This window comes from Anas acuta, chromosome 1, assembly GCF_963932015.1.
Source record: "Anas acuta chromosome 1, bAnaAcu1.1, whole genome shotgun sequence".
NCBI classification, from domain to species: Eukaryota; Metazoa; Chordata; class Aves; order Anseriformes; family Anatidae; genus Anas; species Anas acuta.
Genome location: NC_088979.1, coordinates 25,915,490 through 25,987,578, shown reverse-complemented (window position 1 = coordinate 25,987,578; position 72,089 = coordinate 25,915,490). Strand labels below are relative to the sequence as shown.

Genomic DNA, 72,089 nt, shown 5'->3' with positions numbered 1-72,089 from the left:
TCACATCTATAAAGTATTTTTAGTGTGTGTGTTTTTAATATTTTACTGGAAAACAAATTTTTAAATATGTGGGATTTTTTCTTGCTTTTTAAAAAACTGTTCACAAAAATCTAATACTTATTTATTGGGAGGTGTCTAAGGTAGCTTAAGATTAATTCCTGGAGATATTCCAGGAATATCGTAGCTCCAAACAAACCGCTGTAGCTAATGAGACTTTGAGCAGGGGGTTGGAGTAGGCAATCTCCAGAGAAGCCTTTCAGTCTCATTCATTTCTAGCCCCACTCTTTTAAATCACAAGAACTTGAAATGCAAACAGGACAAGAGAGTTACCATATGGATATTTGCTCTCCATTGACAAGTTCATTACTGAATTTTTAGATTCATAATGTAATGACATCCTATAAGCTTCCAATAGAGGAAGCTTGGGAAAAAATGCTTGTAGACAGCCTAGAAGTTAAGTTTTTGTTCCCTCATTTGTCCACCTACCACAAGAACAGTATCAAGTCTGGTGGTGCAGGCTACTTCATAGTAAATGACACAATGGGTTAAAACCTGTACTGTATCACTGAACAGTCCTTTGCTTTTTTAATACACAAATGCCTCTAATCAGGGTTAGTCAAACACAGTTGTTCAGGCTGAATAAAGACCAACAAAAAGACATTTGCAATACTGCTTTTTTTTCCAATGAAAATCCCATGTGGAATCAAGTAGAGGGCTAAATGATATACTCTGTGGAATTAGGTGTACAGATTTTTTTCACAGAAGAAAAGCAGCTGGCTGCAAACTATTTATTAGACTGTATTTTATTCTTAATTTCTGCTTCACTTTACTCAACTGTTTTCCTCAACTTAAAATTATGTTTATATTCTCCAAGGTATTTCTGTTTTTTAACAATATCAATGAAAAAGGAGGAAGTCTAATATCAGAACCTGACTTGATATCACAATCTTTGCCTTCTAGATCACTCCCCAAATGTCTTCCAACATCTTCTGAGATGTCTAATTCAAAACTTCTGCACAGGCTGAAACAATTCCATCCATGAGGGGGGTCTATGTCCAGTATAATAGACTCTCCCTCCCTGAGAACAAGTCATCCATACAGAAGATGGGGTGACAGCAAAGAAGCTGATTTCTCTGGCTTGTGGAATCCTCTTTAAAGTGATGCATTTTTTCTTATAAGTAGTGTGGGCATAGAAAGAGTTTTGTGCATCTGTGAAGTTTAAGATACATACAAATGTTTTAAACTTTATGCTATATATGTTGCAGCGGACTATATATTTTCCAGATACTCCATAATTATTGCCATGGACAATGATACAGTAGCATATTGTTAAGACAACTATCATTTGCTTTATAAATGACTCATTTAAAACTCTTGTTATTCATTATGTCAGAGGATACTTACACAATTACTAGAGGACATGTGCCATAGTTAACTATCACTGTTGTTTATATCATTACTCTTGTTCCAGTATCTGCAGTCCCTAGAGAAATGTTTTCTTCACCAAACAGTACCCTGATAAGGCTAAAATGTATAAAACAAATTAAGTAAAATTCTCTGTTCTGGAACATAACCTTCTGTAATAGAGTAGGTGCCTTTGAAATTCGCTTTTCATGTTTATATGCAGTCACTTATTTAAAATGAACCAACTACAAATTACCTATAAAGTTGAAGAGCAAAATGAGCTAGTTTATGTAAAACAAAAACAAACAAAACAAACAAACATCAAGAATCTATTCGTTCATTATGGTTTGAATATTTTATATCACTGTACTGTCCCCACCAACTATTTACACAGTGTCAATACCACAAGCTGGGGTTTAGATCCCCCTCAGGGAGACAGGTGGAAAAGCTCTTACATTCTTAAGTCATTTAACTTGTGTAGCCCAAAGTCTACATTCCGTTCTGTGCAAGTGTATTTAAGTGTTCTATGTTATACAGGCATAAATAATAAACCTTGTATGTAATATACTCATTTTTAAATGATATGATCATGCTTTTTATTCAAAACAATTCCTGCAATATTTATTGCTTAATAGCCATGTATTTCAAATAGTTGTTAGAAGTTATTCAAATTCCAGTCCTGAATTAAGTCTTCATCAGAAAGGAAACTTCCATCTTCAAAGACGTTATTCCAAGATGGAGGATTCACACTATGTATACTGTGATCATATAACAGAAGTTCAACCAGACAAATACCTTTTAGAAAAAAAATAGCCACGCAATTCCTCATGTGTACAAGTTTAGTCAACAGTGCATCAAATGCATCTACAGAAACATGTTCTTCCTGAGTCACAAACTTCAATTTCTGATGGCCAGCAATTGACAAAAAGGAGAAATTCCAAAACTGGAGGCTTAAATTGTGCTGCATGCATGTGGTGGTTTTACCCAGTTGAGCAGCTGAGCTCCACCACAATTCCTCTCCCTCCCCCTCCTCAAAAGAAAAGGGGGAGAAAATACAATGAAAAGGGCACAAGGGCTGAGATAAGAATGGCAAAATTACCCAACTATTATCGTCACAGGCAATTGTGACTTAGCATAGGGACATTAATGCAACTTATTACCTATTACTAACAAGCTAGAGCAGTGAGAAACCTGGTGTCTGCAAGGCTATTTCTCACTCCTTGCTCTTCCGCTGCTGTTGTGCAGCAGTTGTTTTTTTTTTTCCCTTAAATTTGCTCTCCCAGAGGCACAAACAACACTGCTCAGCTCTGGCCAGTGGCGTGTGCCTTTTGGAGCTGGCTGGAGCTGGCTCTTATCTAACGTGGAGTAGCTTCTGGACTCTTCACAGAGGCCTCCCTGCAGCCCCCCACTACCAAAACCTTGCTACATAAAGCCAATACAATGAGCTAATAAGCTTCACTAAGCAGCTGGAGAAAACTCCTTCGTTGTTTGCACATCAGCACTAACCCATACATTCCACCTCTGCAACAGGTGTCAACACCAACAGAACAACCCAGAACCATTACAAAGTTCACTTGCTCAGTTGTATTTGCAGGATGAGTTCTACCAAATTTACTTTCCGTAATCATTCTCTGAAATCTCTCTTATTAAAACTTGCTGTTTCCAGAAGTTGTTTCTGAAAAAGAATCTTGCCTAAAGAAATAATCACAGCTGGGACACAAGTCTTGTATCTTTAGATATTCAGGACCTATTACTGGCAAGTGATGGCCCTCAATTGAAAATAAGCAAAACAGTGGTTGAAAAATATATATACATGTAAACTATATTGCTAGATTTTTTTGCTGAAATGCATGCATACTTTTTTTTTTTTTTTTTCATAAAACATACAGCTCCAAGGGAGCTCTGAAAAAATACCACATGAGAATCTCCATGCTGACAAAGTCAAATTAATCCAAGTTTTATGGAGAAGAAAAGCCCTCAAGACAACCTGTGATTTAAATTGAAACAAATCCATTCTTGTCTTCAAACACAAATAATTTAAAAAAAAAAAAAAAAAACTAAAAATTTTATCAGGATTGTTAGATCCTTCTCATTGCATAGAACATTTCTAGAGACAGTAATGCTATGGATTGTCTTGGGTGGGAGAATTCAACAGTACACTATAAATACTGACGAAGACAAAAGGATGCCCCACACATCCCACCCCTTGCTTAATAAAGCAGGTGTTTAAAAAACTGTTTGAACATGCACCTGTTACAAATGCCACCTTTGCTCCCAGGGTGCCATAGGGACTGATGTTTTAAGGATGCATTCACAGCCTCGGTAAAATGTCACCTGTCACCCCCGAAAAACACACAGCCAGGAAGGCAGCAAGGGTCTGAACATGTCTCCATGACAAACTCCATCCCGCTCTCTGTCCACCAGTATGTGGGAACAACAATTAAATTAAATTAAAAAAAAAAAAAAAAAGAGTAAATGTTAATGAGAGTAAAAATGAGAGTAAAATACTTTTTGCTTCACCTGGCTTGATGAAGCTTTCAAATATTTGAATATTAGAGTCCATGTAACCTGCAGATCCTATTTTTGCTGAACCTAAGCCATCTGTGGAGACAGCAAAGCTATTGCAGCCAAATGGTTGTGTAACACTTGGAGCAGCTTCATGGTACTTAAGGAAATGGCAACCAACTGATAGATTCTGGGAATGAGGAAGGAAAACATAGTTGGCCAGATTTTCCAATTAGCTGTTGATATGGCAGAGAGACACTTGGCCATATATTGTCGTTTCATGGTCTTTCTGTCTGAACTGCTAAGAACCAGAACAAACCCAGGCTGCCATTTATGATGGCACCTTAAACAAAGGGGAGTTTCCTTAACACTATATGAACCTGGCTGTCCAGTGCACAGGGTCCTGCCCTCTCTTGCATATTTCATGGCTATATTCACTTCAAAAGTCCAGGGGTTCCAAGGTGGTTATTTTTGGTTTGTTTGTTTGTTTGTTTTTCTTGTTTTTTCTTTTTTTTTTTTTTAATTTTCTTTTTTTTTTCCTCCCAGCTTAGAAGGTAACAGTTGGAGCTTTAAGAAAGGTCTGAGCAAGATATCAGATAAATGTGGAGTTTTTCTACAGTGACTCAAAATCCACATGCAGTTTCATCTCTCATTAAATGTTAGCAGTATGTTTAAAATTCAGATGTGAACTTTATATACAGTTTGGACTGACTACAGTTCATTTCGACAGCCTCATTCTCATTTCAATGTCTTCCATGTTACTTTTCATTGAAAATCTAAAGGGCTTCCTTAAAGTGTGTGCAGGTCTGTTTCATTTCCATTTAAGCCATCCTTATGGTGACAGAGGGAGCTGTATGAAATAAAGGAGGTCTTAAGTGTTTTTAAGCAATGGTGTGACAAAGGGCAAAGAAATTGAAAGTACTGCTAAAAATTACAGAGCAAAGCATTGCATTTTAATCTTTAACTCTATAGCTGCGCCTTCTGTTAGAAACAAATATCAATCTTAATATCCTCAGGACTGCTCTTTTCCCATTTTTGCCCTTCATCTTATTTAATTTCAGCTTTTAATTACAGATTGGAGGATTATCGTATCCAAATTCAGGCCTGTGAGAACTGAACATAGGAAGAAACTCTAAATTAATTTCAACACAACCTCTTATTAAAAAAAGAAACCTTGGAACTGATAATTATTCATGCTTGAATTATTATTACTCAAGCTAGAACTGGAGAGTATTGTGCAGTTAAAAGTAACTTAAGTCATAATATTGACTTAGCATTACTAGATGTTCACATCAAGGACTTGTTTGCATTAAACTGGTCAAATATTGGAAACAGAAACAAACAAAAATCATCCCAAATCAAACTCAGGAGCTCTGATTGCTCAACTCAGGAGAAGCCACTTTTTTATGACTGTCTGGACTCAATGATATTCTTCTCTTGTCAATATTCTACAATATAAATTCTACAGAACAAGAACCATCTTGATACATATCTGCTACCCACAGTACACTTCTTGTGTGACATGTATCACAGAAAGTCATGTGATAACTGGGATGAATGGAAATATGTTATTTGTAACATAGTGCACTGCAAAACCTGTGGTTCAGTGGCTTGAATTTTGCATCTCTCTTCCTTCATCTGTTTATCATTATGGTAATTTCTTACATGGGGTGCCTGATCTATGCAAGTGGCAAGTCATCACCGAAGAATTCAATAAATATTTCTATATCCATTTTTGTGACAAACATGGATGGAACTTCTGAAAACTCACAACACTAAAAACCAGTTGTAGATGGGAAGTCATTAAACAGTAACCAGAACTCATTCAAAAACCTCCCTCTTTCTCTCAGTCTAATGAAAGTGAATACACTGCATAAAAGTGTCCGCAGTAGCCTTACAATTTAAGTAATCAGTATTGTTATCTAAATGTTTAAAAGAACAATCCACGACTTCCTGGAAGATAAGGCATTCCCATTATTTTGAATGAGAATCAGATTAGGCATTAAATGCACAAGTATTATTTTCTCCTAATTTAAAAGAAACAAACACAAAAACAAAACAAAACAAAAACAAACAAACAAAACAAAAAAAAAACAGCTTTCCTGTAGTTTTGTCAGAGTACTATGCACCTTGCATCATAGCAGTATAAAATTCATTGCCTGATAGTTCAAATCCATTTGAATTTCTATATGGGTATATAATTGACCTCTTGACTAGCTGCAAAAAAGCAGGAGCACAGTACCACTTTTTCTTTCTTTTTATAAATATAAATAAATAAATAAATATTTTTTCTTCTTTTTGTTTTTGGTGGTGGTTTAATTCCAAAATCTCACTTTTGGATTTCCTAATGTAGTGGGTTTACGTGGCAAGGTTTTGGTAGCAGGGGGACATAGGGGTGGTTTCTGTGAGAAGGATCTAGAAGCTGCCCCATGTTTGGGAAGGGCCCCACTGTTTTCCAGAGCTGAGCCAATAAGCGATGTTGTTTTGTGCCTCTGTGAGAGCATATTTAAGACAGGGAAAAAAACGCTGTGCCACACAGCAGCTGGGAGAGTGAAGGGAGTGATGAACAGCCTTGCAGGCACCAAGGTCAGTGAAGAAGGAGGGGGAGAGGTGCTCCAGGCACCGGAGCAGAAGTCCCCTGCGGCCTGTGGTGAGGACCATGGTGAAGCAGGATGTCCCCCTGCAGCCCATGGAGTACCACGGTGGAGCAGGGTTCCACGCTGCAGCCTGTGGAGGAGACCACGGTGGAGCAGGTGGCCCTGAACCGATGGAGGCTGCCGCCTGTGGAAGACCTCTGCCAGAGCAGATTCCGGGCCGGACCTGTAGCCCGTGGAGAGGAGACCACGCAGGAGCAGGTGACCTGGCAGGAGCTGCTGCCCGTAGGGGAGCCAGGTTGGAGCAGTTTTCTCCTGAGGGATGGACCCCGTGGTACGGACCCATATCTGGAGCAGTTCCGGAAGAGCTGCTGCCTGTGGGAAGCCCACGCCGGATCAGTTCATCAAGGACTGTATCCCGTGGGTGGGACCCCACAGCACAGGGGACGAGAGTGACCGAGAAGGAGCGGCAGAGAAGAAGTGCTGTAGACTGACCATAACCCCCATTCCCCCGTTCCCCTGTACAGCTCGGGGGGAGGAGGTGGAAGAGGGTGGATGGGGGGGAAGGTGCTTTTGATTTCTTTCCTTTGTTTCTCACTTCTCTAGCTTGTTCGTAATAAGCAATAAATCTTACTATCTCCCTATGCAGCATCTGTTTTGCCCATTACAATAATGATTGCATGGTCCTTATCTCAACCTTATAGCCCTTTTCATCGTATTTTCTCCCTGTTCCTCTTTGAGGAGGGGGAGTGAGAGAGTGGCTGTGGTGGAGCTCGGCTGTCCACTTGAGCGGAACCATGACAAGTCCTTTTTTGGGGAGCTCGTCCGGCACCTATAAAGAACATCTTCTCATACTTTATATTGTCAGTTTCCTATATTCTCCATTCTTTGTTCTCAGAACTGTTTATTTTATCATAGACTATACTAAGTATATGTTCATCTACCATAACTTAATTGGTTAAAAGTTAAATGTCACCTTTGTACTCATTGGGAAGGTGTATTAGTAGAGCATGATCCTTGTCAAGTTAAATTAGGCCCACTGGAGATGCTCAATTCACTCTGTTAAAATTCAGGGGATTTAGGTACCTACCTTTAAAATGTCTAAATCTGCAAGAGATTAATGGTATGCTTTATTTATTTAATAAATTTATTTTATTAAATAATCATGAGTATGATCTTTCCACATCAGACGCTAAAGTCATCACAATTGTTAAATTTTCATACTTTTCAAAAAATGTATTTTCTTGTTCTGTACTTACTTTCTATCCAGACTTGTCACAACAGTCCATCAATTCTGCTCTAAATAGCAATTATTTTATGTCCTTGTCTTATCTGCTCATCATTTCCACCTCTTCATCGATAAAGTACTTTTCCATTTAACGTTTTAATTTATTTATTTTTTTTTTTAATGACAGGTAAAATCAGCACATTCAACCTTTAACATGTCGATTCAGAAATAACAGACTTCAAAATCCTTGTTAATTTTTTCTTCTACTTGTGTTTGAAGAAGAAAACACGAAGGCCATTTTTAAGCGTAGAATAATTATTTAACTATCCCACTTCCACAGTAAAGAATCCAGATTGTTTGCACCATTGCTGTTGAAGTGTAATTTGCATCTCCTCATAAAAAAAAAACTGCACCTCTTCAAAACCAGACGTCTTTCCGTGATACTGATACACCCAACCTGTTTAAACTCCAAATACACGTATAGAAGACTCAAAATCTATCAGCAGAAAGCATGAAGACACACAGCAAGAAACCAAGGTCAATTAGTAGTAGGAAACATCTATGCAACCAAAGCTATGAAATTACTGTCTGTATTATGGTTAATCAATGAATGTTTTTCTTCACTGTCTATGCATACAAACCAGCTATGATTTTAGTTACCAGCTGAATGAAAGAACTGCAGAAGCTCTGAGTTGAAAAAGCCATGAGACATTGTCTTTAGTTGCCCAGACAAACAAATGGTTATCAAATGAAAAACTACAGCTGCAGAGGGTCAATCTGATAGGATTGGTTTTGGCTGGAATGGGTCAGGTCTTTCCCCACCACTTTCAGATGGATACCAGATGTGTGATTTAGACAGACCCATTGCAGTGGCACAATTCTGGTTGGGTGAGATGTTTCTCGTTAGATGTCTGGGCCAGATGCTGACAAGACTGCAGGAGATGCCCTTTGGATCATCAGGGAAAACAGTGATCCAAGAGAAGACAGGACAGGTGCCATTCCCCAAACTCCAAGAAGCCCTGCTTCCACCATCCATCCATCTTCACAGCCACAGCGAAAGTGAAAGTTTTGTTTGCACCCTTTCTCCCAGCAAGTAATGATGGCCCCCCTCTCACCACAGACATACAGACAGCTGTGCTAGGAGGAGCACAGCAGCCTACCACCAGAGGCGTGCTCAGGGCTTCAAAGTCTGCTCAATACATTTGGAAAGCGCAAGGGGATCCAGGTGCTGTTGAGTCGCATTCAGCAGATAAACCCTGTGGACTGAGGTTGTTGCTTATACTGGAGCCTCTCCGGAGCATAGAATCATAGAATCATTAAGGTTGGAAAAGACCTTCAAGATATCTGGTCCAACCATCACCCTACCAATGTCACCTACTAAACCATGTCCCCAAGCACCATGTCCAACCTTCCCTTAAACACACCCAAGGGATGGTGATTCCACCACTTCGCTGGGCAACCCATTCCAATGCCTGACTGCTCTTTCTGAGAAGAAATGTCTCCTCATTTCCAGGGGGACAGCCTGCTCCACCAGTGGCCTGTCCACAGGCCACAGGGGAACTTGTGCTGCATGCCTGGAGCAACTTTGGCCTTCCTGCTACACAGACCTTGGGGTCTGCAGAGCTATTTCTCGCTCCTCACTCTCCCAGTTTCTGTTGCGCAGCAGCTTTTTGTTGTTGTTTTGTTTTGTTTTTTTCCTTTTCTTAAATTTGGTCTCAGAGAGGTGCAAACAACCTCACTTATTGTCACGGCTCTGGGCAGCAGCAGGTCCCTTTTGTGCCATCTGAAAACTGGCCCTTACCTAACATGGGGACACTTCCGGATTCTTCTCATAGAAGCCTCCCCTGCAGCCCCCCTGTTACCAAAAACTGTTCACATAAACCCAACACAGGGTAGTCTGTGCCATGCCCACCTTGGGTGGAGCAATCATTACAGATAGACAGAGAGTTGGGAGATAGGAGCTTGGCCTGCTCTGTGGCTGACAGGCACTAAACAAGAGGACCCTGGAGGGGGGCTGGAGGCCAGTCCTGACAAGCTGGTCTGCTGGGTTTACCGTGGCTTGCTGATGAGGCGAGCCTGAACAAAGCCCAGGAAAGAGACTTCAGGAGATGCAGGAGATGTGCTGGTACTGCTAGGAGGCAGAAGCAACAACTACAGAGCCCTTGGGATGGCATTTTTGGGTGTGCCAGGGGAAAGCTGGAGGCACATTGCTAGGCAGTTCTCATGGGTGCAGAGACTGAACTTCTAGCTTTTCTGCACATAAATATCTGGTTCAACACATGCCTGACAGAACAGCATGCATGCAGGACAAGGAAGAACAAATATCACAACCACTGAGCCCCTTTCTGAGGCTTGGGAAGTGTTCTTGAGGATCACAGCCCACAGGAACCTGTTCTGTCCCTCCCTTTATGGGTGATAGGCAGGACTGAAGCTGCTGCAAGGGGCTTTATGGCTTTGTAGATGAAAGGGACATTGTAGAAGTGTGCGTCACACAGGTGTCCCAGCAGATGCAGGGCAAGAAAGGCTGAGGAAGGCTATGGCTGGTGTCAGAGGTTGTCTGTGCAGTGAGAGGTTCTCAGACAGCATCTGAAGTCACCTCACAGCTGTCACCAGTCCCTCTTCCTGTGGTCGCCTGTCACTTCTTTTGGATCAACATCACCCTTATATTTTTCTGGACTCATCAGATCATATAGCTTGATGGAGAATTTCCCCCCAAAATGGAAACAAAATAAAACAAATAAACAAACAACAACAACAACTACAAATTAATCTAATATAACCTTTTTCCTATTTTTTATTTTATTTTATTTTATTTTATTTTATTTTATTTTATTTTATTTTATTTTATTTTATTTTATTTTATTTTATTTTATTATTTTATTTTATTTTTAAAGAGCTATTTCTGCACTGTATATGTGGCTTCCTATATTATTGTGACAAGGGGTTGACCCTGTATTGGGGCATCCTGAATTTGAGAAGTTCTCTTACAGTCTCTGACAGTGACACTTCTGTCACACTTACAGTCAGGAGTTCTGCTGCTGTCTCTGAAATGTCACCTTTTCAAAGTTGCCTTGGGAACAGAATTTCAAAAGTATTTAAAGTTGCATGGAATTGCAGATGGAATTCTTCACATGTGTGAGAATGCATCTCCTAAGTTGCTAAATAACTTTTAGAAAGTTTGTCAATCAATGATTTAGGAATCTGGCATCCACTGAAAGTATGTAGAATACACGTATATTCAGTTTAACTTTCTGTGTTATCAGTTGTAACTAGATTCATAAGGTTATTTCCATTTGTGTTAGCAGAATCTAAGAAGCTAATCCTTTGCATATTGTTAACACTAATCAATCAAACTTCTGAGTTTGATCTGAACTGTAACTACTGGTTATTTGCTTGGATAGCTTCGGAGTCAGTCACATAATGTAAACTTCCTGATATCAATGCACCACAGCAGTCAGCAGCACTGAAGTGAGAAAGTCACAGTCTGGTTATTTAAAGAGGTGGTTGCCATGTGTCTAATAGCTTATTAGCTATCATTTCATTAAAATTCAGCATATTCAGCAGAGTTTAAATTTATTTAACGATCAGCCAGATTTGTACCATCTGTAGCATATTTTTTAGCACTACAGTGGCATAGTCTGTACTGCAAAATATGTAAGTTTACCCACTCACTCAAACAATCTGGTATAAACTTTTATGTATGACTGAAAAGGAAAAACTGTCCCTCACATACATGCAAAAAATGCATCTCCCTTAGCAATGCAGAAGATCTCTCTTGTATCCAAGAAATACAGCACAGTGTTTGTGCTTCTACTTTATTATTTAGGTGACATAAGAAATTATAAACTTTATTTTTCAGAGCCAGAAGTTTCAAAGAATGATTTTGTTCATCAACATAACAGCACAGTTCTTTTAGACATACATCTTTTTATGAACCCTTGAGAATCTGTTTTTTAATTAGGCACACATCTGATCTTCTGTGGATGTGGATGCTTGCTTCGTCCTGTCACTTTTACTACTAAAAACAAATATTATAATTTAATTATTATTAATTCACCTTTTCTGCAGCAAGGGATTATCCGATATACAAATGTTTGCTTGCAGTCAATACTGTCTACAAAATAAGTAAGCTGTGTTGCTTAAAGATGCATCAAGCAGACTTTGAGTTTACTTTTTTCACCTGCCTTTCATGAGGACACCATTTTAAACCAGTGTCAATGTTAACAGACATCACTGATCTGTCATGTAACTGTAGCTTTTAGTGTTCTGCAGACACTACACAACAGGTGGGAAAAACACACAGTCACAGAATGGTTCTTGTAACATGAAAAATGACCACCTGAGAAATCTGCTATGAGTCTTTCATAATATATTGATGCATTAAGTAGTACAAAAAATGATTATTTCAAACGACAGATCTGTAAATAAACACTAAGTATATTTGGTGAAGCTATGGATTGTTCAGTCTAGTTGGGGTGAAAAAATGATTCTGTCATTTTGATTAAGCTTTGTTCTGAATACAATAACCCCTCCCCCAGTGGTTAAGCTAAATAAAGTATATCAAAAGCCACTGAGTTGTATTGCTATGGTAACCCACTGAACCACTGAAATAATAATTGTGTTCCTGACATTATACATAAAGATTCCATTTTCCCTCCAAAATACAATACTGATGTACTTTTTTTTTTTTCCATAACCCTTTCCACAAGTCAATGAGAAAATCAGTTTTCTCTAACCTCTCAGCATTAAATCTACTGATTTGTCAGATTATATTCTGCATAGGTTTGTTTGTGTAACCTTAAAAGTCATGATCTTTAAACTGAACAGAGTAAAAGCTATGGAAGAGATCACCTTAAGTTAAAAGTCACGTGTTCTAGAAAGGACTGAAAACAAAATTGATGTGTGAATGGTGAACTGTGTCTGGACAGAAAGTAAAGATCAACTGTGACTGTGCGTGCTCTGAAACATCTAAAATCCAATAAACATGCTGACAGGACTTGTTGAATTGAAAACTAATTCTGAAGCACACATATATCTACCAAGAGCAAAACTATCTTCTTTAATTGTGTTTTACTGAATTTAAATATAATCCTTTTAAAGACAGAAGTGTGGTATCCTTGAAGCTGGTTTCTATGATCTGTTTCAGAAAGGGGACACTACTCATATTTTCATGCTGACTTAGTTCTTCAGGAGACAATCTGTGTATTTTAAGATATTCATGGGGAAGACAGTTTCATGAATTTTTCCAGAAAAGTATTTATATTTTGATTCAACTTATCACATTGAATCCAGAAACTGCAGAGAGAGACTGAAAATCAATTTTTGCTGTCTTTTTGATTGTGCTTTGTTTTGCATGCAAATGTAAAACTAGTGAAGGATCTCACTAGTATGAGACAATGACTCTGCACTGAGTTCGTACTATTATCAGGACTGTTTATGGGTTTTCTTGAGTGAACCGATGTTTTTTAAAAGTTAAAAACCTAAGTTTTTTCTGCCATTTCTGGAAAACTAGCTTGTTTCCTAGTAAATATTATAAATCATAATCTTCTTCAGGGCTTTGAAAAACTAACTGCTTTTTGGAGTTAATCTTTATAGGAAGAAACCCTGTTTCAGAACCCATACTGCTTGTTTATTTTACACTTACAGTACATTAGCCTAACCATGTACAGAGAAAACCCTAAAATCCATGCCACATACTATAGCTGGTGTTAGGGAAATGACACCAGACAATTTTCTTGACTCTAGAAATTATAGAACCCTAACAGGCTAGGCAGGAATGTAAAAGGATGGAAAAGGAAGGAAAGGAAGGAAATCGGTATCTTGTCATGTTCCATGAATTTAATTTCAGCTCCGGACAGAGAACAGAAACTTGAGTGTCAGGCAGTTAGATATGCCTGATATTTCACACTGGTCACAGTGTGAATCCACAGTCCAGTCCCTCCATGAACAGCTTCAATGGAAGCTCTGGATATCCAGTAATTTTTCAAACTTTATAAGCTTTATAAACAATTTTCCCCTTTGTAAATAGAATTATATTGTTTCATTGATTTGTTTGAGAATGATATGTTCTGCATCCAAATATAATCTATTTTTTAGTATTTATCACTGCATTATCAGTGATCAATCTGATGCTCACTTTGTGAAATGACTTCTGAAATCAAGCTACATTACTTCCAATGTAAAGAATAATCTGAATTGGAAGTACATTTGAATCTTGTCAACAATATCAATACAAATCTTTACAAATCTGTCAGATAATTCTCAAAAAATGCATCCAGATGCCTAGACCGCTTTTCTTTTCCCATATTCAATGTACACAGCTGCATCCTTTGCTTGACATTTATTTTGTTATGACAAGTACATGAAACCTAAGGAAAAAATCATTAACAAACTTGCCTTTTAACGTAAAATGCATTCCCCTTCTATACATTTCACTACAACTAGCTCAACTTGAGGAAGTTAAGTTTTCAATTTTCACTCCACCTCAATTATGGCAATCTGTATTTTCACATCTTCTAGAATTTCACTTATTTCTGTGTTTAACATCACTACCTTTTAAAAGCTGGAAATATTTATTTCATTTGGAGCCACACCTAAGTCTCTCTACATTATACATGTACTCAGTGCAAAACAATACAATTTCTTTTATTACTCATCATATTGATGTGATCAAAGGCCAAACACGAAAAGTTTAAATCTGCGTAAACTCTAGTTATACCCATTTTTTCATGTTTTTCTTATGCAGAACTTTTTTTCAGTGACCACATTCTCTCCCCTCACAGTAATTCCAGTATCTTTCTTATGGTTTTGATTCATGCCCTAGAAGTTACATTTTTTAGTTCATACCAGGCTGTATCAGGAAGAACTCACAGCAATTATGGTTGCACAATCTATAGTAACAAGAAATTTAGAATTTTAATTTGACAGCACCCAACAAAATTTCAAATGAATAGCGCAGCTACCATTTTTGTAATATGTATCCTGGGAATCTGTCTTGAGTGTTCCTGCCAATGCAATCACTACAATAAATGGCCTTTTGGTTAACTAGAAGCCTGGTAATTTTACATGCACTAGAGTGGATTAGGTGACCTTTGAAACCAATGAAAGCTTTCCAGCAGACTAGATAAGCATTAAATTGGGGATTTAGAATGCATATTACTGTCAATTTGCTATCATTTCAACCTTGACAATATATATATATTAATATATATATTGGGAATATATATATATATATATATTATATATATAATATATATATATATATATAATATATATATATATATATATAATATATATATAATATATATATATATATATATATAATATATATATATTAATATATATATATAATATATAATATATATATATATTAGCAAGGAGATGTGTTAAAAAATAAATAAACTGATTTAACTGGATGGTTCTGACTGACTAGTGGGTGTTTGCTGTTGTTTGTTTGTTTGTTGTTGTTTTGTTTGTTTTTTTTCCTTTAAATGGTAAAGAACAGACATTCTGAAAACACAATGTGGTTAACTGTCATACCATCTACTACCAGGGACACCTTGAAATATTAGCAGGAGAGAGTACAAGCATCTCTGATGCAGGCTTTTGTTGCTTCCTTGGGGCTACATGTATGTACTAGATTCCATTGCTGCCTGAATCACTTTTTGACTCCTATTGATTGGTTCACTCAGCTCTTATCTCAGTGTTGTGCTGACACTTGCCATGTGCTATGTAAGCACAAGAACTTGCTAATATTGTGGGCCTTATCTCAAACTGTGTTATCAGATGTGCTCATTTTCTGAGGAAGAACAGAACTGTTTGCCTATGGCAAGAGCATCACCTGCTGTTGGATGAGGAATCAACATTGCCATTTCCTGAGGAGTTGGCTAAATGCTTATTGTATTTTTCAGAGTAGCTCAGCTGAATATGCACATAAAGTGAAGGAAGAAGACCTGATGAGTCATACTGAACTGTAATTTTTTATAAAATATCGCTACACGTACACAGGACTAAAGTTCCAGAGTTTCTGGCTGGCAAGAATCCACACAATAGCCAAAAATACAACACAGTTTATTATCAGTCTAGAGCCAGACAGTCCCAAAAGTTGCAGGAAAAGCCCCAGGAGCCCTGCCAGGACAAGGGCTCTACCAGACACTGTGGAGCATCAGCCCAGAAATCCAGTCAAGGATTTCTCCTACTTAAAAGGGCAGCACTTTTCTAACGTTTCCTGCGTATTCATGTCTTGGGTTCATGGTTGTGGCAGACAATGCGATAGTATAGCAGCCGCCCTGCGTGATCAGGTTCCAGGTCTGGGAAAGTTAATATAGAAATAGAATAGAATATATAGGAGTGACCTCATATAAAGAATGGAGAATCAAGAACATTGCATGATCTTGATCTTCAGCCAAACAAGATATGGTTGGGTACTTGAAATATGCCAGAGAGTGTTACATAATACCAGTCCTTAGCTGATCACATAACTCTTTGCAGAATCTTTTGCAATGGCCCACACAGTATGCACACAACTTCATTGGTAATTAAAATAAATAAATTAATAATAAAAATAAATATGCATTGGGATCTCTAGTGTCATTTTTACACAGAGAAAGATGAATATTTTCATGTTTAGGAGTTTAATTTCCCAAAATACCTAACAAGGCTCAGTCCACACTATGAACGGCTTGTAAGGTATTGTGGTACTTTTACCCAGCTAGGCATCTGAACTCCACCACAGATGCTCTCTCAATCCCACCCCTCCCCCCCTCAAAGAGAAAGTGGGAGAAAATACAATGGGAATGGCTCAAGGGCTGAGATAAGGACAGGGACACTCAACAATTATCATCACAGGCAAAACATACTCAGCGTAGGGAGATTAATGTAATTTATTATCTATTACTAACAAGCTAGAGCAGTGAAAAGCAAAATGAAAACACCTTCATTCCCATCCACCCTATTCTACCTCCTCCCCACAAGCAGTGCAGGGGGAAAAAAGAAATGGAAAAAGAAAAAAAGTAATTAGATACTCTATGACTTGGTTTAGTTAATTCATTATGCATTCAAATTAGAATAATTATTTAATAAGCAATACTTTAGTATTTACCATGTTAACTTAAAATTCAGAAATATCTTTTATTCCATCAAAATATAACTATAAAATAACACTTTCTAAAGGATCAGATTGATTCTGGAACTTCTGTTATCTTGCCTAATGTCTAGACACAGCTTCCAAAAACTTGTAGAAATGGATGTTTCTTTACATATTGTAGGAGCCAAGGTACCGGTATCTCAAGCTCTGGTCACAATAGTTTTGTGTCTTCCTTTTTCCTTCCCTTCCCTCCCAAATTCAGATAGCCTACAGCCATCTTTGTGTTTTTTTTCCATCCAGCAATGCTTTCTGTGATTTAATTCCCATATACATACACATGCTATGTTATGCAGACATTGGAGGATGTCATGGGGAAGAATAACACAACATTTATTTGCTGAACACCGTGCTTAGTATGTCACTTGAGCTCTTGAGGACAGAGTAATATATAGAATAAGCATTAAGTGTGAATACAAAACAGGAGAAGGGGTGAAGGGAGGGGGGAGAGAAAAGCCATTTGCAGAGGAGTGTTAAATGAAATTTAATTTAAATAAATAAATAAATAAAAGTTTTTAGAATCAGAATCCTTAGTTTAAGTCTTGCAGTACAGGATGAGAGAAGAGAGTATCAAGAATTACTACTGCCTGTTTTTGAACTATCCTGCAATCACATTGAGATTTGCTTTCACATTTTTACATCCTGTTGGGTGAGAGATTTGGACAAGAGAGGCTAAGTTCAGACAAAATCAACATAATGATCAGAGGAGTTGGGTAATGGGGAAATATTAGAAGATTCAAATTGTATAGCGTGGGCAATGAGAAATCTAATGAGATTTATGAGACGAGTCTAAAAGCATTTGAATAAATAGACCCAATACTAGCAGGAAAATTAATTAGCTCCTGCAGGTGTAGTATCACTATGATTAATAGCATTTTAATAGCAATAAAAGTGAAAATTTAGGCAGAATGACAGCAAAAGTAGTCTTACTCAAACTAGTTTAAGTATCTGTCCCCTGAAAAAGAAACCATCCAAGAGAAGATGCAAAGAGTAGGATTCTTCTCACACGATACTGGGCTGTTTAAATGTTAGACGTATGGTGCAAATTAGTTCCGTAACCTGCCCTGCTTAGCAGAGGAGGTTAGGAGAGAGGTGTTTTAAAGAGAGGTCATACTCATCTAAAACCTGAATTTCTCTCTCTTCACCGAGGAGTTGAAGTGACTAGCTTTGACTTTGAGATCAATCCTAGTTTGAAAAGTGATCACATCATGATCACGCAATCAATGATATTATGATGTTTCAGAAATTATTTAGGACACCTTTCTAAGGTAAAACCCAGATGTGACTGAAAAAAAGCAGGTAACGTGGAGGTTTATTAGCATATAAATACTGGTGACTGTGGAGGACTATTTTAATTTTCCAGCAAGCCTGACTATAGCAATCAGCCCATGCACACATCATCATCTGTTGTACAGGACCCACCATTAAATCTTTCCCACTTACTTTAATAAGGTTTATTTTCTCTTTTAAGTCTCTCTCTTTTTTTCTTTTTTCTTTTTTTTTTCTTTTTTTTTTTTTTTCATTTGTTGTTGTAGTTGGATATTGATTCATATTCACTCAACCAGGTATGAAAAGGAAAGAGCTGACAGCAGCAAACCTTTGCCACACATGACAGAAATCCTGTAGTAAATGTTTTGGGGATAATCCATCCACTTGCAAAAACACTTACCATATTGGCTCTTGCCTTCAGTCAAACCAAGGTCAATTTTATTATTTACAACATTTCCCTTAAGGTTATTTATTTATTACTAGTATTAATTTTCTTAATAGCTTTTTGTTTCTGTGGATCCATGTGACTATCAAGGCCTCTTATCACTATTTGATATTTTACAACCCTGGCTAGTATAAAACTGTGTGGAAACTGCATTTGGTTTCAGCATTGTTGGGCTCTTTACTACACTTGGGATCTCTCTTTGGTAGTTTGTTTTGGTAGCCACGCTTATTGTTCTCTGTACATTTTTATTTTGGTTTGCTTGTTTTTTAATTGTCTGGTCTAAATCACTAGAAGGTATAAATTCTTACTGAATTAAACTGATTCTGCTTTTCATGAGTGGTTCTCTATGTGAACTTAATGTCAGACCTCCCAGATTTGCTGAATTGAAGTATACAAGGAAACCTTAGTCATCTTAAACCTTTTCATCTTAAAACTTTCTTACCCATTTGCTCTTTTTGCTGAGCACACACACACACAAAAAACTAAACACATCAAGTGTCTATAAAATAGAGAAGCAGAATATGTATAATGTCACATACACTGTAAATGATCTGCAATGTCGGCAGTTTTTGACTGGGGGAAGTGTATTAGAAAAACTTGCTCTGCCACCACTCTCATTTGCTAAATTTTTGCATGTCATCAGTAGAACTAGTGACAAGTGATTAAAAAACATGTTCTTGTCACTTCAAGCATTTACATCGTAAAGACTTCTTCAAACTCGTAAGTATTTGAAAGCAAAGATTCTTGTGACGTAAAGAAACTAAGCGTCTTTAGGAACAGTGCAACATTGCTTCTCCATAAAATAAATTCTTAGTGTAAACACTGCAGCTTTGAGGAAACGACCTTTACAGAGTTCTCTCCACTAGAGGTCTCTAGAGAAATACAAGTAACAATATTCAGAAATTAGAAGAACTTTTCTTTCTGATACTGCACATGTACATAGTTTGTGGAAGATAAAAATCAATACTTGTTCCATACTTGTCCTATTTATTTCTTTGGATAGGTTTCTTCTGATGCAGATGACAACATTTTCTATTACTACAATAATTGTTAGATATAATTCTCTGTTTTATGCAATTTATATTTTCTACATATTTAGTTAGATTTTCAACACCACATCTCTTAGTAAGTATTATATTGTACAAAACATTTATTCAAAGGAAAAGAAAACTTAGTGGGATAGCCATCTTACTAAGTAAAGACTAAAATTAAATATTAATGATCACAGGTGAAAAAACTGTGGGTAAACCTGAACAGTGTGTTAGCTTGAAAACTTGAAAATGGTAACGCTGGTATGCTATTCAGCAAGCTATTATGTCACAGGCAAAGTAAATAAATAAATAAGGGGCCTGGCTTCGTTATTTGTTTTTATATCCAGGATAACGTAAACATAAATGTGGAATAACATTCATGTAGTTGGTCTGTTTTTTTCTTCTTGATGCTTTTTTTCTTCCATAAGTTTTTAAATGATAAGTGGGTGCAGTTTCCATCATTTGAAGATTTTCAAAATTGTCTAGACAGGTGAGCTTTGTCCATTCTGGCCTCTGTGTTTTTAATACCACTTGCCAAAGCAAGTTATTAAATATTTTAGAGATTTTTCAGAAAGTCACTTATGATCATTATTTTTCTTCATGCTATTTTATTTCCTTGACATTTATGTCAGTACTTACTCATTTTTAGTAACATTTGCATCATTAAATAGATGATAGTCACTAAGTTTTCTAAAGGTTTAATATCAATTCTTTAATCTGATTATTTAATATTTGCATATTAACAATTTGCATATTTAACACCATTTTCTGTGCTGTCCTATCACCTCTGCCACCATATCTGACACTAAGTTTAACATAGCAATAGTTCATATTTTTATTTATTTATTTATGTTATATACCTCTGAAGTGGAAAGACTAGTTTTTTAACATTAATGTTCATTGCTTATATGGAAGTAGAAACCTGAATGGTTTTAGGATTATTATTTGTTGCTGTTATGCTTAGTTCCTATCATAATCAAAAACAATCAGTGACAGAGAAGATACTATTAATAAGAACAACCAGTGTAAGAATTAAAGTCTTCTCTCAGTACTCACTCCAACTCTCAGTGAGATAACTACATTATGCAATAAATATGGGGTTCTCTGTGATATGAAACTGATTCACCAATCAGAAAGCTGGAAAAATATGGAAATACTTGCCCTGTTCATGTTCCTTGTTCCTTAATTGCAGTGCATAGCTTTGTAAATGACAGGAGCTCAGTGTGTGTAGCAGCATTAAGTTTTACTCATTTTTTGGTGCTACATAGTTAATTGTGGAAGAGGAGGACAAGAGCTATGCTGAGAGGTTGGAGACTCAAGAGGGTGACACTCCTGAAAATACAGGCTACTGGGAAAATGCTGTGACTTTCTCAAGTTTATCAAGGTTCTTTAATGGTAACTTCAGTTTATCTTCTAATTTTTTTTTCATTTGTAGAATGAGAACTGCAAAGGGTAATCAACTGAGGCTAATTAGCATCTCTAAATGCCATAGCTAGGTATTTAAGTGGTGATATTTCTTGCAATATTTTTCTGCAAAGACCAGAAGGAAGTAAAAAGCTTTGAGATGAATAGAAGGAGCACAGCAGTGACATTCTCCTACAACCTCTAATGCTATGTCATATAGTTCACCCATCACCTCCATGAGCTATCTGAAGGTGATGATTTCAGGCATGGACTTTTCCTGAATTCACACACAGCCATCAGCTATCTTGAGTCATTTGTATGTAGGATGATACAGGTTGCAGTACAAAAAAAAAAAAAAAAAAAAGTTTTTCTAGCTTTTAACCAAATGCCCTTAACCTTAGAAACCATGAAGTACCATGGTTATGTAAGATATGCCCTTAATCATTAAATGCCTATATACCTATGCCTAGTTATAATCCTCACCTATAATGGCATATAGGAAACAGCCAGTGTCTCTGGCCACTGCTTGTTGTCCCATTTTTCTCTGTTCTGTAATGAGAGGTTGGTCCCAGGTGTGTCAGCCCAATACAGCATCCTTTTCCACATCCATTCCCATATTCACATAACCACTCTCCCTGATATGGAGGAATAAGCTACAACTAAGTACTGTCTTGAAAACCAATATATTTTCACAAAGATCTGAAATGATCTACAGAGTATACCTTGAAATTGTATTCATATGGGAACACTTTTATGGGAATGGCAGATTTTTTTCCTTGACTTGAACATTGCAGACTCCTAGATTGCAGTTCAAACACCAACTGTCCCTGGAGCATTAAGACTGTCACTTCACTTTTCTGCCTCAGTTCCCACATTTGCAGCTCAGAATTATATTTTCTATTTGCTTCATGAGAGGCTTCCAGCAACTAACTAATGGGTATAAGTAGGTACATATTAAAATTTCCAGTTACTTGGTGATTTTTCTATGACTACATAAAGCTCTAAATAAAAGCATTATGCAATAGTATGTGTCATTATTAGAATTAAAATACATATTTAAACTAATAGTGCAACTGCTTCATAATCAGAATGTATGTTAATACGGTCTTCTTTTCCTGAAGACAATAAAAGCTGTTCCAGATTATTGACAGTAGATTATTGTTTGGAACTTTCACCAACTTCACTAGTTAAACAATTCAGAGTTGATAACTATGAGGACATGGAAAACAAAGGAAAGCAAAGCAGTTCTTATGGCAAGAAACTTCCTCTGGGTTTGAACAAAGCCACACATAGTGATCCTGACTTCTGGATGCTTCAATGCTAAAAATACCAAATCATAAGTCAAAGTCTAAACTTCCCAAACTTTTTCTGCTGTTGTGTCAGCAGAATAAAATGCTAAGCCTTCTGTAATGAGGAAGAAATTAGTCAATCAGGGATAAAAAAAGAACAGTTTATGCTGCTAATGTATGGTATTAATTTAGATTACTAAAGCTGGCAGCCAAAGCAGCTGCTCTAAGGAGGGTGGTACAAAGTTTCAGGTTGATCCTGTAGTTCCCTCCCACCACCTTCCAGCATGTATATAAATTGTCAGCTCTCCAGACCCTTTGCCAGTTCTCTCTTCTAGACTTGTCAGAAGCAACAGAGGACTAAAGATGAAGATCTTTTTCTTACTCACCTTTTCTACTATTTTCTTGACTTCTTTTGAACAAGCATCTGCATCTGCTCACTATGACAAGATTTTAACTCATAGTCGAATAAGGGCACGCGACCAAGGGTAAGTGCATTTTGTTCATTTGCATTTTAAATGTGGGTTTCTTAACAGTTATTCTCTATCTTCTCACATTATATTAAATGTGTTTTTTCTTTCACTATAAATTCTTAATATCATTCAAGAATAACTTTCTTTCTGAATTAATTTTATAAGAACTGCTCCTGAATTAAGTTTCTTGGGGAGTTTCAAAAGGAGTCAAATTAATGTTAAACTTATTAAAACCTGTAAAAAAATGAAATCCCCACTTCCTGATGAATAAAACACATACATTTTAGAATAATTTAAGTCAATTGCAGTTCATAATTAATATAATGGGATATGGGGTGTGTTTAATATACATTTTAAAATATTTGGATAGAATTAATACCTATTCCACAACATTTACTCTCTTTATTCTATCCTAATGAAAATCATGAGCTCTGCTTTCTGACACGGGAAAATACACTAGGAGTCCTTTGTAAAACTTCTGCTCCTGCTAGAGTAATGCAGCAAGCTGCTCAGCAGGGTGTCCAGAAGACAATGCTTACAAGCCAGTCTGCTCAGAGACATGGAACTAATTTGAACAGCTGGTGTCAGAGAAACGCATGTGTCTAAACGTATTTTCTTTCAGTCTTTTAAGTAAAAAAACATTCTGTGAAAAGAATTGTTCACCATCCTGTCCTTCTTATTGAACTCTCTCTCTCTCTCTCTCTCCCTCTGTGTGTGTGTGTGTGTGTTTTGAACAGAAAGAGTTGTCTGGCTTCCCATTGTTGTAAAGCATGTGTTCTAACTTTTGAACTGATGAACTTCTGTACTGTAAAAGTATATGAATTAGTGACAAAACACCTTTGCTCCATGGAATTTGCTCTTAAGAAATTCCTCTACACTACCATGCTAAGAAAAAGTTTTCTGTTTGAAATCTGTGACTCCTTTTATTTACATGCCAATTACCCTTTGGTCCCCAGTAATTCCCAGAATGTTTACTTAGGTGCTTGCGGTACTCCAAAAGGTTTGTAATCAAAATAGTTGATTGATTTACAGAAGACAGGGTTCCCTTTTACATAAAGAACCAGTCACTTCTCTTCACCATCTCCCCATGACTTTCAGCTGCACAGATGTGTGCAAGAAAAAAAAAAACTTTAATAAAAAGAGCTTGATGGTATTCACAGCTCAGTCCCTAGTGGCTTGTAATTAATTCACTTCCCAGGAGGAAGGAAGAAATGCAAGGCATATTGAGACAGAGGGTCAGGACAGAGCAGAGGGGGATCATCTGTCCCTACCAGGAGGGTGGGCTTGCCAAGGAACACAGCTGGGTAGTCCCAGGAGCTTGCACTGTAGTTGCTTCAATGCACACCTGCCCTGGCAACTGAACCCAGATGTTGGTTTCTTACTCTTGCTCGGTAGGAACTGTGTTTGCTGCTATTTTATATAACGCTTTCCCAAATATGAACAAAAATTCCTTTTTAAAATGTTTCTCACTCCCACCCATAGCCCAAATGTCTGTGCCCTTCAGCAAGTTATGGGAACCAAAAAGAAATACTTCAGCACCTGCAGAAACTGGTACCAGGGAGCCATCTGTGGAAAGAAAGCGTAAGTATCTGCTGTTTCTAAACATTTATTGAAATGGGATAATGTACTATTAGAAAGTTCTTATTTTCTCAGTGAAAATCTTGAAACAAAATCCTTGTTTCAGAAGCAGAGGCAGGAATAATGAACTTCATAATTTTACAGTGTTACAGCATCCCTTTCCCTAAAACCACCTCTAAAACCACTCAAGTAACTGATTCAATGATTGCTGCCAAAAATAATCACAAAAGGCATGAAAATGACAGCATGGTATGTAGCACTTTTTAAATTGAATGGGCTTCAAATCATTAGTTTAAGGAATAGTTATTTGAGTTAAGTTTTTGTATCTCTCTTTTAAACATGAGGAGAGGTTAAGTGTCCTACCAAAAAATGCAGGGGGATCTAAGAAGCCAGTTGTGGAAAGAACACAACACTATCCAGCAGAGATGAGTGCTTAGACCACATCTTTCCACAAAGGAAAAAAAATTAAAAAATATATATATATGCATATATATATGTGTGTGTATATATATATATACTTGAGGACACAAAATAAGTCTGGGTGGGTTTGACATTCTTTTGGAATCTGTATATAAATTTCATTTTTTAGTTTTTCTGATAATGCAAACCATTGCCTTTTCATGTGGAAAAAAAAGTCAGTAGTATTGGTCGCTACCTCTGCATCTACCACAGAATGGTTTCAGGGTAAGAACACACACAAAAACTCCAATCCAGAACTTGGTCTGCCCCATTTGTCGTGTTTAAAATGTAGTTAATTTAACAGCAACTGACACTGTTTACCCAATGCATTAAACTAATGTTTTTCCAGTGTAACACATTTTCTCTTGCTGTTACACAATCACTTGGATAACTTTCCCAGCAGTTGTCAAAGGAAGTTATTGTTTCTGCTTTGCCATTGTTCTCTTACAGGATCCAGATAGGTTTGGGATGACATTTTCAGAACAGCTCAAGAGAACAGGGAGTCTAGGCTTCATTTGCAACTGTGTGATATCAGGAGTCTCATATTGAAAGCCCGTAAAGAATCTTCCACATATCTGTGTAATGTTCAAGTACACAATTTTATTAGTCACTCAGAGATTATGTGCCCTAAGAAATAGATATTAAGTTACATTGATACAAGGTGCATATTACATGCATGAGGAACTTAACTCCTTTAAAAGTAAGATAGGTGTTTAAAATGTACCTAAATAACCTCAATCACTGTTTCAGATGTTAATGAAAAGTGAAAGAAAGATTCTTTGTTTCCAGGCCAAAGGATTCCTTAAAGGAGGTTAGTATAGAAGAAAAATAATGATTAACAGTATTGATCACATAAGCCAACGATGGCTCCCTTTATAAAATAATCTTATTCACAGTTCTTCTTAAGCATGATCCCTATACGTTTTAATGTAAAACTGATTACAACTCCATGATTGTCCATGTGGGCGAAATACCTCCATATACAGTGATTTTTTCACTGTTCAAATCAGACTGGAATTTGTAGACAGTAGTCAGGCAAAGACCTGAAATAGACTTATACTGTGATTTCTAGTACTCCTGTTGGGTGTCAGAGGCTTTGCATTTTTGAGATTCCCGAAAGACACTACAGGTCATAACACAGTATTGGAAAGGACCCTTAGGGAAACGACTGAAGAAAGATGTTGGAGGAGGAAGTTTTCTCCCATTGTCTTTCTGAGAAAATGTGTTTATTTCTCTGCCAGTGTAACATGGGTTAATGGAATTTAATTTCATTTACAATACAATGAGGCATAAATTCCACCACAGTCTTGCCTTTCAAGTAGTGACACAGCTTTGAAGTCTAGACATGAAGTATGATACCATGGCCCTACCTGAACTAAAGAAAATATGATTTTCATGGAACAAGCTATCACTCTAAGTTTTCTGCTATTGTAAACTTTATTGGATTGCTAATTACTTTTTTCCTTAAGGATATGAAAGAAAGTAACAGCATTAAGCTAGAGTGGTAGTAGCACAAATCACAACAAACTTCCTTTGAAGGGAAGCAATCTGCTTATTTTAAATCCTCAGAATTTCCTCTGAAATATGATGTACTGTCTAGAATCCTGACCAGTCTCTCCTATTTTGAATTTAGCTTTGTTTTTCTTAGCTATTCCAGACAGGGTAGAATCAATTTTTCATACAAATTATCCAGAAAGTTTGGGTAATTAAAAATTATAACAATGAACAATTTCCAGTCAATCTAGACTGTGTGTGGTCATTTGCCCCATCTCTGCCTTCAGTTCCTCCAGTACCCATAGGTTTATAGTCTTTATCAGAATCTTCTCCTCCAGGTGGCATTATAATACCGACTTCCTTTCTTCCTCAGTGGACATGCTGCAAGTCATCCAAAATATTTCACCTTTTGAGAAAAGTCTGCCATACCACTGATTTGTTTGGCATTACATACTATTCCACTACAGACACATTAGGAAGAAGGATATTTCCTGAAAATGACTTAGACTGAAATTTGGATATTCTCAAAGTCAGCTTTGGAAACCAACTTACTCCTGTGGTTTTATTCCTAGATAGATGTTGTGTCTTTCCAGGAGCAAAAGTTTGCTCTCAGCACAAATCTGAGAAGGAACTCATTACTTTACTAAGCTCCAGAAGTAAAATGATTTGTGTAGTGAGAGATAGCTTAAAGTGTAAGGAGAAGTAATTTGAAGAAATAGACAGTTTGAACTCATATGACTCTGTTCTATTCTCTGACAAGAATTTAGAGTAACATAAACTGAAAAACAGTTGACAGAGCTAGCATAAGGCACTAAGCAGGAAACCTTCTGCAGCCAACCAATGGCAGACAGTGAGAAGCAGTATCTCCATCCTCTTTTAACACTCCTACCATTGTAAGTACTCAGAGAGGAAGTCTAGAAGGGGAAAACAGTATGTATGAAACTAAATAGAGTCATAGGTAGAACTGGCCTTTTTATTTTGTGTGTGTGTGGCTGTAATAGGACATCTGTTATAATTTAGTCTTAGCTCTTAATTGGATTTTTATATTATGTTCTCAAAGCATAGATGGAGATTTGACTAAAGGTGTTACTTTAGTAAGAACAGTAATCCAAAGGACAATGGCTCTTCTCAAGTCAATATCTCTGATATCTCTATGTTAACAAGCCATTCATGAATGTATATATGATCTATAAAATGTTTATTTAAGAAAGCTTTTTACATTTACATTTCCTGTCAACTGCTGTAAATTTCTAATAGGGATACAACTTAAAGATTTGCTAAAAACAAAGTCTGTTGGACCAGAAAGCTTTCCACTGTTTTTATACAGTATTTTATCTCCATGCCAGCAAGGAGTAGAAAGGGATGAGTCACAGAACTCATCTGAATAAGCTGAAAACTGCTCTGTTAACCAAGAATAACAAGGACATAAAATAGTCTATCTCTATCTTCTGTTCCTTTGGAATATATTCCCTTGGATGCGTTAGGAACAGGAGGGTAGTAAAAAATACAAAAGCAACAAGAGCAAGATGGACACCATCTTATACTGAGCTAGTAGGGTGATACAGATGAGGATGACTTACAGTGTGAGATGGCACTTCTCACGTGTACTGTGTATATGAGTGATGCTGAGGAAATGCATCTTGCATCAAGTTATATCTTGTTCTGAAGTTATCTTGGAATTCTCTCTATGGACCCCTCTTCTTCCATTCTGTCTTCCTCACTACATTTTGAGCACATCTGATACATCAGCTTTCACAGAATCATCTCTAATTGCTGTCAGCCATAAGGGAATATCAATAATGATTAGTAGGAATTTACAGTAACCCTTGATGACTGAAAAAAGCCTTGGTTGTACATAACAAGCTACATGGTAAATAAGGCACTGATCTTGTAATGCTTGAGTCAAGAAACATCTTTCTTAATCATGTTCTTCAGCCAATTTTCTGCTCTTCATTAATTGTTGGGTATGTTAAGAGGAAAAAACTTTCCATATCTTATGCTATACTTGCAACTCAACTTCTTTTGCTTCTCCAAAAGCTAATGAAGACTGCTGTCTCTTATAGCTACTCAGAGGGTGGGGTAGAGAATTTTCTATTCAGTGGAAAAGAACAATTTTCTCATGACAAAGCAATTCACATAGTTGGACAAACATTCTGACTCCTGTTGCAGAAGTCAGGTGACTTGTTTTATTAGCTTCTGACAAGGATGCAACTAGGAGGAAGGGTATAAGGTTAATTTCCTTGTTAATTAGTAAATCTGTAGCTTAAACTCTCTTCATCTTGTATTCCTAGGAAATAGTCATTCAGTGAATTGCCCTACAGAAAGAAACAAACTAAGAACTGTAGAAATACTTTCAATATATGGCTTGTCTGCTAAACAGATGAACATGCCAGAAATGTGAAAATGTCATGTACATATGTGTTTATGACAGAATAGAAATGATAGGGTTTGTTTGGTTGTTGTTGTTTTCTAATATTTATTCTTTAACAGCTCTATCAAACTACAGTAAATTATGGAATTCCAAACTTGACTTTTAAAATAATGCTCTGTAATGCTATTGATCTTCGAGTCTACATTCATTTTTTAAATCTCTTCTAGTAGTTTAGATAGTGAAGTTCTTAAGTCCAACTTTTCATTTGAGTAAGCTGTTCAGTTTAATGAGTTTGTGGTTAATGTTTGTCAACTTTAGCTTATGAAAAATGAGAGAAGCTTATTCAACTCCCACTGAAGAGTCATCAATTTAAAAATTGGAATGCAGTAGTAAAGACTCAGCAAAAGTCTTCAAGGAATTACTGTTGAGAACTCTTTTAACACTGCCAACATCAGCCACAGATATAAAAATAATACTTTAATGTAAAACTATGATGGCAAATTTTCCTTGTCATTCCCAGTACCATAGTTTGAAAAGAAATATCTGAAATGTAAAGTCAGCAAGTTTAAAATATGCTTTAGACCTTGATAAGGTCTATATAATTTAGACCTGATATTATTTGTTGATATTCCCTGCCTGTAAGGGCCAAAATCAACTCAGCGATAACTCTGTGAATTTCAGTGTTTGCACTTTCTTATGAGAGAATTGTCAAGCAAAGCTATGGTAGAGCTTTTGTTTCTGTTATATTAATTGAGAAGACATTATATCCTATTGACTTCAGAGCTAATTTAAATGTTAAAATACAGAATTATCAGTTAGCCCTGATTTGCTGCTCTGTATAGCTTATACATGCTCAAAAATGGGTATATTTGATTGATATCATTATATAACACTTAGTCTGTTCTATTGATAAATTTTATGTATACTGTGATGGCATGCTCTTTTAACCCTGTTCTTGGTTTGTTACAATCTGGTTTTCATCCTTAATATATTTACCAGGGAACTTTCCCTCAAGTCCAGCCATTCTGTCTTTAGTCATTTTATTTTCTATGACCTGCTTTATATCTATTCTTAATTAGTTCTCTCCCTCATTCCTGAGCTTCTTCAAAGTCTTTGATACACTGGGGCTCTGCCATCCCACTTTCTTTCACCATACAATCCACAGAACCTTCTTCTTCAGTACCCTTTAAGTTCCTATATCCAGAATGCAGATTACCTCATATAGTTTTGTCATTTAAATTTATTTTCAGTTTATTTTTTTTATTTCCTTTTACAACCCAGCTTATAACAGTTCCTCTCACTGTCCCTGCTACCTTTTTTTGTTTGTCTTTCCTCAGTCCCATTTAATCTTTTCAAAATAGACCCTTCAAATAGATTTTCTTCAGCTGCTATTTTATTTACATGATCTTTTCATAACTCTGCATGATATCGACATTCCCTCCCATGTTCCCTCCTATCACTTAAACTTAATGACTGCAATCATATTGCAAATTCAAAAGCTCTGCATTTACTAAAACAACTAAGTTGTAATGTATACAGAATAGGTCAAATGATAAAAAGGCCACAAATGTCAGAAGAATGTATACTTAGCTGTGCAAAATTAATAATAAAAAAAAAAAAAAAAAAAAGACAAGGCTATGAGCTGAAATTTGTGTACAGTTGTCCTGTATGTTACTTAATTATGTTTTTCATTTATATTCCACAGAACTGTCTTATATGAGTGCTGTCCTGGATATATGAAGATGGATGGTATGAGAGGATGTCCTGCAGGTACAGGCTTATTTGCATGTGGATGAATCAGTATATGAGAAGCATTACAACAGAGGAGACTTTGGGCCCCTCAGTACAAGAAGGACATCGAGGCCCTGGAACATATCCAGAGAAGGGCTACAAAGCTGGTGAAGGGCCCAGAGCACAAGACCGATTAGGAAACTGGGGTTGTTTAGTCTGGAGAAGAGAAGGCTCAGGGGAGACTTCATTGCTCTCTGCAACTACCTGAAAGGAAGGTGGGACGAACTGGGGGTTGGCCTCTTCTCGCAGGTAGCTAGTGATAGGACAAGAGGGAATGGCCTCAAGTTGCTTCAGGGGAGGTTCAGGTTGGAAACAAGGAGACATTTCTCCTCAGAGAGAGTAATCAGGCATTGGAATTGGTTGCCCAGGGAGGTGGTGGTATCACCGTCCCTGGGGGTGTTCAAGGTAAGGTTGGATGTGGTGCTTGGGGACATGGTTTATTGAGCGACTGGTGGTAAGAGGATGGTTGGACCAGATGACCTTGGAGGTCTTTTCCAACATTAATGATTCTATGGTTCTGTAAGACTGCCTGAGAATAGAAAGGTTCATTTGCATACTGTCAATACAGTTAAAAATGAGCCTCCATTGAATGAGGTCATGCAGTTTAAGTTGAATTCTCAGGCTGCTTCTAGCTGCTGGGTTGGAAAGAAGTGGTAGACTTCTCAGTTCCCAAACCTACTGAAGGTGAATTTTTATTCCTATTCCCCTCCCACTCCAGAGTAACCTAAAGTATACCAGTGACGTCAAAAATCTAGGACATGAAATGTGGCTTATCTAAGTTCTGTTTATTTCTTTGCCTGAGAAGACTTGAATCTTATTAACTAAAAGTGTGTTACAGACTTTAAATAAACTAAGAAGGGGTTAAAATGAAGACAGGAAATCTTAATTCTCCTGGTTTTGGTGATCTATTTGCATAAATAAAGTTAATTGCAACAGGAAAGAATAATTTGAAATGGCATGCTTTAGAACTCTATATCTGAGCTGCTCTTTTTATATTCTATAGTAAAGTAAGGCCATCTAAGACAGAGTTCATCTTGTTTAGCAGAATTCATGTCACTTCAGATGTTTACATTGGAAAGAGGTTAGTCATACTCTAAAGTTGCCTGTTCCTCTCTGCAACTGTAAAAACAGCCAAGGACAACTAGCTCACACATCAATTGCTGACTTGTAGATGCATAGAATTAGGACATATGCATCCTATTCTCATGTGGCAGTGCTTTAACTGTGAGTCTATAGTCTTATTACCTTCTGGCTGAATCAATGTCTGTGCAAGCCAAACACTGGAGGCGGCCTCACAAATAGAATTCTGTTTCACCATGCCCACTCCATTGCAATTTTTGTGGCTGTAGATAGAAGTGACTCATGTCCTTTCTCAAGGGTCCCAAATGGATAGGTTTCCACATCAGGTTAAGCTTGGCACAAACAAGACATTTTTCTAAAGAAAATATAACAATATTTGGTTTTGTTTGATCTAATTCTTCATCTCATTAAGCAAACCAGAAAATAAATAACAAGCAGATGTGTTTGGATGGATTTGGATTACATTGATAATGGAATTTTAATACAAGCATATTGTTTTAATATTGATTTAAATAGTTTCATAAAGCCAATACCATTGTCTAAACAAAATAAATTAGATTTGATCATGAGAAACTGACTGAAGAACTTACAGTATTTTTGTCTAATGTCTGTTTTAGTTGCTCCTATTGATCATGTATATGGTACACTTGGTATTGTGGGAGCTACCTCCACTCAGCAATATTCTGACATGTCAAAACTGAGAGAAGAGATTGAGGGACGAGGTTCATTCACTTTCTTTGCACCAAGCAATGAAGCATGGGAGCAATTAAGTTCAGTAAGTGTGTGTGTGTGTTTGAGCATGTGTTTTAAGTATATGTTTATTTCAGGGAATGTTTCGGATGCAATAAACTAGTCTGGAAATTATAATGAAATTTTAGATATAAATGGGCAATAGTTACAATACAGAAATGTACATATAACGTGCATTACTGTAGCTAGAACATCTGAGTTTATTTTCAGTAATACTAAGCAACAGTAAGCATTTCTTGTTTAAGCACTTGCATGTCAAATTTAAATCTTGTTAGTTTTAGCATAGTTTTGAGGAAAACAACAGGAATTCCAGCAATTACATAATATAGAGTACATTCATGTTTTGACAGTGTCCTCCTTTATAGTAATGCTATTAGTTAAAATAAACATTGAGCCAAAACACTTTCAATTACTTCTCTGTGATGAGACCTCTTGTCTTCCATTTGTGAGCAAGTCAGACCAAAGCATTATCTAAACAGAGCAAGATTGGTAGGTATTGAAGTTATATAGGAATTATGTGTCAACTACATTGAAAGCATACGTTAAGGTAAAGCAATATGTACATCTTCCTGAGTGGAAGAATGTTCTTGAAAAATCCAGTTAATTAAAATCCTTTCTTCTTCAGGAAATTCACAGGAATTTGGTTGACAATGTAAATATTGAATTATATAATGCTCTCCACCACCATATGATAAACAAGCGCATGTTGACAAAAGATCTTAAGAATGGCATGACATTGGTGTCCATGTATAATGGCCAGAAATTGCTTATTAACCATTATCCTAATGGGGTAAGTCTATTTACATGAGTTTTTCTATATATTCTATATTTTTTCTATATTTTTTTCTATAATATAATAATTCAATTTTAGCCATTGTTTGTTCCTTTATTTTCTTCTATAGCTAAGGATATTGGTTTTGGAAAGATTAACATCTAGCAAGTCAGTTGTCACCGACAAAATAGTTAAATGGTCTCAAAAAAAATCAGTTTGCTGTGCAGGCTAATCGCCAAGAAAGAACTAACAAATATATGCTGTTTGCTGTTTAAAAATCAAAGTTCAAATGAGAATGAACTTGCTCCATAGAAGACAAAGCCTTTCATATTGAAAATACATCATCATCGTAGATCTGAAAGCAAAATTTGATAGTGCTCTTTATCTATTTACAAAATAACATTAAATCAGGCCTTTAATTATATCAGATCTTTTATTTGAATTGGAGTGCATGGTAGAAGCATTTAAGGTTGCAATGATACAGGTATCCATTACTTTCCAGAAATAATTTTATTTTTATAAATGTTGAAAATCTCCCAGTCATGTTACCTGTCTTTTCTTAAAATGCATGGAAATGTTTATGCTAGCCTACAATTTACATCAGTAAAAACCAATACGATCATCATATTAACCAGATATGGAAAGCAAGTCTGAAGAATAAGGATTGCAATGACAAATAAAACATGAAATCAATGTACCCTGCACTAATCTGCTGCTATCCAGTGCTTTCCAGAAGAGTTCAGTCAGCCGCTTAAAACCTGCAAGGTTTTACTTGATATTTAAAATAAAACCAGAAAGAACATCAGTGAACACATTATGTACAATACATGTATGGCCAGTCTGTAAGAATCTGATTCCAAGTGTATGATCAAGTGAATGTTTAATCGTCTACTGCTTTATTTGTCAAACATAGGTTGTTACCGTTAACTGTGCCAGGGTCATCCATGGCAACCAGATTGCTACCAATGGTGTTGTTCATGTCATTGACCGTGTCCTGACTCCGGTTGGAAATACCATTCAAGATTTCATTGAAGTAGAGGATGATCTTTCATCTCTCAGAGTAAGTAGACAAAAATAGAAACACCTTTCTGGTCTTGTAGTTTCTTCTTTTTTTTTTTTTTCTATTTGTGTATGAGGCCTGGAAGTAAGAAGAGTATTCAATAACAGAGAAAGAGAAATAAATCAAATAAAGGATTCCTACTAATACTGCAAAGCTAGCTATTTAAAGAGAAAGTGCATTTTATGTAAGGAGTCCTCTTGTGTTCTCTTGTGGATCTTGTACCTCATCAATAGGACAAATCATGTCACTGTACCTAAAAATTGTGCCCTTTCTTCAAGTAGTGAGGTAATGCAACGTATGAGCATAAGTTGCAGTGTCTGGTGCTAGATAAATAAGAACAATTTCAAAATGCATGACAGAAAGTGGTAAAATATATTTTTTTCCAGAATCTGCTCATAGCAAGTTTCAGAACACCATGGAAAACATGAATTTTTCTAGCAGGAGAGAACCAGCTTACTTTCTGTCCAATTTATTCTGTCTAATTTATTCTTCTTCCAGAAGATGTGTCTTCTTAGCATAATAGGATTTCACACTGCACATTTGACAAAATATGTTATAGTTCTGCAAATAGCTTTTGTTCTCTTCCCTTCTCCATCTCCTCTTAAAATACAAAACTATTTCAAATGCAGAGGCATAAAGGTGGAAAAGACAGCCTGAATTCTCTAAACCCAGTCCATTGCACTTTCAGGCAACCATATACATTTAAATCCTTTAAAAAAACTGGGGCTAAAGCAAGTCTTTTCTACTCTTCAGGTGAAAAAAAAGAAACTTTTTTTCCCTACATTTTCTATATTTTCTTCTGCATTCTTTCTTCTACGTGTTCTATTTGTGTTTAACTTCCATGAACTCTAAGCAAGACCATTTCACCTAATCCTAGATGACATTTTACCTGTTACTTTTTACTTACTTACGTATCTGTCTAACTCTGCTTGGAAAAAAAAAAAAAAAAAAAAAAAAACTAACACATTTTTTTTTACTATTCCAGGTTTATTATTCAGGTATTATTATTTCCTATTATTCCAACTGTAACACATTTTTTATTATTCCAGGTAGAAGTTAATTTTGTTGATAGAGCATTGCATTAATCTAATGTGTCAAAACCTACATGTTCACATTTTTCATTTAAAAATTTAGGAAATAATAATTTGTGCCCTGTTGTCAGTTCTATCAGAATTTATTGATTAGTGTGTGCTAATTTAAGGAGTGAACTCATCATATCAAGGTACATCTTTTCTCACAGAATTATTTTTTTATTCATGTTCATCATTTCATTTTTAACACATCTTTCTATAACACTGATCTCATTGTCACAGTAAAGAACTCTAGATACTAAGTGAAAACACATGAGAAGCTTTATGCTAAATGCTGCCTGTGAGCTCTCATGAATAAATCTGTAATTTTCAGTATAAACTCAATATTACTCTTTAAGAGCAAGATTTGACTACGTCAGAATTCTAAATTAGGGAATAAAAAGTGTGAGCTTTTTGTCCATTTTTTTTCCTGTGTCTACATGGCTAAGCTAATGCTTTAAATAACCAGCATATATAACAAATGTTTATGTTTTAGGCTGCTGCAATCACATCAGATGTCTTGGATATTCTTGGAAGGCCTGGTCATTACACACTCTTTGCTCCTACTAATGAAGCTTTTGAGAGTCTTCCAAGGGGAATCTTAGAAAGGATCATGGGTGACAAGGTGGCCTCTGAAGGTATGTAAACTTTTCTTGCAGAAGAAGAATACAGGTTAGTAAATCAGGATGTAGAAACCACATTATCCTTGTAGTCCTGAAATTCAGCACCTGTACTTTTACAGGAGGAGGAGTTATTTCTTCTGACTCTGTCAGTTATAATGATACAAATTAACTGAAAATTTACTTTCCAGAACATTTTAAAGGAAACTATAAACATACAGGCACTCTAATGTCTCTAGCTGAACTGTGATGTTCAGCTCTAATGTTCTATTAGAGATTCCTGCCTCTAGAAATGAAAAGCTATCTGAATTTGGGGGTTCATTCGTAGCTTTCTCATGAGTAACTTTTTCATATGGACAATTCAGAAACTGAAGGTTTCTTTACTGCAAATGAGTCTGAGATTATCTCATTTTAAACAAAAATGCAGACCACTCCTGCTTCCAGTCATCCATCTTTCTTCTGATCAGTAAATATTTAAATCATGAACCTCTATCCAAGTTAATTCTGCTTAGAATGAGTACTTTTCAGTACTTAACACCCTGATGTTACTAAAGCAATATTTTTGTTGACTTCCTTGCATTAGTACTGTAATATAGTGCCTTCTACTGAGGACCTAGTAAGAAAGAATATGCCAGGGAAATAACAAGATCATCTGAAGAACCTAATAATCTTCATTAACTACATCAGTTGTTTAATGTTCCACAACACCTGTATATGAACTATATGACTATATGTATCCAAACGCCTATGTATGAAATTTTTGCTCTTTTCCCTGAAGCTCTTGTGAAGTTCCACATTTTAAATACTCTTCAGTGCTCTGAAGCCATAATGGGTGGAGCTGTCTATGAAACCTTGGAAGGAAACACACTTGAAATTGGCTGTGATGGTGAAACTCTGACTGTGAATGGAGTAAAGATGGTGAAACGCAAGGATATTGTGACAAGCAATGGCGTTATCCACCTCATTGATAAAGTGCTAATTCCTGATTCCGGTTAGTAATGTCCATGACAACCTTCTTAAACTGAAGATGTTTTCTGTGAACTCACTTGGATTGCCTCACATGTATTGCCAGTGATAAGATTATGAAACCATGAAAAATCCAGATCAGGAAGAGAAATAAAAGGTGTGTTAAAATACTTTTTGTTCCTTTATTTGCAGCCAAGCAGGTCATTGAGCTTGGGGGTGCTCAGCAGACTACTTTTACAGACCTGGTGGCACAGCTGGGACTGGCATCTTCTCTAAGACCAGAAGGCCAATACACTCTTCTGGCACCTCTGAATGGTGCTTTCTCAGGTTAGTAGCATTAAAAGAGTATACTCTGAGCATCAAAATAAACAAGAATATATGCTACTCTGACAGTCTTCCAAATAAGACCCAGTACTCATTCTAAGTCCCAAGGAAAATGAGTAATTGAGAATTAGAATGAATTATTTCATCCTTTCAAAATGCACACTGTGTAGAAAGACAAAACAAATGCAATCATCAGATTGCACAGATTTTTTTTAGTGGTACCATTTGTTGACAGAGATATTCTCAGTAAAATAAGATACAAAATACACATGGGCAGGCTGTGGGAAAGGAAAGATACTAATGAATTGCCAGTTCTCTTAATCTTTACATTACTTACATAAATTCACAAGTTGATTATTCTCCAAAAAAAATATACAAGGAGACTGGTATTTTCTAGTACATTAAAGCAGAGAGAGAGCAATACAAATATGATTGGAACACATCTGCATATCTGCAGGAATGAGCACATGAACAGCCTGCTCTTCCCTCAACAATCTGTGTATTAACCACCCGGATAGTAGCAAATTTGGGAAGGATTTCAGGTGCACATTCAGAAATAATAAGCTTCAGCAGTAATTTAGAAGCTGGAGCAGGCACACATATAAATCATCTGGCATTTTATTTCTAGTAATAATTAGGGGTGTGTCAAAAGATTGTTTCTATATTTGAGAAAGCACAATTTACAGAAACTGTTAATTTTTTGTTTACACAGATCCTTCCAAGTCATTGGAAGTCATTCAAGCATTTCAATGAAATATCTAGTATTTCCACAGTCTTCTAATACAGGTGTCCACAGTTAACCTTACTTGAATGAAGTTCACTATATAAATAACTATATATAAATATCTAATTGGCATTGTAGATGACACCTTACAGATGGATCAACGCCTTCTTAAAACAATCCTGCAGAATCACATTATAAAAGTGAAAATTGGGCTCAATGAGCTATACAATGGACAAGAGCTGGAGACAATTGGAGGAAAACTGCTCAGAGTCTTTGTGTATCGCACAGTAAGTGAATGGGACATTTTAACAATGTGTATTCTAACTATGAAAATGAAGATGCATAAAACAATAAAAGACAAAGTTGAATGAAACTTTCAACATCTACTATTATCACTGCCAAAGAAAATTCTTTTAGCTTTTAAGTTAGGAAAAAAAATAATTTGAAAATCCAATTTTTGTTATGGGAATTTTGCATAGAAGACTCTTTGGCAAAACAATGCAAGATTCTAGGTTTGTCACTCAATTAGTTATAAATTCATACAATTAGTTTTTAGAACTAAGTAACAAGAGGGAAACCAGAAAATCAAGTTTGGAAATCTTTGCATCCTGCTAACTTACTCCAGATTTTGATAACTATTGTTTTCTCAAGCCGTACCAGACTTAACATAAAAAACATAAAATTTTATGGCAAAAACATAAAATTTGACTGTCAGAAATCCAGACAAATATTATTTTTAAACTCAGGAGCCTGTTGGGAAATACACATACATTTCATTCATTAAATATGATTAAGTGTGTATCATTCTGTGAATAGATGCACTTAGGTGTCTCATTTTTCTTTTAATCAGGCTGTATGTGTTGAAAATTCATGCATGGTCAGAGGAAGTAAAGAAGGAAGGAATGGTTTTATTCATGTCTTCAGACAGATCATCAAGCCAGCAGAAAAAACATTGCATGAAATGCTGAGAAATGATAAGCGTTTCAGGTGATTAACATTTTGGTAACACTGAGATTTTCCTACATACGGTAGGAGTATACAGATGGTAGGTATAAAGTACAACTGGTCTGAAAAATAGTTGTGGACCATGTTGGATTTTTGGGATGCAAGAAGGGCAAGAAAGAGGTTATTACCTCCTCAAGAAAATAAATAAATAAATAAATAAATAAATGATGTTCCTTACTGCTAAATAGGCAAGAGAGGAACAAGGGGTCACAAGGTATTGGATGACACATCCAGAGCTATAAATGCATCAGAGTATGAAGGTTTGATTAACCAGTAGTACAATTCCATATTAGTGCAGCATGATTGCAGGCTGTATATATACTGTATTCCCAGTGTGTATTTCTGTCCTCTACCTGCAGCTTTGTCAGTCCTCCAGAGAGACCAACTACCATTGTCATCTTCCCTTCATCTCTTTGATCTGTAGGACTTTTATTCCATTAATTATTCTATGATCCAGGCTGCCATTGCTTTTTATTTTTCAAGTCTTTTTTTCTCAGTCTGCTACTCTTAGGACAGTCTTCCTTTTTCTCATTTTATCTCCTCCACTGTCTTTATTTCTGGGAAACTTTAGGAGTGTTTAAAGATGGATGTACTTTCAGAACAAATAAGGAGACTAAGTGCCTGGACTTGAAAATAGCTGCTATACTTCAAGAATGTATTTGTGGTTTGTATTTTTTAAACAGTGTTTTCCTCAGTCTGGTGAAAGCTGCAGATTTAGATGATGTTCTGTCACGGCCTGGAGAATGGACTCTGTTTGTTCCAACTAATGATGCCTTTAAAGGTTTGACCGATGATGATAAGGATATATTGATAAGTAAGTAACATACCAATACTACATGTTCAAACAAGAATGAAATTAATGGGAAAGGTAGCGAGTGTGTTTCTTAAACAAAAGATGTCTGATAAACCAGGTAACCTTCTGCAAAGAGTAGGTCATGGTATTTCCCTAAATTAATTCCTTCTTCAGTGATAGAGAAAGTATCATTTGGGGAAATAAAATAAAATTTAAAATCAAAGCTTAATTTAAATTTAACCTCATTATTTAAATTTAACCTCATTTGTTATTCCAAAGTGTAATTACCTTCCAAGTTAAAATCTGCATTCATTTAATTAACTTCAACTTCTATAACAACATTCAGGGTTACTTCAGATATATCAAAATGCAGAGTCTCATCAAATTTCTGTTCTTCATGTAGATACTTATTGTAACCATCACATTATAAAAATATGTAGTATTGAATTACCATTCCTGTGCTGTCCTTTCTTTTCCTGTATTTTCCCTTCTCTGCGTCCACCCAGTGATCTGTTGCATCACTTGTGCTACAAAAAAAAAAAAAAAAAGAAAAGATCCTGAATATATATATAAATCCTAATGTATGCTATTACACTTTCAAGCTTTGGAACTGTGTAGATTTTCACAACATTCAATATTTCATTTTTGTAAAAGAAGGAATGCACACCGATAACTTGAATCTCTCCTGCAGGATTTCCCACTAGAGGGTTAGACTGTGGCCACAACACTATAAATATTTTTAGTTTATTTGAGGGTAACGTGAATCTGTCTTGTCGCACAGGTCTGGGAAGAGCTGTCACCTTGAATCCAGAAAGTTTTTTTTTTTGTTTTTGCTCTGTTCAGACCAAATTTAAAATATATGAGCCAAATCCCATGAATCCTTAATGGCTTCAAAGAGTCCATCTCATATCAGCTTCCTTAGCATAACTACACAGACCTTAACTCACTAATGAGCCACTGTTAATTTGAATTCTCTCTTAGCCATATAAAGTTATGATTGCGGTATAAATTATATTCCAGTGTGCTGTGTCTCTTGTCATCAATGGTAAATTAACAGATAACCTAAATGACCAACATTAGATAGCTATAAAATCAAATGAAGCTCACCTCAGGGCTGTGAATTGAAGTAACTAGGTAAACACTATAGTTCAATTTTTGTCTTAAAGACTCTCTTTTCTTGAGAAAGAAAAAAAGAAATTGATTTTACCAAGCCTATTGTGTCTTCAGTTCACAACTTGATGCACCCTAGCCCTATGTCTTTTTGGATTATTTCTACTGTCCAGTATACAACTATATTTGATGTTCAGCTTTTCAAGGGCTATTATGTACTGGCTTTTCCTACCATTGTGACATAGTTTCTACTTACTTTCTATGGCAGCTGAAATTTTGATTTTTAACCTCCTTTTTTTTTTTTTTTTAATATCAGTTTGCTTTTTGGAATTTTACCCTAGCTTTCTTTTAAGACATAATATTATTTTGTCTATAAAAATAAGCTTTTAAATATGTATTTTTTTCCAAAGAATTTATAAAAATATTAATCTGTAATAAAGATTAAAAAAAACAAATATTATTTATAACCACTGGCCATTGTGACAAAGAACAAAGGAAATTTGACTGTGAAACCAGCTTTTTCAAATGGCTGTATTTAGACTTTGTATATAATTTAATGCTGTCTATGAGTAAACCAGTCACAAAAACTCAGCACTAATTTTAGTAGGTGAAGAGGATCATTTAACTGAACTTTAGTAGTGAAGTGAATTGCACTGATATTAGCAATCAAAGGCAGAAAAAGGAAAATGTTCACTGAGAGACACCAGAGAACAATTATAACCACACAGTATTTTCATTGCCATTTCATCAAGGTTGAAACTCCTGGAAAGAAAAATCAATGTCAACATGTAATACTAACAAAGAACATGCAATAGAATGGTCAATATTCCACATAATGGCAAGAACTTGTGTTTTAAAACTGCTCTGCTTGGTACCCTGTCTCCTGGTCAGTCTGTGGATATTCCATCCAAGACTCTGAACCTCCATGGATACAGAGCTCCAGGGTTCCCTGCCCCTCGAACTTGGACTCCAGAATCCATTTGCTTTGTTAGTCCTTTTCTAGTCCTTTCTAGAGGCTTTTTCTTCCAAAATAGGAATTAAACCAAACTTTGAAATATAGAAAACACACTCACAATAGGGTTGTTTCCGCTTTCTCAACTTTTCTTCTCACAGTTTGACTGCAAGAATAGTCAAAACCAGTATCCCAGATGGCCTTCTTCTGTTCTTCCTGCAACTTTGTCCTGCCTGAGATGGGAAAATATGTGTGTACAGAGAGTTGTCAATTATCCCCATTCATCTCAGAAGGGAGTCGCCCAAGAGAATAGTTATATTAATTTCTCTGCCAGCAGTTAGCTACAGTTCCCTTTAATTGAAAGGGTGTTAAGGTTACAATTTGTCTAGTACCTTGGTGATACTTGATGCTGCAGACTGTTTAGCGGTTCTGAAATTCTTGTGTTTACAGAGCATAATTAGAAAAGGAATGAAAAATTCTGATTAGAGAGGCAAGCAAAGAAAAAAGCAAATAATACCAAATAATAAGAAAATGCTACTCTTTTATATAGTAGTTCTCATAGCATGTTTATAATTATGTTGAGTCCCTTTTGGCATAAGATTGTTAAAATTATGAAAACGGGAAAAAAAAAAAAAAAGAAAAAAGGTTCAATATATATGCATTTCTGTTAGTTTCATTCATAGTATGCTTAATTCTGTCTCAAACCTATGGGAATCATTAGTATTTCCCAAAAAGAACTATCTGGTACAATTTGTTTTTTATGCCTTACTTTATTTATTTATATTTATTTTAATTTGTATTCCTTATTTTTCTTTTCAAATAGGAGACAAAAATGCTCTCAGGAACATTCTCCTTTACCACTTGACACAAGGAGTTTTCATTGGAAGTGGCTTTGAGCCTGGTGTGACAAACATTCTTAAAACTATCCAAGGAGGGAAGCTCTACTTGAAAACAGTTAAGTGTTGAAAAAAGTCTTCCTGACACAACTCTGTAACGGAGATTTGACATTCAGTGTCTGCAATTAGATATTCTGTCTGCAATTTGACATTGAAGAGTGGGATGCATATATCTGAAAGTAATATTAAGGGATTCAGTTTGTTTTTTAATGTCTCTGATAATATGTGTTCTTTACCAGGTGAACGATACTCTTCTGGTTAATGAACTGAAATCAAGAGAATCTGATCTCATGGCAACCAATGGTGTCATTCATGTTATTGATAAACTCCTGTATCCAGCAGGTCCGTATTAGTTCATAGAATTTACACACATTTCTGAATTTGTCTACATGTTATGTAGGTGCAAGAACTTTAAAAGGATATTTACTTTAAAGAGACAATTCCTATGTGAAATAGGAAACAAAAATTTTACATCACTGCTCATTTTATGCCATGCCTGAAACCATGGCAACTATTGGAAATTATGTGAAAGTCAAATATATGGAAGACAAGATGCTTTGGGCTATCTTTCCCTCAATACAGAAGAATGTATATGTATACATAACACTCATATATGTACACATACACGAGTGTGAGTTTATGAGATTGTTTTACATTACATTAGCACTGTAAGTGAAAGTAAAGTGAATAGAGATGTTTTTTTCCTCTTACATACCTGTTTCTTTTCTTAGACCTGCCTGTTGGAAATGATCAATTGCTCACAATCCTGAAGAAGTTGATCAAGTACATACAAATCAAGGTACTTTTTAAATGATGTTCCCATTGTCCTTTTGGCAAGATCTATGAAACCTTGTACATTATTCAAAAATGGTTCTCTGGCTCTCTGTTTCTTCAGCAAGCAACACATCTAGTAGCTCCCAGTTACCCAAGTGTAATTTGGATGATACACTCAACTCAACAGTTAGGACTTAAATTTTTCAGCACCACATAATTGTAGAACATTTGCATATGGGCAACTCCAGTGTGAACTGGCCTAAATCCACTCTTTGCTTCACTTGAGGCAATCCCTTTTTGAGGGAAATATAAACTAGCTCAATTACTATGCAATTTAACCCATCAGCTTCAATGACTATGGATTAAAAAAGAAACATCCTTGTCTATTTCATTTACATACCCTTTTGAGCTTACATTATCTTTCAAACATGAATGAAAGAACCTAGTGTAATAGCATAACCTAACTTGTAGATCAGTGAAGCAGTGAATTCTATGCACAATCATTAGAAAATTAGAACACAAGTGCTCTTTCAAATTTTGAAATTACTTTTTTGTATTTGTAGTTTGTTCGTGACAGCACCTTCAAAGAGATTCCACTGACATTTTACAGTAAGTTCATTTTATATATTTCCAGATGGGTTTAAGATTGATTTATAAATGCTGTCAATTCCAATCTGAATTGTAGATCTTTATTAATCACAAAGAAAGCCATTTATGGTGAAGAAAAGTGGGCAAAGGAATGACAGGAAAAGAATCAAAGAAGAATGTTTTTGGTTATTGTGCTACTGTATGTATTTTTTCCCTTTCCAGATTCTCAACAGGGAATATCCCTAAAGTAAGCCATTTCTACTCTTTGGGATAGGCAAGATACGTATGGGAAATACTTTTTTTTTCATGTTTTAGCCAAGGTTCAGTGCTTGGTGCACAGCAGTCATACTGCCTCACAGACTCTCCAGGATTGACCAAACTATGCATTGAGTTGCTTTCTTTTTCATAAATGTTTCCAGAGGAGCAAAGTGTACCTTTTCCACCTGTTTTCTATATATGCATATATGGGTTTTCTAAGGGATACAGTTGCTTCAGCCATTTCCTCTATAAGGAGTAAAAGCCCTCTGTTTACCAGGTGCACTCCCCAATGAAACAAACAGAAGTTTAGTTTCAGAAGTTTTAGAACTTTAGAATTCAAGTTTAAGATACACCAGGGAATTATACAGATTTTCATGCAGGGAATTGTACAAGCCATTATTATTATGTATCTTACATTATAATGGATTTCATTAACTCTGGGTTTCATGAAGTACAAACAAAGGAAAATAGCACATTAGTAGACTGTGCAGGTAACTCGTGTGTACAGCACCATTTAGTAAACAGAACTGAGACTCATACTCTAGCGCCTTTTGTTTTACTTTGCCTTCCATTAATATCTGTGACTTTATTTACATCTTGATGACCAGACCTAATTTAACCAATCATTACCATAAAGAAAATGTAGGAATGGGATGTTTTATATTCCATTTTCTATAATTTCAGAAATTAACATAATTGAAAGCAACGTCCAGCCCATCATCAGAAAGGAAGGTAAATGGGGCCCTTCCAATATATATTTCTGTATATGTTCATAAAGGTATACAAATACAGAATATATATTGCATTTACTTCTTTAACAGAATGTATTTTTTACATCACAACTCCAGGTTGTTCTGTACTTTGCTGGAAAAGCAAAGATACAAATATTGCAATTAGAACTGGCTGAAATATTTTGTATTTAAAGATTTCCCATGCTTGCTCTCCCCACCTGGATTTCTTTAAAAAAAATAAATAAAAAATCTATGGACATTTTTAAGATGCATTTTTTAAAATGATCATTTTTTTCCCCTGAAGAATGTATTTAAAATGCCCCAAATAATACTATATTTTCTATAAAGTATATAGAAAGGTGGATTCTATAATTAAAACATTTCCATTGTTTTTGTATTAAAATAGTTATTTTAAAAAATGAAGTAGAATTGTTATACATTAAAGTTAAAAACAAACAAGCAAACAAAAACCAAGAACAACAACAACAACAAACAAACTGTTAATTTCTCTACAGTTTTCAGTCGGTTCTAAATACCAATATCTGTCAGATGCCTGGAAAGGACAGTTAACCAAAATTTCTTTTCAATTTCTCTGTTGCAAAAGTTAAAGATTAGTTGTGGGATTGAAGAGAACATAAAGTTGGGCTGGGACCGTGGAACACTTGTGATTCATATCTTAAGCAAAACATCACTAGTTTCACTAGACCAGTGTCACCACTTCTGTGCTCCAGTTTTCTTCTGAAATGAAAATGCTAAAAAAGAGTCTGGTAAAGTTCAACTGAGAACAAAGGCACTTGAAAATATCTTGCAGATATTTTATCCAAACTGATTAAATGTTTCTGTGTGGACTTTCTCCCAGCAGAAATGTCATGAGCTTGCTTGCTCTACAGTTTGTCTGTGCTTTGTCCCAGCTAGCACAAGATACTATCTTTTATATATAAAAAATATATATATATAAAACCTTGCTGTCTAGTCCCCAGCGTGAAATCAGAGCAACAAAGCAATATAAATTACCAGATGAGTCCACATGGTAAATTATCCAAGGTATTTTAGAAATCTTTATAAAATGCAGGTGAATCACTTTCTGGAGGTACCTGTTCTTCTAGGTTAAATCCAGAGACAGGGCAGAGAGTTTAGGCAACTTTCATAGAATTTGGAAGATGAGAAAAAATGATAAATGACTGTCTGAGCTATATGTTTGTATATATCTGTACAAATGTACAACTAAGCATTCTTCACCAATGAGGGGAAAAAAAAATAATATGTTAGTGAGCACTGAAGAGTCACTCCTTTCCACTGCCAGTATTTCTGCTTTGGCACCCTGTCCAAAGAATGACCTTTAGTAAGTAGTCTTCCTGCTGATGACTCAGAAATAATCCTAGTAATGCCAATTTTGGCCCTTCTGAGCTTGCTAGCAGTAACAGTAGTGATTGGCAGTTCCCATCAAGACCACATATGCCCACAATTGTCTGTATAAAAAAATCTGGCAACATTACATGTTAATTTTTGCAACATATATCAAGAAGTTCCAGCAGATTGTGATGGGAGATTTCATAAAAAAAAAAAATAATTTAGAATAGAATAGAATAGAATAGAATAGAATAGAATAGAATAGAATAGAATAGAATAGAATAGAATAGAATAGAATAGAATAGAATATCTACTTGAGTAGATTCTTTGCCCATACATAGACAACTTCAAAGAGATCTCAACAGTTAAATCTGGTTGAAACCCAAGTTTTAGTGTATTGAATGTTTAAAAGATTGGTCCTTGACTAGGAAATACAAGAAAATACAGGTTCTGCATGCATCTACTGTATAAATCACATAGGAAGGTAAAATAAATCAGGAGTTTGTTTTGTTTTGTGAAGGATTTATAAATATTAATAAATATCTTTGACATTTTTTCACTAATATTATAATTTCTCTCAATGCATGTTGGCATTTAATATCTCAACATAAAAAATTACCTCTGAAATTGGAACAGAAGCAATCCAGTGAGTCTTTTAAGACTGCTTCTTTACAAAATTTATGAATGTTTTTCTATCAGACTCCTTAGAAAACAAAAAGCAATAGTTCAGCTGTTTAAAACTGAGAGTAGATTGAGTTCTGTGATAACTGGAAATCATTATGGTCCTGTCATATCATCACATCTGCAGCAAATAAATGATTTATTTAGCTCTAAGTTCTAACCTATACAATCATCTTCTGCTGCAAAAGCAAACAAAAATGTATGCTTCAATTTGTTACTGTTGGAGGACACTAGTAAGCCTCAATCATACTGCTCTCAGCAATTCAACCCCAGGCATATATAATCAAAAGCTATTGTTATATCCTGATTATTAAAACAATAACAACAACAACAAACTCTGTGCAGACTCAACTTCTACATGATACAATTTAAAGAAATATTTTAAATAAATATTGTTAAGGGACCACAACAACATGTGAAAGATGGACTGTGTTATATTTCTGAGCAAGGGATAGGGGAAGTGTTACAAAACTAACACTATGTTATTCAGTTAATCGACTGAATCAGAGGTATGTTCTTCATTTTTTTTTAGGTGTCTATCTCCAGCCTGCCAAACAGAGGTTGGCAAACATTTTGTATCAGTGTTATCTGTGGGGATTGTGCAAGAATAAGAGATTACCAAATTATTTGTTTTGGCCATTGAAATCAAGATGACATCTCCCATGAAACTCAGAGAGCAGTAGCCATTACGGCTGACAAATATCCTTACAACCTACACAGCTGATCTCTCAATCTATTTTATTTTATTTTATTTTAGGCTATATGCCCGCTGCCTAAGTCTGGCTAGCTTAAAATAAAAATAAATAAATAAATAAAAGAAAACCCAGCAGAACATTCCAGCAATGCCTCACTTTAGGCATTTTACCAATATACATACAAGAAAGCTTCCTTTCAGCTGCCGAGGATCTGTGTTTGCCTGACACTTGTCAACAGATGTTAAAAATACCCAATACACAAAAACAAAACAAAAACAAAATTTGTAAATAGTAAGTGCACAACAGGATCTAAATTTAAGACACCATGGGAGGAAGTACAAGATTGTACAGCCACTGCTGCAGATGGCTCATCAGATTTCTGGTCATCTCCATCTCAGATTTATGGCTTCTCCATTATGGTCATCTGGTTTATTTAGGGTAGGGGTGATAATGCTAGCTTCATCTCAGTCCTATGGAATACCGTAAATATTTTTATGACTATTTATAACATGTTGTTTTTTCCTTGTGTCACAGACCCATCTATTACACAGCTCACTAAATTAATTGAAGGGGAACCTGAGTTCAAAATAGTCAGGGAAGGGGAGACAATAACTAAAGTGATACATGGAGGTTGGTATGCTTTCAGCAACTCAATTTGCATTAATTAAAATCTGAAATATAAATTATTCCTGGACTGCTTTTACTTGAGTGCAGGTGGTTTCTATGATATGTTAGACAATAGACTTATTTTTAACAGAACATTCTGAAGTATGGCAATTGTATTTTATTTTTTTTCCTTAGCTGTACCTAATAGCTACAGTCAAGACAGTTAGAAATGTTCTGCATGCTGACATAATGTCTGTCTCAGTTATCTGCTGATTGTTGTCCTGCAGTCAAAAATGCAGGATGTAATTCCTGTGATAGAAAGGCAGCATCATCAGACAAATAAATCAACTTTGTTTCCTGCTTTGCTAGGAGCTTCAAGGATTTCATATCTAGGGTGGTTTCAAATAAAATAGCATGTAGTCATCTTGAATTTGGGACAAACAGCTCCTGGTCTACTCTTAGCATTTTTATTTTTTCTTAAAATATTCTGTGGTCATTCCTTGTGTGCTTCATTAAGTTTTGGTGTCTCAAAACCAGCAAGTGTAACACTGATAATCACTTTATTAATATCTTCAACTTAAAAATCCTTGTAGAACCAGTTATTAAAACATACACCAAAATCATTGACGGGCGACCTGTAGAAGTGACAGAGAAAAAAGTAACAGAAGAAAGAATTATTCAAGGTAATTCAAGTTGAGTGAAGTTCTCCATTATATACAAAAGTAGAACATCTTAAGTCCTGTCCTAATGCCTAAACTGCATTTCCTGAGGAGGTGAATTTTCCTCCTACTACTTCCCACTGCCATGTATAGCTCAGATTTTCACTGTGTCTGCTACACATATACATATAGAATTATATATGTCTGATACATATATGTGTATACTATTTCAGGCTAACACTGTTCTTTTGCATTTTTCAGTCTGTCTTAGTTTAGATTTATTTATTTATTAATTTATTTATTTTGGTGTGTGTGTATGTGAATTTTAGGTTACTTGCATTGTATATCTCCAGGTAGGCTTCATTTGACCAATGCTAGCCCTTCAGTGTGTAGATACCTACTTTTGCATGTTTCCTTGAAAACATGTTCAGGAAAAAAAAACATACAATATACAAAATATACAATATACAAAAAATTACAATAAAAATAAAAATAAAAATACTATGTTTCTTTTTAAGGCGAGACTATCTTGTTCTGACATCCACAAGGCAGACATTTTTTTCATGCTAATGTAGAATAAAATTAATGAGCATCTGTCCCTTTGCCTTTTTGTACAGTAGCTTTCAATCTCCTTGGGCAATTTCAGTTATATTTGATGTACTGTGAAGATTTTTATGTTTAAGAATCCTAGAAAATTTACAGAAATTGAAGTGAGTAGATTGAGGCATATTTAAACAGTCTCTGCTAACACATTTGATTCCCTTGGATAAATACTATAAATACTATCTTGTACACCGTAGTTAAAATACTGTCTGCAAAAACAGTTGCAAGGGAAAGACAGTGTTACAGAAATATTGACTTAGCAGAAAGTCTTTGTATTGAGTTTATTTTGAAAAAAAATAATTTAAGTCATTAAATTCTCAAGCAAGAGAGAAATAAGAAACCAGGCAAGTTATTCTCATGCAACTATTTACTACAGTGAAAGCAACTGAATGAAATGATTATAACAGTGAAAAAGATAGCAGTAGTTTCTGAATAAATCAGGGACAATTTTTCAACACAGAAAATTTCTGGGAGAGAAAATACTACTTTCTTATTTCTGAACGGCAAGTTTCAATAATAGTCCACATGAAATTGTCATTATCATGTAGATGATGCCAGCATTCCTGAAATTTCCTTCTCTCTGTAATAGAAACTGATAAAGAATTTCTCTGCTAAACTCTCAAATGACTCATAGCTGTTACAACATTAATAACAGTTTTTTACAACAGTGGATCCAGAACATTTTACAATGAGGAAATACCTGATCTGTGACCTAATACAACAAAATTATTAAAATTGAGCAGATGTTTACTATGTTAAATTTGCCTACCTACTTGTCTGAATACTTCTAAGCTATTAATAGCCCTCTTACATTTCAGTTTAGGACACATTGAAATATAAAACAAGCAAACAGAACAAACAAACAAACAACAACAACAACAAAAAACACATAAAAGCTCATTAAAGCGTGTTAAAGACAGAATCATCATAAGGGTTAAATTAAAAAAGAAAAAAAAAAAAAAAGGTCAATAGAGTTATATCTAACTTAAGTCCTTGTTTTAAAAAAAACATCTTTCTTCTAGGTCCAGAAATAAAATATACCAGAATTACTGCAGGTGGTTCAGATAATGAAGAAAAAATAAAGAAATTTCTTGAAGAAGGTTAGTATCATTATTTTCTTTTCAAAACAAACCAACAATGACAACAATAAAACCAGCATGATATTACTTAAGTAATCACTGAACAGATACTCAAATGTGTTTTCATCAAATATGCTCACTGCAAAATCAGAGATTAAGCCTGAGAAACTGAGAAATGTCCAAACCTAATATTCTGGTTTGAATCTCTGATCTTCATATTCTGGTCAGCTCTAGAACTGAGATTGCCTAGGTCTAATAAATACTAAATTATGTTTGTTATGCAATATGGTGTTTTCAGTATTTACCGTGGAACATACACAGATAACTTTTGTAATTCAGCAAAATGCTGTAACAGGATAAAGTCATTAATATGCTGTCAAATGTTTTCTGTCAATCAATTTTTTTTTGCCATAACCTGTATCCTATCAGAGGTTACCAAGGTGACCAAATTTATTGAAGGTGATGGTCATTTACTCGAAGATGAGGAAATCAAAAGACTTCTGCAGGGAGGTAATTCAGTGTATTACAACTAACCTTGTTGTAACAGGTTATGATAACTGAAACCTCTCTCAGATTTGTCTAGCTCAACATTTTAAAGACTGATCTACCAGAAAGGAAACTTCCATTGGAAAAATAAATAAATAAATAAATAAAAATAATGACATATACGAAGTGCCAGATGCACATAAAAAGTAAACAAGTGCCAAAGTTTAATTAATTTTGGTATGATATCAGTCATGAAAAATAGATAAAAATTTAATTGTTTTCTCAGTCTTTAAAAAGTTATCTAATTAAAACCCAGGGGAGCAATGAAGATTTATTCCACTAGCTGAGAACCCTTTTACTCAGCAAATTTAAATCTGTGAAAAAACATTTATGAAATAGAAAATATTGTAATAGGCCAAATTCACCATATTACCGGTCATCCAGAAATGAATATTCATTGCCCTCAAGTTAATAATTAAAGGCATGTTTAGCATCCCTCTTTCAAAGCTTACAGGTGACAGATATGAAGGCATTAACCTCAACTCTTTTCAGATATAATGTTCCAAATAATGGTTTTCTTTCCTTCTTGCTCTCTTAATTCTAACAGTTTTGGCAGTATATAACCAGTAGCTGTAGAAAACTGGTAAACAAACTTGTGCTTATGGAATTAATATATCTATGAATTTGGAATGTTCTCTGCTTAATGTATAGATTAGAATCACTATCTATAATAGCAATGGGGAATAAAAAAAGAGAATTCAAGTATTGTGCTTTTAGTAAAGGTCAATGTAAACCTGATGAGAAGCTCAAAATATGCATGGATATTTCTCCTGGCATAAATTAGCTGAATCGAATTCATATAATGTTCACTCTCTCATAAGTTACTAACTCAAATACTACTTGAGTAGCTCATACTAAGTTCAACCATGTGTACACAGAACTAAATCTTGTAGCTTTTCACAAGCACTATTCTGTATATGTAACTTAAACCTAGGAATCACAAGAATTTAGTGATGGCTGAATGTCATAGCAGTTTCTTCATCAAACAAAAACATGTTAGTTGATAATGCAGCTAGTCTTAGAGACAAACCATGATATGGCCATGAATATGACTATATTTCTCTCTGCTATTTTAAATAATCAAATCTTAGCCAGGATTTTTATGTACTCATTGGAGAGAAATATGATTTAGAGGGTTTTTCATTGTATCTGTGTGAGAGTTGCTCTCTGGGGCTGCCTATTTCAGCAGCAAATATTTAAAAAGAGAGTTGAAAATGAGAAAATATATCCCCCCCAAAAAAAATCCTTCCATCTGTTGGACTATGTTCCAGTGGTCTTAACGAGGCTATAAAGAGCAGGAGTAAAATTTATACCAGAATGTTCAAAGGTCTTCAGTTACAGAGATACTCGATTAAATAGATATAGTCTCTAAAGATAAATCTTATAGTGATCCTATCATTGTATAGAAAAGTAAGAAATAATTTCTCTGCAGTAAATATGGAAAAGACAATATTGTCTCTTGAATTCTTGCTATTTTTCCTTGCTATTATATGTTAGTTTGCATAAGCATCCTGCTTTACAGAATGGGATAAATAGGCAGATTTCTGTCTCTTGTTTTAATTTGATTTTTTTCCGTCTTTCCCATGATTTATTCAGTCAGATACCCTTGTTTTCCATTGTAATATCTTACCATGCTTTCAGCCAATAAAAGCAGATACGCACACTGCTTTATGGCTGTTAGCATTAATGGTGATAATGCTTTATGGCCCTCATGTCTACATCAAAATGATTGTTTTACTGAAAATTTCCTAAGCACTTAAATCTGAGTCCAGACACAAATGGATGTATTCCCACTGTCTAAAATAAAAGATTTTATGTGGGCTGTAATTCAACTCATATAATGTCCAGCACTGCTTATTACAATTGGCAGTCTTTGCTGAAACAAACTACAAGCCAAGGTTGCAATGAATGACTTTCAGCCCTAGAGAAGGCATCACCTGTGTCAGGGCCAAGAAAATCAGCAGGACTTTACATCATGAATGCCATAGTGGCCTACATATACCCACACCCCCAAAACAACATTGTTTCCACTGATGGTTCCTTGCATATGAAAAAATGCTATCCCAGATTTAACTCATTTGTTTTTAATGCCTATTGTAGCTGGAACTGAGTACACCAAGGTTACTAAAGTAATTGAGGGAGAGCCACAGATTATCGAGAGAGAAATCAAGAAAGTCCATTTGGAAGGTTAGTTTGTCTAAAAATCCAGTATCACTAAGACCTCACTTGTCTGAAGTGATCATTCTAGGTGGGGATTTGTAGCTTTTATTCACAAAAATTACTTCACTCTGAAGCCAATATTTTATCAAGAAGAGTTTTTTGATTATTTTGGAAAAGAATTCTTTCACTGATGTTGCAGAGAAAAATATTGAGGCTTGTCTTGTGTCTAAAAGTAACTAAAAGATTTGGCAGGCATAGTAGACAAGAGGAAATGTCTAAACCACAAAGCTTAGGTAAAACATATGAAAGAACATGCACCATAAGAATTGCATTTTCTCTAAGCAGCACATCCGGAAGAAGACCACGTGAGTTGTTTTTAACTTGAGTTATTTCTTGTCAGTATTAATGTGATCTGTCAATGTGATCTGTCGAGTTATCAACTTGCTAAGAGGGGGGTGGAGGGAATATGATCTCTGGAAATGGGTAAATCTTATGGGGTCTTAGAATTTCTCTACTGTTATCCTATTTAATAAGGGAAACTCTTGGTTTTGAAAAAGCTGAATGGTGTGGAGGTCCAACATGAGGAGCCAAATACAGTTCAGCCTCAGTTCAGCCTGGGTATATGCCAGAAATTAGTTTTTCAAGTTTAACAATATTTATTTATTTATTTATTTATTTATTTATTTATTTATTTGATGATGGTCTTTATTCCAAATTAAATAGTAGCTTTCTTGGAGTTCCTGTTGTATTTGAATATACATCCTTTTCCAATTCTAATTCTAATGATGTAGAGTAAGAATGTATTTATTCTGTCAGCCTTTGAAATACAAATTCATAATAAAAATATGGCTCGTGGATAGTAGTGTTTAATAAATAAGTATGTTTCTACTTTTTGCATTTTGAATTTTATGCCAAATACTGAAGGTATACCATAATCATTTGTAAACTTCAGTGTTGGGTAGTACAAGGCATGCAGGGAAGTCAACTATTGCTTGAAAATGAGAGATGGATATGATTTTCAGCCATGGAGCTTTACATGAAAACATACAAGTTTGGATGGGCCATGTTCTCTCCTTGTTAAGGTAGTGAAGAACTTGCAGGTTTCTTATACTTTGGTGCAGAAGCCCAGTGTTTCACCACAGCTGTAATGAAACCTATATATCAGGGCACTGAGTTTACATACCCTGTACCTCAAGATGAAAAGGCAACTGCATGTGGCTAGTTAAGCAAATATAAAAGTACTTTAAGTCTGTAAATACGGAAATATACTACAGTAACATTTTTGTGGGAGAAAAATTCTCTTTAAAGTTTGTAAAGTGTTTTTTCCCCTGATGAGGAGACACTTGGTTTTAAAAATTACATCAAGGTTTGATGAAAAAAAGGAAAAAGTGCCTGTAGTTTCAGAGAGTCAGTCTTCTGGAAAACAGACATATCTCCTAATGAGGGTGGTACCTATACAATGGCCCTTGCTTCACTGTACCCTTTAAAACAGAAGTTTCTGAGAAAATAAGCTGACCTGTAAATGTGGAGTGATACTGTGGATTTACAGTGCAGTTACATATCAAGGCCCAAATGCAGCTGGAAATGTAACTGACAATGGCTGAGATTCAAGTATATAATTTATATATAATTCTTGAATAAATGTCTATAGTGTGCCCTGCAAGGGAATCTGAACTTCCTCTGCCAAAATTTGAGACAGAGTCCCGGGCAGTACATCAACATGATTGCACATCACTGACAGTGTCAGATGGTTTTTGCTGTGTGAAGAGCATGGGCACAATGTCCTGGCCCCTGTCTACATCATGCAACCATCTACAACAGATCAGTATGAATAATTCATACTAGTAAAATTTTAAAATATTTTTGAAATGTAGGTAATATTTGATGGAAGAATACAAATCATGGAAATGTGTGAACTGTATTTGTTATTAGCATTCATGTTTCAGGTGATCAAGTCAACATACTAATGGATCAAAATTCATCGGAAAACCTTAAAAAAAAAAAAAAAAGACATTACAAGTCTACTATAGGTTTCCAATTTTTTTAATGAGTTTTAGTTCAACTAGGCTATAGAAAATAAATTCTGACTGAAATATTTCTGTTTTCTAGAAGCACCTGTACGGAAAGTACAAGCAAACAAGAGGACGCAAGGTAAAAGCAAAACATATTTTTAAATATTTTAACTTATATCAAATATTTATCTCAGATATGTTTAAAGTAAAAGGGAAGGGTGGGGGGTACGCAGAAGCTTAAGAAAACAGAGTTCCATAAAGAAAAGTTACATTTATGCTTTAAAAAAAAAAAAAAAAAAAAAAAAAAAAAAAAAAAAAAAAAGCTTAATATATATGTTTCTATCTGCAAAGAACTTATATTATGTGCTTCATTCAAACTGTATTTCACAATAGAATAAAGGTGTGTTGTGGTTTAACCTGACAGGCAGCAGAGCACTACACAGCCATCCACTAACTCTTCCCCCCACAGTAGGCTGAGAGAAGAGAATCGGAAAAAAATAAATAAATAAAAGTAAAAGCTTGTGGTTTGAGATATAGACAGTTTAATAGGACAGAAAATAAAAAGAAATAACAACAACAACAACAATAATAATGTGTACAAAAGAAGTGATGCACAATGCAATTGCTCACAACCTACTGGCCCAGCCTGTCCTAACAGTGGTCCCCCCCACCCTGACCAGGCACCCCATATTAATTGTTCTGCGTGATGCCATATGATATGGAATATTGTTTTGTCCAATTCGGGTCAGCTGTCCCAGTTCTGTCCACTTCCAACTGCACCCCCAGCCTCTTCACTGGTGGGGAGGTGTGAGAAGCTGAAAAATTCTTGGCTTAATGTAAGCACTGCTCTGCAACAATTGAAACGTGAGCCTGTTATCAACATGATTTTCATTCTAAATCCCAAACACAACACCATACCAGCTACTAGGAGGAAAATTAACTCTATCCTAGCTGAAACCAGGACAAGGTGTCAAAGTGAGATCTGATTCTGGAATCTGATACTGTGAAAACAGCACTGTGGGATTACCCAGTGCAGGATTTTTATTCACTGTTTGTACATTATTTGGATCAATTAAGAAGCTGAGAGATCACTATAATTTCCTACCTGCCATTATGACAGTTAAAGATTCAGCATCATTCTTTCTTATTCACGTCTGTTTCACCAGTAAATGTAGTATCTTGTTTAACTATATTACATATAATGTTACATAGGTGTGTTTTTTTTTTTTCCACATGAGGAGCAACAAGAAGGAGAACAAGACTAGCTTATTCTTAAAAGCTTTTCAAGATAAAATCCACAGAATTACAAATTAATGGCATGGTCTTTGAGATGAAGAGAAACTGTTTTGAAAAAAAAAAAGAACATTAGAAAACAATGTGTTTTGATAACAATGTAAACTGAACCATGAATCCACTAAAAGATGTGAAAATGAAGATGCTCACTACTGGCATAATTCACACAAGGTGCTGTAATTGCTCTTGATAGTAAGCATTATGCAAGGTGGGATCCTGGAACTGATAAAGGCACAAACAAAACTTCCATCAACTTCTGTAGAACCAGGAGTCCCTTTTAAGCTGGCTAGTAAGTGCTTGCACGATTGGATTCAAAAATAGCAGGGAACAATGCAGAATGTATTTTTTATTATTATTTTTATTTCTACTAAATGAGAAATATAAATGAAATTAGATCATTCCTAGGGAAAAAATCACTTCAGATGACTTTTAGAATAAGTAATGTAAGGAAATAATAGTGTTAATGTAGCACTTTTGGTTCAGTAGTATTGTATATTTTTTGTAAGTCAAAATTCATAGTATTTTTAATGTAATACTGACACCAGTAACATTACCTTTTCTAAATAGACAAGTATTATATGTCTAAACAGACAAATGTATCTTTTCTTGTTCTACATCACATATCCAAATGCCTTCTGGTAACATGGCTAATGGAAACTCTTACCAAGGGAAAAAGAAAATGTTATAAGCTTCCTAAAATGTATTTGAGATCATGCTGACCTTTATTTATATGAAAAAAAAATTCCCATAGGAATCTTATAACAACATATATACTGAAATCCTTAAATGTTTTCTGACTTTTCCCTAAATATGTCTTTTGACTATTAAAGTGGATTATAGAAGGGATAATTAAAATGCATGTAAACAGCTATCCCTGCGTGGAAAAAGGTGTTACAAAAATGAGCCTAGGTCTGAAAGCTTTTATATCAAAACATGCTTTGCTAATGTCTGGTACTAATGTGGTGTTGTCTGTAAATTATGTCATTTTTATAACTCTAGTTTTGTACTCATAAAAATTGTTTGCCTTTATTAATTAAAGTTGGAAAACAATTACTCATGGAGTAAGAAAAAACATGTTCAAAGTGCCTTAATTCTGCAGACCAAAGTTTAAGAAAAGTTATCTGTTGTGCTTTTATACTTCTGTTTTGAAAGAAATACTCAATAAACAATTTGTCTAAATGTCCTTTTATTTGTAAATAAATCTTTTTTTTATGAGAAAGCAAATTGTAAATATTCTTAAACTGTTAGTGTAGTTTTTAGATCAAAAATATGCCCTCAGAGAAGCAAGCAGATATTTCCCTTTCTCACCTAGAACAAATTAATGCTTTAACTGCATCATTCTCCTTAAAAAGAATTTAAAACTTCCCTTAATTCAATAATAACATACTGTGAACACTATCATCTCAATTTCCTTATGAGTGGTAAAGATACCTGAGCAATGCACTGTTATGTTTTGTAGACTTACTGGGCTGATTATTGAGCATCTCAATAAGGTGACCCTACTATCTATTGTTAGAGTGCTGTGGTGGTTACTAGGAGGAAAATTAACTCTATCCTAGCTGAAACCAGGACAATCGCATGGGTGGAAGGAAGGCTTCTAACCCTGGTAAGAACTTTTAGGTGAGAATGAGGCCTCTCAGTACTGCCCAGAAGATGAATTAAAGCTGTCACTTTTCCCCAGGATCTTTTGCTGTCATTAAATCATGTACTTTATTATGTTCTCTTCACTGATACGTCATTATAAGAGGTTCAGTCAATATTTTGGAGAGCAGACTTTAGAAATCCATTCCAAGTCAAATCATTCTATGTTGCTATGTGAACAATGCTCTTGCACCATGGCATGGATTCTGGACTAGTTTATCTCCAAATGTCCCTTCTAACCCAAACCATTCTGTGATTCAGTGCTAGGGGAGGGATGTGTCTGTGCTCTCTGCTACCCAAAAAGGAGAGGCATATCAATGAGAGAAAGACAATCACAATGGTCCAGGAAATTAGAATGGCATATGTATCCATACACCAAGACTAGGATATGTTTCATCCATAAGACATTTTAACAGAGTGCCTTCAGATTGTGACAGGCCACAAAATGGATATCATCATATCAACAATCACTGGGTTGATAGAGAAGGACCTCACAGTTGTCACAGCAACAGACTCTCTTTTAGTGTCACTGAAATATAAAAACTGTAATATGCAATGTATGAAGTTCAACAAGACCAAGTGCCGGGTCCTGCACCTGGGGCACAACAACCCCAAGCAGAGCTACAGGCTGGGAGATGAGTGGTTGGAAAGCTGCCTGGTGGAGAAGGACCTGGGAGCATTGGTTGATAGTCGGCTGAATATGAGCCAGCAGTGTGCTCAGGTGGCCAAGAAGGCCAACAGCATCCTGGCTTGTATAAGAAGCAGTGTGGCCAGCAGGGCTAGGGAAGTGATTGTACTCTGTACCCCTGTACTCGGCTCTGGTGAAGCCACACCTCGAGTACTGTGTTCAGTTTTGGGCCCCTCAGTACAAGGACATGGAGGTGCTCGAGAGAGTCCAGAGAAGGGCAACAAAGCCCAAAGGTCTGGAGAATGAGTCTTACAAAGAGTGGCTGAGAGAGCTGGGACTGTTCAGCCTGGAGAAGAGAAGGCTCAGGGGCAGTCTTATCACACTCTATAGATACCTTAAAGGAGGCTGTAGTGAGGTGGGTATTGGTTTATTCTCCCACGTGCCTGGTGACAGGACGAGGGAGAACGGGCTAAAGTTGCAGCAGGGGAGGTTTAGGTTGGATATTAGGAAAAACTTCTTTACTGAAAGGGTTGTTAGGCATTGGAACAGGCTGCCCAGGGAAGTGGTTGAGTCACCATCCCTGGAGGTCTTTAAAAGACGTTTAGATGTAGAGCTTAGTGATATGGTTTAGTGGAGGACTGGTTAGTGTTAGGTCAGAGGTTGGACTAGGTGATCTTGGAGGTCTCTTCCAGCCTAGACGATTGTGTGTGTGACTCTGTGATTCTGTGAAATAAATAAACCACAAAAACAGTAAGTGGAGACTAATGAGTAAATGGTTCAATAAAAAGTTTTTCAGATTAAGTTCAGAGCAGTATATAGACACCTAATGCCAGTGGAGAAGACTGAAATTTTGAGAAAATACCTTCTGACCACAATTACTGTTGAAGGAAACTTGAGAAATGATTAAATACCTAAGAAATCAGTGATACTCTGTTTCCTATAGATTTCTAATTTCTGTGTTGAATATCTCTTTTCCAAATTGATCTGTAAGTGACTAAGAGGTTCAAAAATTTATATATGACTGACATCCACCTGCATGTCTCCCCATGCTCTGCTACACATTCCCATCGATGTACCCTACCCATTCAGAACATGACTACATGGAAACAATGAAAGAAAACCTAAAAACAGGAGGAAAACAACAACAACATTTTAATAGTATCTGATTCTTCCCTTATATGAAGCAGTAAATGTCTCACACCCTTCACACCCTTTTTCTCAGCCTTTGCTGAACAGGAGTACTGCAATATGCAGCCTGATTTTTAAATCACATGGGCATCAGCATCAAATTTCTTACGTTACCTTTTTCTGTCAGGGTTCACATTTTTAAGATTAAATAATATCCTGCCAACCTTGGAACTGGGTGAGAAGAGTAAACGTTGCTGTTTATAAAGACACCAGGCTTTGGGTTAAATCCTGCTCTCTTAGTCTTTTGCTGCTTCTTTTAAGATAAAAATGTCATCTCTGATGTTCTTCTAAAGCAATATTTGAGTAACTATTTTTATTAGTGCATTTAAAAGTCTATTTCAGCCATGTGTATTCAATGTTGTTTTTTTTCTTTTAATTGTTTTTGAAAGGCTAATGTGACATTTCATACAAACTCCATATTTTATATACCATGAACAATTTTTTTAAAAGATTGAAAATCTTCAAAAATCTTAATATTTAAAAAAATTAATCTGATATTTTGTAAAGAAATATGGTTTACTTTTTCTCAGAGGCTTTATATTTCAATTAAATTCTGTTTGTGTGAAATGGAGACTTTTGATATTAGCTATTTTCAAAAAAAAAACAAAAAAAAACAAAAAACAAAAAAAAACACAATTTTTGAGAGAACACCAGACAGAACATTTTCAGGTTATACATTGAATTTAAGGAAAGATAAAATAAAATACTATTTACAACAACACTGTATAGGTACAGTTGCATTCTTCTTTCAGACTCTCAGATTGGTTAACAACTAGTATCAATCAAACTGACAAAAAGTTATTTCTTTAACACTGCTGTTTTTGCCAGTGTTTATGACTAGCAATAAAGTTGGTTAGAACACTCTAAAATCCATCCAGAGATTTAACAGAATTTAAATAAATTATGAAAATCACAAGAAGGTGTTCTTTTTGTTTTAGCACGTGTTTTGAGATTAGTATTTGTAAATCAGATCCCCAAGTATTTTACAAAGAAACTTAATGTAAATGTCTCCGTTTTACAGATGGAAACAGTCACAGAAAATAAATAAATAAATAAACAAAATGAAATCCTCTCTTTAGAATTCCTGGTCATTCCAGTGTTTTCTAGATCACATGTATTGTATGGTTTTCTCATCTCTAGCTAACATCAGACATCAAAACGCCATCAAAGAAAAATTGACATCATGTTATTTTGATGGTGGTACTTTGTGTGGTATGACAGCAATTAAGTAAGCCTACTACAAAGTACCACGTTCTCAAGAAGGCATCCTCCTGGCTGTACACATACTTCATTTGGAGACTGTGAAGCTTGTTATTTTGTTCTTTATTTTGTTCTTCTAGGTAGCCTTGAGAATGGTCCAGAGCAGAATTCCATCTTCTCAAGTACATATAACCAGGAAGTTAAATTTTCACAAGTTCTTTGCCAGTAGATATCAGACAAACAAATACCTCTATATGCCACTCAACGTGAGAAATATATTCACGTATATATTAACCAGAGAAAGGAAATATTACAGTAGGGCCTCCCCATTGTAATTGGATTGTGTGTGCTGTAGCAAGTCTTTTTGATATTCATGATAGCACAGGGCCTCTTGTTCAGTTATGAAAAAAAAAAAAAGGTCTCCCTTTCTCTTCTGCATAAGCCACAGGACTGAAGATTTCAGAAGGTCATATTCTTCTTGTCACTTTTATCCAAATGTATTTTCCATAACATTTCAAGAAAATGCAGGTATGACAGCATAAAGGCTTGCAAATATGTGTGAAGTGTTGTTTTTTCAGTATAGCAAGAACAAAATATATAAAAAAAATGTTCACATCTGTAGTTTACCTCTATTTTAACCAGTATTAAATAAAAAATCAGTTATATATGAGTTTTTTGTTTAACTGCTAGCACAGAAGAAATATTAACTACAGATTATACATGGGGAAGAGGATAATTCCTTATGGTAAAAATAGTTAATAAAATAATATCAAGTTGGTACTACACCATGGGAAACACAACACATTAATGATTGAAAGCTTTTATTTAGGAGATTTTGCAGTCTCCTTTACAGCTGTAGTAATTTATTCCTAATGTCATATCATATGAAAATATTTCTTTTCTTTCTGCTTTAAAAGGCATCCTTTAAAGACCACAAAGCTCAAGCTTTCTGTTATGGATTTCTTCCCCATTAAACAAAAGGTACAACCCAGAGGAATGACGTCAGCCCTAACACTTTGGATCATGAAGTTCAATCATTTTCATGAGTTTCATAAAATGGTCATGACAGCTGAAGTTATTAACAGTTATATGATGCAGTATTATATGTGTTCAGAGAACTCTAGGAGGACATCTTCATGTGAAGCACCTGCTGATATAAATGAGACACCCAAGTAGAAAAGTAAGAGATTATATTTTTAAGGTCAGCATTCTTAAAATGTTATAAAAAAAAAAAAAAAAGTTTGTATACTGAAATGGCACAGAAAAAATTGTCCAGGAATAAAATCTAAAGAGGTGAGAACTTAATTTGGATCAATGAGATTAGCATGCTGTAAATTACTGTCCATCCTCTACGTTGTGATATCCTATTGCTTGTATGACTTTAGACAGCTGCATTTGCAAAGTAAAACATGCCATGGATCTGGCAGTCTCTTACACTGCTCTGTGCTGTAGGGGGCTTGCCTTGTCCTTAGACTGCAGTCGCTGCAGGGAGTGTAAATTCCACCCTCCCCAGTCTTATTATCTCTTCACCTCTGTGTAGCAGGGAAATAGAGCAGCTGAAGATCTAGCCCACCATATTTCAAAGATACGTGGTACCACCCAGTATTTTTAGTTTTACAGTACCACTTAAGGTGCTGGGGTTTGCACTCCTACTTCCCTTTCTGGTCTGATGCATCTCTTGCAAGCTCAGATTTCTTAACTTTTGGTTGTACTTTACATATCTGTACTACTAAACAAAAACAGAACCAGAGAATTTGCTCTTACAGTTATATATACTGGCACATGCAGTCTGTATCCACACTGCACAGCACTTTGCCCTCAGCTTCTTTTACTACTTGGTGTTCCTAAGACATAATTTTCTTGAGAAAAAGAGGGCATTTTTAACTCCTGTTTTAGAGTGTGTGAAATAAGATGGTATATTGTGGATTGTGTCTTTACATGACACTGAAAATTTTTATGGTATGCACTGTGGTAAAATGTACAAGAATTAACTGAGAATGCAAAGCCTACTGGGTAGGGTTAGAGGAAGAGAGAAAGCCACATCTCTGCAGTCTTCTCTAAACTGTTGGAATGTTTCCTGGAACCTGTTCTTCACAGATTAATGCATGGGATTGGCTCAAAAAGTGCAAAATGGCATGGGCCAAAGCCATGATACAGAGTGCTCTAACAGCAAACTATTGTGTCCAGTGCTTCACTTAATTCCCATATCCTATTTATAGTACAGATGTAGCAATTGACTACAGTAGTTGGAACTGATTTTTTTTTATATATTTTTATATAATATACCTCATGCTTAAACCCAGCTGAGCTATTTTAAATTAGCTACCATAATATTTAAAGGGAAGGGAAGGGAAGGGAAGGGAAGGGAAGGGAAGGGAAGGGAAGGGAAGGGAAGGGAAGGGAAGGGAAGGGAAGGGAAGGGAAGGGAAGGGAAGGGAAGGGAAGGGAAGGGAAGGGAAGGGAAGGGAAGGGAAGGGAAGGGAAGGGAAGGGAAGGGAAGGGAAGGGAAGGGAAGGGAAGGGAAGGGAAGGGAAGGGAAGGGAAGGGAAGGGAAGGGAAGGGAAGGGAAGGGAAGGGAAGGGAAGGGAAGGGAAGGGAAGGGAAGGGAAGGGAAGGGAAGGGAAGGGAAGGGAAGGGAAGGGAAGGGAAGGGAAGGGAAGGGAAGGGAAGGGAAGGGAAGGGAAGGGAAGGGAAGGGAAGGGAAGGGAAGGGAAGGGAAGGGAAGGGAAGGACCCAATGTCCTTCTCTGCAGAGCTGCCTTCCAGCCCGTTAGCCCACAGCCTGCTCTGGATCATTTTTCCCCAGCGGCAGGGCTTGGTTTTTGCCTTTTTTGAACTGCATGGGAACCGTGTCAGTCAGTCAGTTTCTCTGCTGAATGGCAGAAGATCCATCTGATATATTGATAAATCCTTTTTTTTTTTTTTTTAGTCTTTGCAAACTTGCAGGGTGCAGGATATATTCCACCCCATTGTCCAAGTTGTTAAGCAATATTGCGACCAGTGACTGCTGGGGTACACTGATGTGAAATAAAAGATTCTGCTGATCTTGATGTATCAGATGTTTAAACTATGAGGAGTGCTGCTTACTCCATGACTGCTTTATAATCATGCATTTCATTATATCTCCTGCTGACACTTTTTAAGGTTGTTTCAATCATGTCTGGTTTGAATCACAGTCAGTTAGCCCTCTAATTGTTAGTCCAATTAGATATTTTTTTTTCCTCACAAAGGAATATTTAGCAGTTTTTTTCAGCAGCTTTATTTTCCACAAATAAACACATGGCCTGAGTCAGGGCCATGCGATGTGAACGTGATATTAAACACAATTAAAACAGTATGTTTATTAAGTGAGAAAAATACATCAGTGCAAGAAGTACTGTCAAGAGATGGGGAAATTTTCAGGGGCACAGTCAGCAGTTACTTGAGATATAATTTACACAAGTTTATCCCAGGCCCTTCAGGCTGTTGACTGTACTGTGAATGATGTCCAAGAGATCACTTAAGGTCCTCACTGTCCCTGCAGACACTCAGAGCTAAGGCGCTTGCCTGTCACTGTCAGTCTGACACCACAGATCTATCATAATTTGGCAAATCCAGCCCCTGCAATTCTCAGCAGCAAGTAGAGATCCACTTTTCTGCAGACACCTACATCCATTCCTCTGAAGAAATTAACAGCGCTTGTGTCTGTCTTTTGTAAACACTTCCATTATGAAGTGCCCGCATAGCAGTGGAAGATGTAGATGCAGTGGTGACTGAGACTGCAAAGTCTCCCTGTTCTGCTCCACTCTAGAAGGAATCAGCTATGATCTAATTTGGAAAGACTGCTCTTTCCAGTGAAGGTGGAAGGACAACTCATTTCTTGGTCCCAGCTGGTTAGACACAGGGAATACAATAAGTACAAATTTTAAATAGGAATGCTGGCAAAAGAACATTTGAAAATAAGATACATATTGGCATATTTTTTTCTTTTATATTTTCAGATGAAATTAGCTACAGATAAACTGGCAATGCCTTTGGGAAATCTTACTCTGTGGTGCTGAGAACTTGGCAAAAGAGCATGGGACCACTGCAATGCACATACCTCCTGTATAAGTCTGCAGAAGCCCCAGGAACATTTCCAAGATCATGTCTCCTGGCATGTGTCTCAAAAATGCCCTAACTCTATTGAGACAATACCTGAGTGCTTACTGTGTGCCACCTCCAGTCCTCAGCGAGGACTCTGAATACATGAGCTAGAGAGATGTCATGCCACAATCCAAACAGAAGCAGTCTGGAAGAAAACAGCTGTACATCAAGTGTGTATTTATTATTTCTCCAGCTGTAACTCTGAGACATTACAGATGGAAAAGTCTTACTAGATCATGTTATCAATCTCCTAGCCAAGGCTGGAGTGTTCTCCACTGTTACAGCCAATAATGCTTTGCCCAGGCAAGTGGTACCTTCCCACAGTCTTTCTCTCACACTAGTCTCAGAGCCTTTTTCCCATATTCTGTTCTCCTTCCTAGTTTAGCTGCCAACAGACTAGGCAGACATATTCCATGAAGTACTCTTTCATCAAAAAAGACAGCTGATTTAGCCATAACAAGGATGAGAATCTCTGTTTATGACAGTAATGAGCTTGCTCATACTTTCCTGAAACACCTCTGCAATTGGAAATATACTATGGTGTTGAACAATCTATTGTCTTTGATTTACTGTGTAGATGGCCTCATAGGTTTGTTACTTTTTTTTTTTTTTTTTGGGGGGGGGAGGGTCTCAATAGTGCCATAATAGTTTAGGATACCTCATAGAAACACAGAATGGTTGAGATTGAAAGGGACTTCTGGAGGTCATCTGGTCCAATCCCTCTGTTCAAACAGGGATATCTACAGTCCTAAAAATACTTAAAGAATCAATTACATTTGTTTAAAATAAATAAATAAATAAATAATCTTATGAGATATATAATTTCCCTCCTTCTCCCACAATAAAATGTATTTTTCAAACACCAGTGCAATGAGGAATTATTCCATGTAACCATTTGCGCTCCTTATAAATCAAGTAGAATTATGTCAGCAGAAGTGTGGAAGACTATAAAATTCAGCATTTTTAGTTTCATCATTCAAAAATTTACTGGTCTGAAAGTCCTAGTAACCTCACCCCCCTGGCAGCCAGGATGTTAGGGCTGCCCCAAGAATCAGGCAGCAGAAATCCATTTCAAAGTCCATTTGGCTCTTGGCATAAAGACACTGTGACTCAAAGTTCAGAAAGCTTGTAAGCTCCTGATTTCACAGCCAGAACTGCCTGCAAAAAGGAGTGCCACTGACTGAAATAACAAGAGAAAATCAGGATGTATTAGTTGATCATAAAGAGACAATAAGGCACATGTACAGTGTGGATGTGCCAAGGGACCTGTCCCCAGGAGAATGGGGTATTAACACCATTGTGAAGAGCACTGATGAGACACACGTCATGCAACTGTGGTCATCCAGATGCAGGCATCCAGGACCAATTTACACTGCTACAGGTGCAGGAAGGGGCTACAAAAATGATTGAAGGAGTGGAAAACTCATTTTCTGATAAAATGAGCAAGAGTTTAGTTTATTTAGCCTTGTAAAATGGAGGGTAAGGAAAAAGTGATTGTTTTCTCCTCATACACAAGGAAGAATAAAGATCTATAAAAACAAAGAATCTTTTTGTGGGGAAAATTACAAGAAGGGATTTAATGACTGAAAATGTGACTATTGCCAGAGCAGGAGCTTAGTCACCAAAAAGCACCTTCTGCAGTTCTGGACTTTGCTGCTAGGATTATGCTCCTTGTAACTCACTGCTGTTTACCACAATTTGCCACAATCAGGATCTAAAATCAATCTTTTTCATGTGCCTGCACCAGCCATAGCCTAGAGTATCCTCCTTCTTATGTATCTTTTTGAATATCCCATCTGACACTTGGCAGAACAAAGACCTCCTTCATTAGGACTGGATCTTGTTCAGATCTGTCCCTGTAGCAACAGCCTCATAATAGAGGCTGAAATTCTTCACATTGAGGGGAAACACAGAACTCAGATTTTCCATTCTTGGACAAGACATCTTACTACTAGACAATTAAATCAAGTCAGCAGTTCTATCACTACACTCTCTGAAGAAAATGTTTGCATGTTTTTTTAGGTGCCCAGTCCTGTTACTTAGATGTTCTCCAAGCATCTCTAATGAACTAAGGCATTAGAGATTGTCATCTTACTGTGATACCCAGGATAGAAAACTATGCCCAGAAGAGATGTGGAGATCTGTCAGGGCAAACACAGATGTCCAAAACTCTTTAGTAAGGAGTGACCTCTGTTTGGAGAAGGACACAGATAGAAAATTTGGTTAGGGTTAAGTTTATTTTGTGTCTGGATTGGCATAACTGGAGTGGATTAGTGCTCTATGCATAAAATTCTACAGTCACCAAGGAGCATTATTGATTGCATATGCAACTGACACAGCGTATATGCTTACAAAGTAAATGCATCTGTAGTTTGTTCACTAAGAATCTTTTCTCTGTCTGCCTCATCTGTCCATACAAGCTGTGTACACAGTCACAGTGAATTTCTCACATTAACATATTTTTGTGCATTTTGTATCTGTGTATTCAAGTGCAAACATCAAAATTTACAGTCCAGTTTTATAGTGTAATTCAAATAAGCTTAGGACAACAGCCAGCCACTCTGAAGTGCTAGATAAACAAAACTGCTCTAAATTTTATATAAACAAGTAGTGTCAGATGTTGCCTATGTGCCCAGGGTTTAGAAATGCCAAGAAACCAGCTAAACCATTGGTCTTTTACTGTCCTTCTTTCTGCTCAACAGTTTAGTTTTGAACGGTAGATTCTGTTTCAGAAGTTAAAGTGTAATACATTAACAAGAGTGTCATCTTCAGCACTAAGATCCCAGACCCAGTGCTAAGCAGTTATTTTGAATCTTTAGTTTTCTCCCTATCCAAAATTCCAGGCCAAAAACAGGGATCAAGACAGGGCTCAGCTGGTGACATTTGTGACTTTCCTTCTAGTACCACTGACAGATTGCCATCTAATCAGATTGTGAGGTTATGATCTAACTCTCTGTGGTTTCTGTGTGAACACTATTAAAAATAATTTTGCAGTGGAAAATTACCACGTAAGAAGTAACAAATGTTGAAGATGAAAAACAGATTTTTGCATCTCTTCTATTCCCTTATGCTCTTTTATTCATTCATGGGTGATGAGGCACTACCAGAAGCAGACTTGGCTCCTCTTTTTGCTCTAGTCACCACAGCACCCACAGGGAAACCACAGCATGGGGAGGAAATCCCTGTATGACCCAGGCTCACCCAAACATGGGGGTGATGGCATGATATACACAATCCTAGCATCTCAGAAATATTTTCTGGTCTCAGAATAATACTGCAGACAGGTTAACTGACCTTCCTAATACATAGCAGAGATTCCCCTATATTCTCTTCCCTGTAGCATTCAATGTAGTAAACCCTCACTTCTGTAATTTAATTATTTAGGTTTCCCACTATGATACCATTATTGCTTTGATGTTCTCTTTTAGTTATCACATTCAAGAATCTACAGGAAAGCAAGAGATTTTTATTTGAGCAATAGCTATAACTGCAATTAACAGACAAGATTTCAGGTACACAAATCCTTTGCCAGGGCTGATGTGGAAGCATTCATTAACCAAGCCACACAGTATCAGAAAGATAAGTCACTTCATAAATTTAATTTGCCAGATACAGTAGGTGTTTCTGGGACAAAGATTTACCAGTTGGTTCATTATAGACAGTAGGTGGATATCATCTGGGTGGAGAAATCCTATTCATACAGACACCAATGGGAGTTTTGTTAATTTTAGTGGGGGTAGAATTACATCACATTATTTTTCCTTTCCTTTTGCACTCCCTCTAATCTTAATTTATCATATTTCCTGAAGAGGATGCAAGCCTCATTAGCAGTGATTCTGAACCTGAATAAAGCTTTTAAACACATGGTGTCAGTGGGTTGAAATATCTGATAGTCCTACTGCCAGCACTTGCTAACTACAACAAAGGGAGTTGTGGGTGAGAGATCCCAAAGGGTGGGTGGTTTGGATCTATGTCACGCTCTTCATGGACTTAGAAACTGAGTAGGTGCCTAAGTCTGACATCTGCTCTGCAGTATATGGATTATGGCTCTTGAGCCTTATAGTATCCAGGAAAACGTGAGGTCTAGAGTTATGAATATCACCTACATGAAGCTGCAGAAGTGACTGATGTTCAAACACAAGCATGAGAAATTGTGAATGTGAACATTTGAGTTATGGTCTAATATATGGTTAATCAAAACACAGCTCGATGTAAAGCATTCATGTTCAGTTTGTTTGAAAGGGAAAGACTTTATGAAAGAGCAGTGTAACTGGGGAATCTGATTTACTGTTGTTGCTTCTAAGGAAGAAAAGATCTCCATTTTGGATAAATGCATTCCAGAGTTCATTGAAACAGACCCAGTTAATTCACTCTTAGCATTTATTTCCACCCTCTAGACCTTAGCCAAATCATCCTTTTCATCACAACAAATATCCTTAGAAGCTTGGCAGTACGTCACTTCTATGTTTTCAAAAACACTCTTAAGAGGTTAAGATGACCTTGTCAGATTTCAGTCATGTGACAGGTGTGGAATGGTAATAACTTAAAAATAGTGGAAAATACCTGATTAAGGTGGTATTTTTTGTCTGTTTGTTTTGTTTTGTTTGTCTTGTTCTGTTTTTTTTATTTTTGCTTTTTTTTCTATAAAACACAACGGGTTATTTTCTATACCAAAATATTTATTTTTTTTTTGATTTTGGTGTTATGTTAGTTAAATGAATGGTGTTATTGAAAACAAATATTAAAGCAAAAAATACTTCATGATATAACATTCTCCAGAAAGCATATACGGAGCATCACAGGACAACTGGAGAGCCACTGGTAAGCAGACTATGGACTGATCACTTTTTGTCTATGTCATCAACAACTTATGTAAGCATCTCCCTCTGAGTTTCTTGACTTTCCATCATATAGAAGTGCTAGTCTACCCCTAGGGTTTGGAGCTTCCTCTAGAACAAAAAAAAATGGCTATCATCAGCTGATAATTCACTCTGTGGCCTCAGTCCATGGACACTCAAGCCAGCCATAGAAGGTCTATCCATCCTAAAACCCTCTTATATGATCTCATTCCCTGCCCCACAACATTCAGCTCTCAGTTTCACAACATATCATTCTGCTGGGCTGCAACATAGATTTCACCTTGTTTTTGACACTCTGGACTGACAAGCACAGGCCAAATTGCAATGTTTAGAGAAGGTTTGGTTTCACACACTATCTGAATGAACCAACTCACTGTAAGGGAAGCTCCCTCTGAACACCATGGGCACAAACACTGCCATCATATGGCACAGCATTCAGGAATCACTGCTCCCCGAAGCTTGTTCATTCATCTGTGTATAGCTACTAGCTAACAGCAATCAGAAAGCCTAGAGGCTGAGAAAACACAGATGGTCAGGCTTGATAAGAAAACAGCACAAGCTTGTCCAGATAATTACAAAGGGGCACACATGAGACCTGTATGGTTAAACACTATTATCTACTACATCTTTCAACACATTAGACATATCCAGCTCATTTTTAACACTTTTCAGATATACTAGATCTTCTTTCTACTATTAAAACTAAGCAATATTTTGGTATAGAAAATATGGTAAGTATACCAGAACTGGAGAACCTGGGAGCACTTCCTGCTTCCAGGCTTGATGGTACTTTTGTGATGCTGTTACTGAAATTGGAACAAAACCTGGATATGTACCATCATCTCATGTGCACAGGTTTTCCAGTAGAAGAGAACGCAGGTATGTATGTGTGCATAAGGGGAGCAGTGTTGCCCTGAATCAGGTAACCTTGTGTGAATAAGCAGGGGACCAGGACAATTTAGAAGAACAGGGATCCCACCCACAGTCAAAAATCCATCTCTACTCACAAAAAAGCAGGCAAAGAATGGCCTCAGCTGGGGCAGTTTAGGGACAAGGGCCTGATCGAGGTAAATGCCATAAGCCTGCCTGAGAAGACATGAAGACATGATGTCTGTTTGATTTACAGTGTTTCTTCTGACACTTCTGACCAGCTACATAATAAAGACCAAGCATCCTAGATCATCAGTACAGTCTTCATTATGCAGGCATAGTTCCAACATATTGACAGAAAACTCTGGGATAATATTTTGCCCTAGATTTTCTGATCGTATCCTTTATGACAGGTTATATTATATGATGCATGCTCACATCATGAGAGACTCTGCTTCCCCTAGGGAAGGTTTCTCCTACCCCTAATCCAGCCCAATCTCAAAACAGTTAAATTTCTTGTATAATTATATATTTTTGTAAGCAGTTAATTTAGACTGAATCAGAAAGTAATCTCAGCTGAAATTGCATTATAAATGGTGCTAACTGAAGTGGCAGCTCTCGGTGCATCATGGATTTGCTTATGTATGCATTCTTCCACACCTTCTGACTATTTACAAAAGACAGAAGTGCAGCTGCTGGTGCAACCACAATGTGTGTACTATGCCTGCAGATCCAGGCAGCCTGGCCCACAAAGAGACATTTGCCTCACTAACCTTTGGTAACAGGGCTTTCTGTCATGCTTAAGTCTGAGCAAGAGCGAGGTTCTTTACATTGGAGTCAATCCCCTTTTCAGTAAACAGCAAAACTCCTGAGTTATCCATGTGATATTTCATGTTTCTAAATTGGGCATTTGCTTTTGTCTCACTTGGCCTGAGTGAGTGTTCTTCA

General features: G+C 36.1%; 1 protein-coding gene across 12 annotated transcripts; it reads left to right on the top strand.

Annotated features, from left to right (window-relative positions):
* The first annotated feature begins 22,605 nt into the window (after positions 1-22,605).
* POSTN (periostin) lies at positions 22,606-57,814 on the top strand. Of its 12 annotated transcripts, none has more exons than XM_068673396.1 (23): positions 22,607-22,796; positions 24,264-24,362; positions 30,389-30,453; positions 32,172-32,329; positions 32,930-33,094; positions 33,990-34,136; positions 35,703-35,844; positions 36,605-36,817; positions 36,985-37,119; positions 37,979-38,127; positions 38,691-38,827; positions 39,529-39,659; positions 42,524-42,654; positions 42,836-42,938; positions 43,328-43,395; positions 43,934-43,979; positions 44,901-44,948; positions 48,208-48,303; positions 48,873-48,962; positions 50,564-50,641; positions 51,050-51,130; positions 53,672-53,691; positions 55,436-57,814. In XM_068673396.1, exons 1-23 carry the CDS (start codon positions 22,675-22,677, stop codon positions 55,577-55,579), a joined length of 2,568 nt encoding a protein of 855 aa, XP_068529497.1. In that variant the 5' UTR covers positions 22,607-22,674; the 3' UTR covers positions 55,580-57,814. The 12 variants fall into 12 exon arrangements, with proteins under 12 accessions (XP_068529518.1, XP_068529497.1, XP_068529530.1 ...); XM_068673405.1 differs by lacking the exon at positions 53,672-53,691 and adding an exon at positions 53,267-53,353 and having other exon boundaries at positions 22,608-22,796; XM_068673417.1 differs by lacking the exon at positions 44,901-44,948 and having other exon boundaries at positions 22,606-22,796.
* Positions 57,815-72,089: the final 14,275 nt, after the last annotated feature.

Excerpts from the sequence above, each read along its gene's own strand:
- POSTN (XM_068673396.1), top strand. The coding sequence starts at position 22,675 with ATGAAGATCTTTTTCTTACTCACCTTTTCTACTATTTTCTTGACTTCT. Across the intron at positions 30,454-32,171 it reads TATGAGAGGATGTCCTGCAG|TTGCTCCTATTGATCATGTA; the intron begins GTACAGGCTTAT and ends TGTCTGTTTTAG. Across the intron at positions 34,137-35,702 it reads ATGATCTTTCATCTCTCAGA|GCTGCTGCAATCACATCAGA; the intron begins GTAAGTAGACAA and ends TTTATGTTTTAG.